The 72,089-nt window shown below is 34.7% G+C and overlaps 4 protein-coding genes and 1 pseudogene across 4 annotated transcripts; 3 read left to right on the top strand and 2 right to left on the bottom strand.

The window, feature by feature from the left end:
- Positions 1-31,564: 31,564 nt before the first annotated feature.
- Positions 31,565-34,472, top strand: LOC139852526 (pectinesterase-like). The gene is made up of 2 exons (XM_071841824.1): positions 31,565-32,764; positions 33,246-34,472. Exons 1-2 carry the CDS (start codon positions 31,759-31,761, stop codon positions 34,325-34,327), a joined length of 2,088 nt encoding a protein of 695 aa, XP_071697925.1. The 5' UTR covers positions 31,565-31,758; the 3' UTR covers positions 34,328-34,472.
- On the bottom strand, positions 34,310-44,148 carry LOC139852527 (uncharacterized; annotated as a pseudogene).
- Positions 44,149-44,680: 532 nt separating this feature from the next.
- LOC139853544 (uncharacterized) lies at positions 44,681-45,379 on the bottom strand. Its single transcript, XM_071842932.1, has one exon. The coding sequence runs from the start codon at positions 45,377-45,379 to the stop codon at positions 44,681-44,683; it is 699 nt and encodes a 232-aa protein (XP_071699033.1).
- Positions 45,380-47,047: 1,668 nt separating this feature from the next.
- LOC139855990 (serine/threonine-protein phosphatase PP1) lies at positions 47,048-50,542 on the top strand. The gene is made up of 4 exons (XM_071845231.1): positions 47,048-47,514; positions 48,382-48,941; positions 49,100-49,294; positions 50,213-50,542. The coding sequence occupies exons 1-4, from the start codon at positions 47,319-47,321 to the stop codon at positions 50,234-50,236; spliced, it is 975 nt and encodes a 324-aa protein (XP_071701332.1). The 5' UTR covers positions 47,048-47,318; the 3' UTR covers positions 50,237-50,542.
- A 1,898-nt stretch (positions 50,543-52,440) lies between these two features.
- On the top strand, positions 52,441-52,991 carry LOC139852719 (histone H3.2-like). The gene has a single exon (XM_071842047.1). The coding sequence runs from the start codon at positions 52,494-52,496 to the stop codon at positions 52,902-52,904; it is 411 nt and encodes a 136-aa protein (XP_071698148.1). The 5' UTR covers positions 52,441-52,493; the 3' UTR covers positions 52,905-52,991.
- Positions 52,992-72,089: the final 19,098 nt, after the last annotated feature.

The following is a 72,089-nucleotide window of genomic DNA, read 5'->3' as shown; positions in this document are numbered from 1 at the left end:
CCTATTGGCGAAGAACCTGAAGCACTTACCGGTGAATCCGTTCGGAACACCATTTTCACCCTCATTTCCAGGATATCCCGTCACGAATATATAATATCTAGAATTCTAGATCTTATTCATCCGCTTGTCCGAACCGCCAATCATCCCGGAATAATAGAAGAAGTCAACGAGCTTCGTGCTCGAGTAGTGGCTCTGGAGAATATGGTGCGAAATCTAAGAGCATCAGCAGCACCAGCAGCATAACCAGCACCAACAGCATCAGCATCACCAACAACAACATTCGCATTCCACGCCTCAACATCACACTCGTTACCTCAAACACCAACATCATACGCCCCATAGATACCAAAGAATATTAGTAATAATGAGTTAAGATGTATTGACTCATTCTTCCCGAAAAATTATATATGTATACCTTATATATATATATATATATATATATATATATATATATATATATATATATATATATATATATATATATATATATATATATATATATATATGATTTGGAACAATAATGAATCTTTTCGTACTAAGCTATTACGTGTGAATCTTAACTAGTATGTACTACTTGGTTAATTCATATCACTAATATGCTATGATGTACATCCTTCGTTGATGACTTAACAACCGTTAACTACAATCTCTGTTTCAACTCAATAAATTCCATTTCATAATAAACCAAGTGTATTGTTCGAATACATGTTTGATTGTATACTTTCATTTTCGATGTACTCGAAACTTTATAGAAAACATTATTCGTGCCTGGTGAATTTCACAAGAATTCCACGAGCACCAACATCATATACCAAGGTATATCAATAACAATGAACAATGAAGCATTGATTCATAACTTCATTAGCAAAATATTTCGCGACAATTATCAAATCTCTAAGGTTTTGGAGATTATTTATTCTCATTTCACCGCAAATCAAATAAGTTTAATATTATATTAACTCATTAAAATCTATATTATATCTAAAGAATACATATATGAACGTATATCTTCATAAAGATTGTAATTCTTTTATACAAACTGTTAATTGTGAAAATATTTTAACGGGTAGGTAATACCCGAGAAATATTTATATCTCACATTAATATGTTACATTGTACATCCTACAAATTCTGATTCAATAATCAGTAGCTATCCTACTTACATTCACAAGATGTATGTATCTGTTCACTAAAGAACAACTATTTTCATACAAATCAAATTACATATTCTGATTTTGACATATCAGAATTCAAGTAAAGCCTTAGCAAGTGTTATCTTCCTAAAGTTCACTACAATCATGAATTATATTCATTCGTATTCTATGATGAATTATCACATCAAACCACCGAACTTACCATTCCTTACTTTTGAAAATCACAACATTTCTTCGTCAACCATTAGATCCATTGATGGATGCATCTTACGCTTAAACACTTCAAATTCAAAATTTTTGAAAACGTCCTTTGAATCTTGATGATCAAAATCAGCGTTTAATCATCTAAAAACGAAATTTCTTGAAACCATCTCGGATTGATAACCGATGATTCAAATATGGCTGCATTAAATGCAGAGGAAACAACAAAATTTTAGAAGGTCTTAAGGGCCAAAAGTTTGATAATAAAGAATGGTATAAGCTCAGATTTGGAACTGAAAAACGGATTGAGCAAACTATGAAGGAGGCTGTGAACAAATCACAAGGACTAAACCTATACTCAAGTGTAACATCCTCAATCGGGCCTAGACGTAAGATTACAAGATTGCCCTTAAGTTAGTATTGTGTTACTATATGCTTTTATTTTTATTTAATATTTATTATTATTTAATGATGTGGTTAGGACCAGTTCGTGACAAGGGTCACAGAACAGGTTTGTTTATTTAATTTGGACTCCGTTTGGGTTGCCAAATGACGTACGAAAGATATCAGATAACTGATAAATACCCGTGTATCGCACAGTGTGGGAATTAAACCCAATTAAGTGACTAGTGTTGTCTCTTTCTTGCATTTTCCAGACTCTTCCCAAACCACACCCATTTTTCATCTTCTTCACCAATCAACCCTAATCCTTAAACATTGATTTTGAGCTCAAATTGGTGTTAGAATCGTGTTTGTTATCGTTTACTGAGTCTATCAAGGTAAGTAACATGTTTTTTTGTGTTCAATTCGTTGTTAAATTCATAGTTTTGTGTGAGTTTTGTAAAAAGCTTGAATTTGTGTCAAAACAAGTGATTTAAGTGTTGTTATGGTCAAATTGTTGTGGGTTTTGAGTCTATAACAAGTAGTGAACAAGTTGTGGTCGATTTTGGTGTTTAAAACGAGCTCTAGATCGAGATTTGAGGATTTTATCGTGAAGTCCGTAGCCTTTGTTCAGTTTCTGATGAAGATGAACACACTCGGCCGACTGTCAGTTGACAGTCGACCGACTGAGGGTTGAACCGGCCGATTGACGAAGACAACCGACCGACTGTTGAGTGAACTGACCGACTGAGATTTACCTTCGTCCGATTGATGTAATACCAAATGAATCGACCGACTGGGAAAGGTCAGTCGACCGGTTGTGTCGACAGTCGACCGGTTGTGTCGACAGTCGACCGACTGTAAGAGTCAGTCGACCGACTGAGTGTCCAGGGCATAATATTTTACCTAAGTGTTGATTTTTAGCAGTTATGCTGCCCATTTGTATTTTGATGTTTATGATGTAAATTTTGAAAGTAAGTGTTAAGCAAAAAAAAAATTAGCGAACAGTTTTTGATACAAAAATTTATATATTGTGTTATTTGATGTTAACGAACAGAAACTAACTTGTGAATATGTTTTTTCTCAGGAGAAAAGGAGAAAGAGAAGGTTTAGTGATTAGATAGCTGAATACCTTCTCGTTTGCTGGTAATCGGTGAGTGGGACTAACTGGAGATTATAGTATATAGAAGCATGTTATATTATGATTGTCATGCTTGTTATATATACTTATTGTTGTGGTTAGTTAGTACTTGTGATGACTGCATGTTAGTTGATGCTTGTCTGCTGGAGCCCGGTGAGTCCCTATTGTGTGGTAGCCTCGGTAGGAGAGATCAACCTGCAGGTTGGGTTCCTCTGTGGTAGCCTAGACAGCCGTGGTGTATATATATGTGAATGACGCGTCCGTCGCGTGTGGATTATGTATATACATACGGTGGTGGAGGAACTTCTGGTAAGCCCCAGTCCGATCAGCTGGTGGTTAATGGTTTGGCCGAGCCGCCAGAGTCTCTGTAGACGGCACTTGGGTGATGTTTGTGTGTTAGACTATTGTGACATGATTAGTATAACGCGTATGTATGCTATGGCCTATAGTTAGTCGTACTCACTTAGCTTCGTGCTAATTCCCCTCCATCTCCTCCCTGCAGGTTGTTAGCTTTTGTAGATAGTGCTTTTGGGAGACGACGGACATGATGATGTTATGTTTGACAAGGTTAACTCTGATGTGGTCTTTTAGAATATGAGACGTGTACTTTTGAAAACAGAATGTATTTACGTCTCTTCCTGTTAATATGTAAATTGTTTTAATGACACGTGACATCGGTTTGTATAAATGTTGATATCGTATTTAATTAATATTATGCTTCCGCCACGTATTTATTATAAAAAAAAAATTAGCGGTGTCTCAAGTTGGTATCAGAGCTGAGTTTGGCAGCATGTGCATTGTGATCTACATGTCATGTTCCCAAACTTAGAAGAGTCATGTTAAACATAACATGCTGGGGATGGGTTAAGTGAGTATTAGGACAGGATATGTGTTAGTTGTTAGTACTAACATAATTTATACTAAGCTTTAGTGTGAGTGTTGTGGTAGTGCAGTAATGGCAGATAATGAAGCAACCGCTACTGGCCCTACTGTCCCTGGAACTGGTACTTTTAGAGCCCCTGAAGAAGATGGACATGTGTCTTCAGAAGAAGAAACTTCTCAAGAAGTAATAGAACTCCAAAGTCGGTTACTAGAAGCTCAGGAGAAAATTAAAGAATTGAAACAAGGACGGGCGCAATGGCACCCTAATACCACTGCGTTAAACACAACATTTCCTCCCAACCTTTATAATCAAGCCGGTGGCAGTTCCCAATCACAGTTTCCACAAAATACCTATCAAAACTATCAAATGCCATTTCCGTTTAACCAGACTTTTCCTAATCAAATGATGTACCCATTTCAAGTCCCTGAGACAAGAAGGAAGTGTACCTACAAACAGTTTATGGACTGCAAACCTCCTGAGTACAGTGGCCACACAAACCCTACAATGACCCTTAATTGGCTAAGAGAAGTAGAGAGAGCGTTGGAAGCATGTTTTTGTGAGCCTGAATCTATGGTACTGTTTGCTAGTAGGCTTCTCAAAAGTGAAGCAATGGAGTGGTGGGATTCTATTACTGCATATTTACCCAAAGAACAGATCAGTCAGATAACTTGGGAACAGTTCGCTGCTAAGGTTCGTGAGCAGTATTGTTCTGAGTATGAGATGGAAAGATTGAAAACCGAGTTTCTGAGTATGAAGATGACAAAAAGTATGACGATTGATGAGGTTTTCAGAGATTTCACATCTAAGCTAAGGTTCGTTCAACAGTGGGTACCAACTGAGAAAGATAAGATTCAGCATTTTATGCGGGTGATTAAGCCAGAATATAGAACAGTTGCGAGATTTGCAACCACCTTGGCACAGGCTCATGAGATGTCGAAGATTACTGAAGGTGATATCATGGCAGCGAAAAGAGAAAGTTCGAAAAGTGGATCTTTTGGAGGAAAATCAGAAAGTCAATCGGGTGGTCAGTCTGTTCAGCAATCAAGTAAGCAATCAGGATTTCGTGGTAAGAAGTCAGGTGGGTTTAAACAGAAAAGTAAGTCTGGTATTAGTGGATCGGGTTCAAGTCAGTCTGTGTGGTGTAATGTTTGTAAGTCAACCCATACCGGCCCGTGTTCTCCAATGACCAGAAGGTGTTTGAAATGTGGAGTGTTCGGTCATGAATCAATAGCTTGTTCTCTTAAGTCTAATGTTTGTTGGAGTTGCCATCAAGAGGGGCATAGATCAGCAAATTGTCCATCTACGTCGAGAGTCGGTTCTGGGGCAGGGTCAGGGACGAGGTCGGTTACTTCTGGGGGATCTTCTGCTTCTATTGCCGGGCAGAAAAGAAAGAATCCTCCAACAGCAGAGGCAAGGGCGTTTCAGATGATGGTAGATGCTGCAACCGCTATCGATGACGTCATTACCGGTATGTTCTTGGTTATTTCATTGCCAGCTCGTGTGTTATTTGATTCTGGAGCGAATCGATCTTTTATGTCCTTAGGCTTCTGTGATAAGTTGAAGTTTCCTGTTAGGATGTTAGATAAGCCTTTGGAAATAGAAGTAGCTGATGGTAAAATGGTTCCATGCACATCATCTGTGTCTGGAATTACCATCGAAATAGACGGCCATTCCTTCCCTTTAACCTGTTTGTTGATGCCTATACCTAGCTTTGATGTAGTCTTAGGCATGAATTGGTTAAGAGCTAATAGGGCTAATATTAAGTGTGATAAGAAGATGATTTCTTTTCGTTTGGCCGACGGATCCCGAGTGATAGCTAGGGGAGAGCGCAGTGGATTTAACTTTCCTATGGTTTCCCTAATGAAAGCTCAGAAGGCGATATCGAAAGGGTGTGATTCGTTCTTAGCTTACGTGATCGATGTTAAGAAAGAAAAGAAGCAGGTGACCGATATTCCCGTTGTGTCAGAATTTCCAGAAGTATTTTCAGATGATTTACCAGGGTTACCTCCAGTACGTGAAGTAGAGTATAAAATTGATTTGGTTCCAGGTGCTACGCCAGTTGCAAAAGCTCCTTACAGATTAGCTTCGTCAGAAATCCGAGAAATGATGTTTCAGATTCAGGAACTGTTAGATAAGGGGTTTATCCGACCAAGTTCTTCACCGTGGGGTGCTCCTATTTTGTTTGTGAAAAAGAAAGATGGGTCGCTTCGTATGTGTATAGATTACCGCGACTTAAATAAGAGAACAATCAAGAATAAGTATCCCTTACCGAGAATAGATGATTTATTCGATCAGTTACAGGGTGCTTCCTACTTTTCAAAGATTGATTTGTGTTCAGGGTATCATCAGGTACGTGTTGCAGAGAACGATATACCGAAAACAGCGTTCAGAACTAGATATGGTCATTATGAATTTTTAGTTATGCCATTTGGGTTGACAAACGCGCCAGCAGTGTTTATGGATCTCATGAACAGGGTGTGTCGTCAGTATCTTGACAAGTTTGTGATTGTCTTCATAGATGATATCTTGATATATTCGAAAACCGAGAAAGATCATGCTACACATTTGATATTGGTATTAGAACTTCTGAAACAGGAACAGTTGTACGCTAAGTTTTCTAAGTGTGAATTTTGGTTGCGGGAAGTACAGTTTCTGGGTCATGTGATTTGTGAACAGGGTATTAAAGTAGATCAGTCTAAGATAGAGGTCGTAATGAATTGGAACTCACCGAAAATGCCGACAGAAATTAAGAGTTTTCTGGGTTTAGCAGGTTATTACCGCCGATTTATCAAAGACTTCTCTAAAATAGCAGGTCCGTTGAATAAGTTAACTAGAAAAGATGTAGCCTTTTGATGGACTGATGAACAAGAAAAGGCTTTTTAGACTCTCAAACAATTGTTATGTCAAGCGCCTATTTTAGCTTTACCAGAGGGAACAGAAGATTTTGTGGTCTACTGCGATGCGTCATGTGCAGGTCTAGGTTGTGTTTTGATGCAAAGAAATAAAGTCATCGCGTATGCTTCATGACAGTTAAAGAATCATGAACGAAACTACCCTACTCACGATTTAGAGTTAACTGCAGTTGTGTTTGCATTGAAGCTTTGGAGACATTATTTGTATGGTACACATTGTGAAATCTATATAGATCATAAGAGTCTTCAATATATTTTTTCGCAGAAAGAATTAAATATGCGTCAACGTCGATGTTTAGAATTGATTAAAGACTACGATTGTAACATCCCGCATTTTTCCGTTAAATTATTTTAACGCCGTCTTTTTTTTTATATTTATTTATTTAATATCCTCAGCATCTCGATTCGTATCCTCTTTTAGCTACATTCTTAAAATATTTTCGTTATTGGATTATAACGTCCCCCGTACTCTCGTGAAGTTAAATATTCGTTAGGTTAATTTCCGCACCCGACTACAAACTAGAGGGACTAGTTTTGCCAAAAAGACAAAGAGGTGACTAGCTTTTGACTAGTCAACCCCACCTCCCATCTTTTTCATTTTCATTTTTCCTTTTCTTTCACTACTTCCATAATTTCTCTCAATTCTCCATTTTGAAGATTCATCATCTAAATCAAATCGGTCAAGCTTCAATCCAAACAAATTACATATTTGGAATCCTTGCAACTTCCTCTTCGATTCCATACCAATTTCATCTCATTTGGGTAACTTTCTAAAATCACTAGATTTCTTTAAATTCGTGTTCTTGACTTATAAAGTAGTTAATTAGTGTCTATGGCTCATTGTGATGTCGTGTATGTAATTTGTATGCTCGATTTGTTGTTTTTGGTGTAACTAGTTCATTATGAAAATTGCTTGCTAAATCTTTGATTTTGGATGATTAAAAGTTGTTTAATTGTTAAAGTTCATGTATTAAATGTGTTACTAGCGTCATTAGCTTCAATTTGATGTGTAGGTTGATTAAGAAAACTTCAAAAACATGATTATTGATTTTGAGATGTTTGACTAGGGTTTGATAGTTCTTGACATGAATTTTTGGATGCTTGAATGCCATGAAATGTTAATTGTTAGTGTTTAGTAGTAATGTATGCTTCATTACCTTCAAAACGGCATATCACATGTGTGAATTGGATTCCCGAAACTTAAAATGCATTTGATGAACTTGAAACTTTGAAAATGGATTCTTAATGATCACTTGACGGAAAATCGGTTATTGAAATTGATGTTTTTGTTTGATGAAACGTGTTTAGTTGTTTTCCTTGTCAAATTACCTTTCCAACGATATATAATATGCATTTTGGATGTTTTCGGTTCATAAAATATGTTAATTTGAGTTTTGGTTCGTGACTTGGTCTATTTTTCTGCAAACAGCAAAAATTCCAGGTATGCGCGCCGTGCAACCGCAGCGCGCCGCGCAAAACAGAAATCCCAGATATTTGCCCCCTTTAGTTGAGTTCTGACCCGGATTTACACTAGGGTGCGCGCCGCGCAACCCATAGCGCGCCGCGCATATGCCCAGCTCATTTTTGTTTTTATTTTTCCTTTCACAAAATGTTTCCCGCTTAACCGTAACTCCAATTAACATGAAACTTGGCCATTCTGCTCATAAATGATTTCTCATCATGGGAAAATTGTCGGATACCCGACCCGACCCCGTTGACCTTGACTTTGACCAAGTTTGACTTTTAGTCAAACTTAACCAAACAATTATACGATCGTTCTAACATGCTTAATTACTTGTATCGTGCATGAAACTTGACTAATTGATTCACATGCTACATAATCGAGTCGTAACGAGCCATAGGACTAATTGAACATCTTTGACCGTTTGTGTTTACCGTTATTGATATAACCTATATGTTTAGGTCAAGACTAGCTTTGTCTTTGCACGCGTTTACTTGTTGAAGTACTTTATTAACTCTTGCACGCAAGGTGAGATCATAGTCCCACTTTTACTCTTTTTGAACTTATATTTGGGATGAGAAAACATAAACGATTCTTTTGAACTAAGTGAACACAAGAACGGGAAAACAAACATTCTACATACGAGTTTAGAACAAAAATCCTCAATTCGATTATCATTAGTTACACTTGACGGGTGTAAGCGAGAACTTATGTTATATGGCCATATGGGTTGACAACCCTCATCTTTGACGGTTCGCTACCGTCTACAGATGAAATATATTTTCGAGAATCAGTGTTTGTTCTAGCACTATGGATGGGGTATACAATGGATGGAATGTTAAGCTTTGATAATTGGGTGCTCGTGAATATTAACTTTTAGAATGTATTACTATTATTTCAACTTTTCAAACCTTGTGGTTCGACTTACTTACTTTTACTCACTTACTTACTTTTACTCACTTACTTACTTTTACTCACTTACTTACTTAAACCTATGATTTCACCAACGTTTTCGTTGACAGATTTCTATGTTTTTCTCAGGACTTGCACGATATGTGAAACATGCTTCCGCTTACTATTTGATACTTGCATTGGATGTCGAGTATACATGCATTTCATGGAGCGTCTTTTGACTTTACTTTAAACCGTGTCGTCTAGATTTCATTTGTACTTATAACCCTGTAACTTAACTTTTGGTTGAACAATTCTTGTAAACTTTGGAAACAATCTTTATTTTGAAATGAAGGCGACATATTTTGGTCAAACGTTGTCATAAAGACTTATGACCAGGTGATGGGACCCATGTAGACGACGCCGTCACTTGACGATTTGTCGGGGTCGTTACAAGTGGTATCAGAGCCTTGGTTGTAGGGATTTAGAGTTCATTTGTGTCCACCCCGAGTCATAGGGTACATAGGTGAATCTAGACTACAACCGGCATATAGACTGAAGTAGGAATTACTTGACTATTTGTGCATTTATACTCGAACTCTTCTATCATATCTAACTCGTATTCGATCTTGATCTTACGTTGATAAATTTTGTTGACGCGCCACCTTGACTTTATAAAGTAATGTTAAATGCACATGTAAATCAGGGTAATATAATTTCCGGGATTATATTACGGTGATTCACATGGACGTTCCGACATTATGACGTAAAGAATTTAAGGCGAGTCAAGGAAAAATTTCCTCTCTATCCTTATTCCATACTCCGGTTAGTATTGTTGAAAATACTAACCAACGATATTCTTGTGTCATGAAGGAACAATGGCTCACCAAGGTCAACACAATACTCCTCTCGAAACCCTAGAACAAGCTCTTCAACGAATGATAACCACCGCCGTGGGTACGGCCGTGGCCGATCACTTTTCTAACAACAACAATCATGGAACCGGTAATTCAAACGAAGGTTGCTCCTACAAGAACTTCATGAAGTACAATCCTTCCACTTTCGATGGAACCGGAGGACCGGTTACTCTCACCCGATGGTTTGAACAAATGGAGACCGTTTTTAACACAAGCGGTTGTCGAGACCAAGATGAGGTCAAGTTTTCCACCCTCACTTTCACCGGCATTGCTCTCTCGTGGTGGAACACGTATGTACAATTGGTGGGAAGCGATGAAGCCCACACACTCTCTTGGACCGAATTAAGAGAAAGAATGATCACCGAATACTTCCCGCGCGACGAGACTCGAAGGCTCGAGCAGGGTCTAAGGAATTTAAAAACGGTCGGGAACGACCTCGAAGCTTATAATCAACGGTTTACCGAACTAGTCACAATGTGTCCAAATATCATGACTCCCGAATCCCTAAGAGTCGAACTTTACATGAATGGCCTCCCTAAGAGCATTCAACACAGGGTAATGACACCTCGACCCACTAACCTACAAGAGGCTTTAACAATGGCCCGCCATACTTTAGACACGGCGAATGAAATGGAAACGCCGGCACCAATGGTCGAGAACCAATCGAGCGGCAATAAAAGAACATGGGAAGCCTCTCAATCAAGCAACCACAACCACAACAACCTCTCCAAGAAGCCTTTCGCCTCCAACGACAAGAAAGGCTATACCGGAAAACTACCTTTTTGTAACGAATGCCGCAAGCATCACTTTGAAGGATGTGGCAGGTTCCGCCACCTGCGCCAAGGAAGTGGTCACATCGCCAAACATTGTGGAAGTGCCACCCCCATCACTCAAAAGGGACCCAACCCGCGAAAGTTGGTCACTTGCTACGCATGTGGCCAAATGGGTCATTTTAGGAATGAATGCCCAAATAAGAAAATCAACCCCAACGCACGCCGTTGAACTTTCAACATCAACGCCTAGGATGCCCGAGACGACGATGGACTAGTCACGGGTACGTTTCTTCACAACAAACCGTATGTTTCATACTTATTCGATTCAATTACCGCTAGACGTTTTACAACCAAGACTTTGACTTGTACTCATTACATTCCACCTTTTTCCCTTAGATACTACTTAGGCAATTTAAGCGACCAACGGAAAGATATTGTGTGTCTATAAATTCTATCGGAGGATATACGTTAAGAATATTGACTTGACACCTATAGAACTAGGGAGCTCAGAACCTATTCGTTAAGGAGAAATTGTTTCCCTACAACTAGGTATAGATTATTGTGAACTAAATAATTTTCGGTTGAAAACCGATACCCTCTTCCTCGTATCCATGACCACCTGATTACTTGCATGAATCCCGTGTGCATTCCAAAACGACCTCCGTTCCGGTTATCATCAATTGGGGGTTAAGGGAGACGATGTCTCCTAAGCCATTTCCGAACTCGCAACGTTAGTTGTAAATCTCTCTTAGTACCGTTTGATTTATTTAGGACTCCGTCCGTATTCATGAACCTCCTAAACCACGTATGCAACTTATCTAGACAAATCTGTTATCGTATTTATAGATGACATCTTAACTTATTTAAGTAAAGAAGGAAAACGAACAACATCACCATCTTACGCTCGAACTTTTGAGAAAAGAGCAACTTTATACCAAATTCTCCGAGTGAGAATTTCTGTGGAACGAAGTCCAATTTTCTAGACCATGATGTTAATGGTCAAGGCATTACAATCAATCTCGAAATCAAGCCACATGTAATCAGGAAACTCTCCCAACTCAGACTTGTATTCGTAAAATCTTAGATCTCGTCTATTTTTACCGGAGATTCATTTCTGACTTTTCTCGTGTTACACGACTTTTAAACTCGTTAACTCACTAAGGAAAACTTTAAACCTCTCCGTGTTCGAACCTTGGGCGTGATTCTTCACACCAACAATTCTAGTTAAAATCGTATAGCAACAGATGGAACTCAAACATGGAAATATTTCTACTTGAACGCCGAAAGGCATACTCTCTCGTCTCAAAAATCAACATAACTAAAATTCGTTATTTTGCACGAAGAATTCGAATACTAAATTGTGGATCCGATCAATTTTCTTGTCATCCCGTACCACACTACCTACCTCTGTTATTTCACCGTCACCGTCTAATATTACTGGAATTTAAGATAACACACAATCCAATGATACTTCACTCTTCTTTGACTTAACGCCCTTGTGTTTCTGATAATCGGTCAACTATTATTCAACCCCGAACTATACAACTACGTGTACTACCTCGTTTCTCTTTCAGACTTCAACTTTTGACAACTAGAGGCACGTTATGGCAACCCCGAGATGTAAGCTCATCCTATTCTAAGTCCTCATTTCACTCCTATCTTTATCGCTCGCATTTCCGTTTAAGGAAACTCCTTGTAACATTTCTCCATGGATAGAGAAACTCTTCATATTACAATAGTATTCGCCACGAGGGTGAATAGTTCTAACGAACATTTTCGAACCCTAACTAACTTGTTCAAACGTATATTAAGAGATTCTATTCCAACACGGTGCATCTTTGTCAATTATCACGTATCGAAATACTCGTTTCACTTCTAGTTTTGCAAGAAACCTTGGAGACCCGCTTAGACATGAGTACCGCGTACCACCCACAAACCGACGAACCGAGCAAACGAACGATTTACGTCTTGGAAAGACATGTCACAAACTCGTATTGTCACCTTTAGTAGATCACTCTTACAACAGTAGATACCACTCGTGTGTTCACACACACTTTCCGAAACCCTATATGACCGCTAATGTCATACCCCTGTTCATTTAACCAAAGCATCAACCACCGAAATCTGAACTCCATCAAGAAACAACAATTGAGATCGTTCAAGTCCGAGAAGGGCTCGAGACAACCCATTGTCGCCAGAAGAGTTATACCAAACTTAGATGAAAACCTCACCAAACCCAGTGTGTAACCGCGTAATATTGAGAAACCGCACCTTGGAAGGGTGTAATCCATTTTGGGAAATCGAGAAAGGCTATATCCGCAATATTGAACCTTTTGAAACCTTGGGGCGTATTGGAACCGCTTCCTACCGTTTAGAACTTCCGACTCAATTAAGTTTCCGTTTACCCTACATTTCGTGTAACAAACTTAGAAATGTGTCCTGCGGAACAGGAACGTGCAATCCTGCTAGATACATCAACTATCGATGACAAACTACTCTTCATAGGAAAACCAGTTGAAACCAGGGATCGTAAAAACCAAACCTTAATACAACGTGAAACCCTAACTATCCAAATTCATGAGAACACTCAAGGACGTACCTTCACTTATTCATAGCATTGACATCTCCGGTCTCGAGTGAGAGGCATCGATTATTACTTCCAACTAAATTTCGGGACGAAATTTCTTTTGAGGTGTGGATAATGTAACATCCCGCATTTTTCCGTTAAATTATTTTAACGCCGTCTTTTTTTTTATTTATTTAATATCCTCAGCATCTCGATTCGTATCCTCTTTTAGCTACATTCTTAAAATATTTTCGTTATTGGATTATAACGTCCCCCGTACTCTCGTGAAGTTAAATATTCGTTCGGTTAATTTCCGCACCCGACTACAAACTAGAGGGACTAGTTTTGCCAAAAAGACAAAGAGGTGACTAGCTTTTGACTAGTCAACCCCACCTCCCATCTTTTTCATTTTCATTTTTCCTTTTCTTTCACTACTTCCATAATTTCTCTCAATTCTCCATTTTGAAGATTCATCATCTAAATCAAATCGGTCAAGCTTCAATCCAAACAAATTACATATTTGGAATCCTTGCAACTTCCTCTTCGATTCCATACCAATTTCATCTCATTTGGGTAACTTTCTAAAATCACTAGATTTCTTTAAATTCGTGTTCTTGACTTATAAAGTAGTTAATTAGTGTCTATGGCTCATTGTGATGTCGTGTATGTAATTTGTATGCTCGATTTGTTGTTTTTGGTGTAACTAGTTCATTATGAAAATTGCTTGCTAAATCTTTGATTTTGGATGATTAAAAGTTGTTTAATTGTTAAAGTTCATGTATTAAATGTGTTACTAGCGTCATTAGCTTCAATTTGATGTGTAGGTTGATTAAGAAAACTTCAAAAACATGATTATTGATTTTGAGATGTTTGACTAGGGTTTGATAGTTCTTGACATGAATTTTTGGATGCTTGAATGCCATGAAATGTTAATTGTTAGTGTTTAGTAGTAATGTATGCTTCATTACCTTCAAAACGGCATATCACATGTGTGAATTGGATTCCCGAAACTTAAAATGCATTTGATGAACTTGAAACTTTGAAAATGGATTCTTAATGATCACTTGACGGAAAATCGGTTATTGAAATTGATGTTTTTGTTTGATGAAACGTGTTTAGTTGTTTTCCTTGTCAAATTACCTTTCCAACGATATATAATATGCATTTTGGATGTTTTCGGTTCATAAAATATGTTAATTTGAGTTTTGGTTCGTGACTTGGTCTATTTTTCTGCAAACAGCAAAAATTCCAGGTATGCGCGCCGTGCAACCGCAGCGCGCCGCGCAAAACAGAAATCCCAGATATTTGCCCCCTTTAGTTGAGTTCTGACCCGGATTTACACTAGGGTGCGCGCCGCGCAACCCATAGCGCGCCGCGCATATGCCCAGCTCATTTTTGTTTTTATTTTTCCTTTCACAAAATGTTTCCCGCTTAACCGTAACTCCGATTAACATGAAACTTGGCCATTCTGCTCATAAATGATTTCTCATCATGGGAAAATTGTCGGATACCCGACCCGACCCCGTTGACCTTGACTTTGACCAAGTTTGACTTTTAGTCAAACTTAACCAAACAATTATACGATCGTTCTAACATGCTTAATTACTTGTATCGTGCATGAAACTTGACTAATTGATTCACATGCTACATAATCGAGTCGTAACGAGCCATAGGACTAATTGAACATCTTTGACCGTTTGTGTTTACCGTTATTGATATAACCTATATGTTTAGGTCAAGACTAGCTTTGTCTTTGCACGCGTTTACTTGTTGAAGTACTTTATTAACTCTTGCACGCAAGGTGAGATCATAGTCCCACTTTTACTCTTTTTGAACTTATATTTGGGATGAGAAAACATAAACGATTCTTTTGAACTAAGTGAACACAAGAACGGGAAAACAAACATTCTACATACGAGTTTAGAACAAAAATCCTCAATTCGATTATCATTAGTTACACTTGACGGGTGTAAGCGAGAACTTATGTTATATGGCCATATGGGTTGACAACCCTCATCTTTGACGGTTCGCTACCGTCTACAGATGAAATATATTTTCGAGAATCAGTGTTTGTTCTAGCACTATGGATGGGGTATACAATGGATGGAATGTTAAGCTTTGATAATTGGGTGCTCGTGAATATTAACTTTTAGAATGTATTACTATTATTTCAACTTTTCAAACCTTGTGGTTCGACTTACTTACTTTTACTCACTTACTTACTTTTACTCACTTACTTACTTTTACTCACTTACTTACTTAAACCTATGATTTCACCAACGTTTTCGTTGACAGATTTCTATGTTTTTCTCAGGGCTTGCACGATATGTGAAACATGCTTCCGCTTACTATTTGATACTTGCATTGGATGTCGAGTATACATGCATTTCATGGAGCGTCTTTTGACTTTACTTTAAACCGTGTCGTCTAGATTTCATTTGTACTTATAACCTTGTAACTTAACTTTTGGTTGAACAATTCTTGTAAACTTTGGAAACAATCTTTATTTTGAAATGAAGGCGACATATTTTGGTCAAACGTTGTCATAAAGACTTATGACCAGGTGATGGGACCCATGTAGACGACGCCGTCACTTGACGATTTGTCGGGGTCGTTACAACGATTGTGAGATTAAGTACCATCCGGGTAATGCAAATGTGGTCGCAGGTGCTCTGAGTCGCAAGAAAACAGTCGAAAACGTTAGATTCATGAGAATAGAGATAGTTTCAGACTTGATTGATCGATTGAAAACTGTTCAGTTAGTAGCTTTGAATGACGAAAACCTAAAGACTGAACAAATGACCAAAAGAAAATTTGACCTATGCAATGACTCTAGAGGATTAAAAACCTACAAAGATCGAATTTGGGTGCCTATGCGTGGAGATTTGAGGGATTTAATTCTTACTGAAGCGCATAAATCGAGATTATCAGTGCATCTAGGTAGTACAAAGATGTATAGAGACTTGAAAACATTGTATTGGTGGCCGACAATGAAGACAGATGTTGCAAATTTTGTCGAAAAATGTCATATTTGTGCGCAAGTTAAGGCAGAACATCAGAAACCGTATGGATCTCTAAGATAGTTAGAAATTCCTCAGTGGAAATGGATCATATAACGATGGATTTTGTAACCAAGTTACCCCTAACCCAGAAAGGACACGACATGATCTGGGTGATTGTGGATCGTTTAACAAGGAGTGCTCACTTTTTAGCTACTCGTGAAACAGCTTCGTTAAGTGGTTTGGCAGAATTGTACTTGAAAGAGATCGTTAGTCGACATGGTATACCGTTGTCAATAGTTTCCGATAGAGATACTAGGTTTGTATCGAACTTCTGGAATAGTTTACAACAGAATCTGGGTACGCATGTGAATTTAAGTACAACATATCATCCACAAACAGACGGTCAGAGTGAATGAACAATTCAAATTTTAAAAGACATGTTGAGAGCGTGTGTCTTAGAATATGGTGGTTCTTGGGATTCACATCTTCCACTGATAGAGTTTGCTTACAATAATTCATATCATTCGAGTATCGGAATGCCACCGTATGAAATGTTGTATGGTCGAAAATGCAGAACTCCTACGTGTTGGTTAGAAGCAGGTGACAAACAATTTGCAGGTCCCGAAATTGTTCAGATAACTGCAGAAAAGGTTGAAATTGCACGTGAGAAGTTAAAAGCAGCCAGAGATCGACAAAAGATGTATGCTGATCCGCGCAGACATCCGGTGACATTTAATGTAGGTGATCGTGTTTATCTGAAAGTTTCACCATGGAAAGGGGTGATCAGATTTGGTAAACGTGATAAACTAGCACCGATGTTTATTGGGCCATTTTCGATCAAAGAAATTTTGAATGATCAGACTGTTGTTTTAGATCTTCCATCAGAGTTAGCAGGAATACACAACACGTTCAACGTGTGCTATCTGAGAAAGTGCAAAGTAGACGATGAAAGTCAGATTCTTCTATTGAAAGATTTGAAAGTCAACTTGACTAAGAAACTAGTAGAAGAGCCGGTTAGAATAGTGGACAAGAAAGTCACAAAGTTAAGAAAGAAACAGATTCCAATGGTGTTAGTGGAATGGCGGCACAGTTTAGGTTCTAACTTGACATGGGAAACCGAGGAGTTAATGAGGGTGCGCTATCCCCAGTTGTTTGACCTTGACCAGATTCCGAGGACGAAATCTTCTTAAGGGGGTAGATTTGTAACATCCTCAATCGGGCCTAGACGTAAGATTACTAGATTGCCCTTAAGTTAGTATTATGTTACTATATGCTTTTATTTTTATTTAATATTTATTATTATTTAATGATGTGATTAGGACCAGTTCGTGACAAGGGTCACAGAACAGGTTTGTTTATTTAATTTGGACTCCGTTTGGGTTGCCAAATGACGTACCAAAGATATCATATAACTGATAAATACCCGTGTATCGCACAGTGTGAGAATTAAACCCAATTAAGTGACTAGTGCTGTCTCTTTCTTGCATTTTCCAGACTCTTCCCAAATCACACCCGTTCTTCATCTTCTCCACCAATCAACCATAATCTTTAAACATTGATTTTGAGCTCAAATTGGTGTTAGAATCGTGTTTGTTATCGTTTACTGAGTCTATCAAGGTAAGTAACATGTGTTTTTGTGTTAAATTCATAGTTCTGTGTGAGTTTTGTAAAAAGCTTGAATTTGTGTCAAAACAAGTGATTTAAGTGTTGTTATGGTCAAATTGTTGTGGTTTTGAGTCAATAACAAGTAGTGAACAAGTTGTGGTCAATTTTGGTGTTTAAAACGAGCTCTAGATCGAGATTTGAGGATTTCATCGTGAAGTCCGTAGCCTTTGTTCAGTTTCTGATGAAGATGAACACACTCGACCGACTGTCGGTCGACAGTCGACCGACTGAGGGTTGAACAGGCCGATTGACGAAGACAACTGACCGACTGTTGAGTGAACCGACCGGCTGAGATTTACCTTCGTCCGATTGATGTAATACCAAATGAATCGACCGACTGGAAAAGGTCAGTCGACCGGTTGTGTCGACAGTCGACTGACTGTAAGAGTCAGTCGACCGACTGAGTGTCCAGGGCAGAATATTTTACCTAAGTGTTGATTTTTAGCCGTTGTGCGCAAGTAAGTGTTAAGCAAAAAAAATTTAGCGGACAGTTTTTGATACAAAAATTTATATATTGTGTTATTTGATGTTAACGAACAGAAACTAACTTGTGGATATGTTTTTTCTCAGGAGAAAAGGAGAAAGATAAGGTTCAGTGATTAGAGAGCTGAATACCTTCTCGTTTGCTGGTAATCGGTGAGTGGGACTAACTGGAGAATATAGTATATAGAAGCATGTTATATTATGATTGTCATGCTTGTTAGATATACTTATTGTTGTGGTTAGTTAGTACTTGTGATGACTGCATGCTAGTTGATACTTGTCTGCTGGAGCCCGGTACGTCCCTATTATGTGGTAGCCTCGGTAGGAGAGATCAACCTGCGGGTTGGGTTCCTCTGTGGTAGCCTAGACAGCCATGTGTATATATATGTGAATGATGCGTCCGTCGCGTGTGGATTATGTATATACATACGGTGGTAGAGGAACTTCTGGTAAGCCCCAGTCCGATCAACTGGTGGTTAATGGTTTGGCCGAGCCGCCAGAGTCTCTGTAGACGGCACTTGGGTGATGTTTGTGTGTTAGACTATTGTGACATGATTAGTATAACGCTTATGTATGCTATGGCCTGTAGTTAGTCGTATTCACTTAGTTTCGTGCTAATTCCCCTCCATCTCCTCCCTGCAGGTTGTTAGCTTTTGTAGATAGTGCTTTTGGGAGAAGACGGGCATGATGATGTTATGTTTGACATGGTTAACTCTGATGTGGTCTTTTAGAATATGATACATGTACTTTTGAAAATAGAATGTATTTACGTCTCTTCCTGTTAATATGTAAATTGTTTTAATGACACATGACATCGGTTTGTACAAATGTTGATATTGCATTTAATTAATATTATGCTTCCGCCCCGTATTTATTATAAAAAAAAAATTAGCGGTGTCTCATCAAGAAATCCAGATGATTCGATTTCTGATGGAAATTACAGAAGACATATAATATCCTTACGCATTCTAAATCCTTACAGAAGAATTTTTCTCATTATCATTCGATCTTAGAAATTCTAAGATATCATCATATGTTTCGTATAAATATCCTCTATATTTCTGAAGATATCTTCATAACAATTCTTGTTCGCAATTAATTATCTCTTTGCGATATCTTTATCACATCATGAAGGAAACTGTTTTAGTTTCTATATTTTGTAAAATTCAAGTTTAAATTATAAATGTTTTGAAGAAGTGTTGGGAATTGGAGCATGAGTTAGTATAATATAATGACGTCAGGCCAACGTGATTATATTACAGTAAGTCATGCTAAATTTTTAATGGAAGATGATGTTTCATAGACTTTATAATCATCATTTGCCATGTTACGTGACTCTTACATTCTACTTAATCTCTGAACATATCAAGAAAATATATTCTTGATAGTTCCATCCTTCGTAATTCTGGTAATTTACCAAATCAAATCGTGATATTACGCTTAGAACAGTAGGTTCATTCGAAACTTCATACCTACAAATTCTGGACCATTACTCGCTTTACTTAGAGTCGAGAGGAGAATAAAAAGGCAAAGAGCTCCGACATATAAAGGAAAATACAAAGCCCGATAACAACCCTGAAATTACAAACCGTGCATATCAATGCGTATAGCAACATAAAGACACGGGAGAATTAAAAACACTATAAACCCAAGATAATTGTAGAAGTAAACAGATTCCTCTGGGGTAAATGAAAAAGAAGAATGACAGAAATGATAGTCAGAAAAATATCCAGGATGAGAACTGGATGGAGCATTTTCACAATCCTTGAAAGTATGAATTTAGGAAGAAAGTATAGAAGTGGTGAAGATAATGAAACGAAGGAAGCTAATTTATAGCAAAATTTCAAACACAGCAATCGAGGCAATTCACCGCATTTAATCAAAGAAAACCCAAAATTCCGTAAATACCGGAGAATCAAATATTATGGATTACGAAGATTTCCTTTAATTCCTTGAATTCCGAAAATCTACTTTAACTATATCAAAAGTTAAGGCGAACATTTAATTTACTCAACTCACTCTTTTACGATAGCTTCGCTTATACTCTTCCTATAATCAAATTGTTTTATCCATATTATTCAATAGTGATAAAACTTTATTTTTCAACTTATATTCATCATTACAATATTCTTGTTGTAAACAATGACGATCTCTATCAAATTTCATGACTGTGATTTTTATGAACTACTCTCTGTTTTGTCTGCCCTAATATTGTGGCATAAACGCTCAAAGTTTTAAATGAACTCAATATTATTCATAACACATTTCATGTATCCAATTTACTTAAATGACTTGTATAACATCATTATTTTGAATGATCTCCGCATTAATAATAAAATGCACTTCATCGAAGAACCTGTAGAATTTATGGTTCGTATGACTTAAACGCTTGAAACAGAACAATATTCTATCCGTTAGAATTCACACAAGGCCCCGAGCATACCTGGGAACGTGAAAATAAAATAAAATGTAAATATCCTCATCTATGTACGAACAACGCCGATTGATGGCAACAACTAAATTTCAGGACGAAATTTCTTTTAACGGGTAGGTACTATAACAACCCGGAATATTTCGGCAAAATTTAAACCTAACTTTGATATGATTCCGACGATTCACGAACCATTATTTATAAATAATTATGTATTAATATTAATTGTTATATTAATATTATTATTTATCATCGTTCACAAGTATTATTACTCTCAATATTATTAATAATATTATTATTAATAATTATTATTATCATTAATATTATTAGTATTATCACTTTCACTAAAAGTGAAAAGATTATTATATCATTATTATTAATACAACTTATTATTAATAATAATATTATTATTAACAGTATTAATTACATTTTATAATGATTATTATCATTATCATTAATTATAATTAAAATTATCATTTTTATTATTTTGATTGTCATTACTAATTAAAATTATTATTATTAGTATTATTGTTAATACTTAACATGAATATTAATATAATGAAATATCATTATCATTAATATCAATATTATTATCATTATAAAAATAATACAATCTTTTATCATTATCAATAATAATACTATTATTATCATTTTTATTATCATTATTATTATTAAGAGTATTATCATTACTAATATTATTATCATTATTATCAGTATTAGTAATATCATTATTATTATTATTATTTACATTATTATTATTAATTATTAATATTAATTTTATTATTATTAATTATTAATATTAAAAATATATATATATTACAATACAGAATTAGGTATATATGCCTCTTTTTTTTTTAAACACGATCTGCTTTCCATGAGCTGCAATCTGTTTCTTTTTATTTTTTTAATATGATTGTAATCTGCTTTAAGTATTTTAATTAAATCATATCAGTTTTTATTTTTTTATATAAACCACGATTAGCTTTTATTTATTTATGTATTCTCCTGATTTTTTAAATCATCTACTGGTAAATATTTTGTCTTGATCGATCCATAATCATTAAACAATGATAGGTAACCTGCTTTACACATCTGAATAACATCATCAATATCGTTATATATGGGGTGTATTTACAGTAATTGAAAATCAAAAACAGAAAAATAAATATGCTCGATATATCTCTGTTATTGTTCAAATTTTTAAAAACTCCAAAAATGAATCAATCTTCAAATTCTATAAATGTAGGATTGTTAGTAATATCCTACTCCAACTCTCTGTAAAGTTTCAAGCATCAATTCTTCATATTCATTGTTAATTATTGAGTCAAAGTTTTGATTTCAAAAGTCAAACTGTTTTGTTCATCACGAAATTCGAATCAAATTTGATGTTTCAGATTAAATTGATGCTTCAGAGAGTTTATAGAATCAATTTAGAACCTTTTTCATGTTGTAATCATAAACCAAAACCGTCTCAAATTCCAAATCAATGTTTGAGTTCAAAATATATTTTTTCTCGCGAATTTACTGTTGTTACTGCTACTTAAATTTTTTTTTTTTGGTTGTCGCCTGTTAATCTAGAAATCACAGAGGGTTATTGAGTTTCAATTTCGAATCAAACAATAAATCTATGTTTTGATATAGTCCTGGTCGACGTGCTTTAAGAAGAAGGAGGAAATGAAAAACAAAATAATACGGGACAAAATAATTAAGGGTTGGTTATAAAACAGATAAGAAGAAACAGATCCATGGTCTTGAGTGTTTACGGGTTTCGAGAGGTCACGGGTTCGAGTTCCGTCTTGGGCATTTTTTTTAGAAAAGCTATTAAAGGTAGTTTCTTTTCTCATTATTATTATAATTATTATTATTATTATTATAGTTATTATTATTATTATTACTAGAGTCAAGTATTGTTATCAAAAATTATTTTCATTATCATTTTATTGTTAGAATGAGTATTTTTATTAAGAACTATTGTTATTATCATTTACATTAAAAACTACGATCATTATAATAATTATTTTTATTATTATTATTTTTACTACTAATATCACCATTATTATTACTATGATTATTATTGTAGATATTACAAAAATTATTAATATCATTACTATTGTAAACATATAACATTTTAATTATTATAAGAACTTTCACTTTTACTATTATTATTTTTACACCCTTTTATGATTATTATCATTTTTCTACTAGTATTATTATTGTTATTACAAAATAATACAACTCATTATTTATTATCATTATTAATATTATTTCATCAAACAAATACTTATATATGGAATATATATATATATATATATATATATATATATATATATATATATATATATATATATATATATATATATATATATTCCATATATAAGTATATATATACAGAAATATATAACAATGGAAATAATATATATAAACTTATTCGATTACGAGTATATGTGTTAATATATATACTTGATATAGGTTCGTGAATCCGAAGACAACTCTGCACTTGTTCAGTGCCATCATACACATATTTATTACGAAATATCGTATCGTGAGTTTTCATAGCTCCCTTTTTATATATATTTTTGGGCTGAGAATACATGCGCAACTTTTATAACTGTTTTACATTTAGACACAAGTACTCAAACTTTTATGCTATATACATGCTTTGTCATGCTAAATCCCTGCCGTAATATCGTTAATTGCTGAGGTATAAGATGCAAACTTAGTTATTGTGAGTAGCGCTACTGAGAGTGACGTCTCTAGTCAGTTGACCGTTGGTCTTTGGCTACATAATAATGATTCAACGACATGAATAACAAGTGTCACGGAGTAACTTTTGTTTAATCGCGATATTACAAACTCAGCATTACTTTTAGATTGGTATTTCTATATCAATCAACACTTTATATTGATATTTCTATATCAACTTTATTAAATCTTGTGGTCTAACACTATTATTGAAATCATTATTTATGATAAACCTATGAACTCACCAACCTTTTGGTTGACACTATTTAGCATGTTTATTCTCAGGTCCTACATAATGCTTCCGCTGTGTATTTGCTAATTGAAAGCAACATTTCAACAAGTCATTCATGGATAATTTGAAAGACTTACACTTGCTAAATTGATGATGATTGCTTGCTATGCTTGGAGTCTTCATTACATATCATATCAATTAAATACATTTAATGCGTTGTTCATTAAATACAATGTAATCTATTTATCTTCCGCTGTAAAACTCAATAAAACGTCTCATATAGAGTCGTTCTCGTTTATACAACTGTAATTTGATATAATTAGTCACAAATACCCCAGGCCCTATTTGGGGGTGTGACATAAGTAAGTTACGAACCCATCCCCAATTCATCTAGAATAGATAATGGCTAATTGGTTGCTCCATTTCGGTCACACTGTCTTCGGAGTTCAGGTGAATATCCATATCGGAATAGCTGTCGGAGTTTAAGGAATTTGAACTAGATACATGATCCATTTTTTGTAATCAGGGAAATGATTTTTGATGTGAAATAAATTATAGGACTTAGATTTGGTATTCTTCAATACATAATTTACATATGTATATATAATACCAAAATCCCATAAATTACGGAGAAATTTTTGGAAGATTTTAGGAAAAGTTTAAAGTAACAGATACGCTAAGATATAAATTTTGTCGATACACTATCTATGCAGTAAATGCAGTAAGACATGTCTAGACTTAGGAATGATAAGCAAGTAATTTCCGACAATAAATGGTAAGAAAAACTCGGTAAAAACAGATACGGTCATAGTCTATACTCACTAATGCATCCTAACAATTACTAGTTAAACACACTAATGCAAATTCTGGTTCCCTATGACCTCAAGCTCTGATGCCAAATGTGATGACCCATCCAAATCCACTTGGACGAATACATCATTCATCGATTTCATAGTGAGGTACTGACCTCTACATGATATGTTTTGTAAACATTGAATTCTTTTGAAAAGGCACACAATAAATGAATATCAATTTCCAAGGTTTTCGACATCTGATGATTTCTACATATAGACAATCACCATAAATAATAGTTTACCATAATACATCCGTTGACAAAGCAGTCAAAATAAGATAGATGATGATGATTTTTTGAATGCAAAGTTATTTCGAATAAAGCATGTATGACTCCATGCACATAGCTTGTATAACGTATAAGCAAACAGCGGAAGACTTCTAGGAACCTGAGAATAAACATGCTAAAAAGTGTCAACACAAAGGTTGGTGAGTTCATAGTTTTAATGTTGCGCATAATCTGTATATAAAGGTAGATCAAAAGATTTCAGTTGTTTCATCCGAAACGTTTATCAAATTATTCTACAAGATTGAGCACCCCGGTAACTAAACTTTAACGTTATAATAAGTACCCCTGTTTTAACATACATGCAACCAACATGTACAATACACACAATCCAACATGTACTAAACTCAAATAGCATACGTCTGTTTTATAATTCAGGCTAAGGTTTCTATACCTGGAACAGACGGGGATGTCAAGCCCTATGGATCCATATATAACTACTCGCGCCCACCAGTTCTTATAACCGGTAGTTACTAGTTACTAAAGTTAAGGGATTTTCGGTTCAAACTCGGTGTAGTATTTAGTATGTACTTGTATCCATTGCGTTTAAAATAAAGTGCATGTATTCTCAGCCCAAAAATATAGATTGCAAAAGCAATTAAAAATGAGCAAATGAAACTCACCTTAGCAGCATATAAGGTCATTCACTGAAATGTGACCGAAATTCAGAATGCAAAATAACCGTAGATCTCAACCTAGAGAACATATGTTGGTCAATACATGTCTAGCAAGCTAGGTCAGGTCATAGTGTATCACAATCCTAATGCTCGAGACCGACATACAAAAGTTGACAAAAGTTATCTCAAAAGTTAACCTGACCCAATATGATCTTTAAATCTCTACATGTTTATTAACATAGTATAAGTCTTGATAATTGAACGAATTTGTAGTTTATCAAACTCAAAATATTATTTATTTCAGGAGCTGTATTATATTTGAATTATCATGGCAACGGAAAATATTTTATTATTTCACATAGTTTTTCAATACTTGTAAAATCAGATTATAGTGTTTATAAAGCTATAAAACATGATAAGACAGTCAACTTTGACAATTGTTTACCAAAACGAGACATGTCTTATATAGAAATTCATTTACTCTATTAGTAATATCTAAAAATCCAATTTATCAATCTCATAGACAAGTTATTTAAATATTAATTTACAATTTCAAACACAATTTCAATTAACGTCAAACATAATTCAGTTGACCATATCTTTTAATCCGTTCATCGAAATCACGCGATTTCTAAAAGAAAAGTTAATAATTTTTTGCCAGCTTTCCAAAAACATGTATATCATATACTTTATATCAGTAGCATATGTATCAAATTCGTGATTCATCATAAACTATTTAACTACAAAATTAAAGCATACAAGCATGCGTAAACATATATACTCGAGCACTAGACATGAATACACTATTAATATATAAAAGATAATATATGAATGCTCACGTATCAATATTGTGATTCAATATTGTAGGAAAGTACGTAGACGCAACGGAGATGATAAACACTAGTTTGACCTCATGAGCATACACCCGAACATTACCCATAACCTCCATAGCTATAACCCATAATTTCCTTAGCTTCATCCCGCTCATAAAATCCGTTTTGAAATTAATGCACTCATGACCTCGTCATAGTATTTTATGTATATACTAATCATAATAAGATTAATAATAATATTAATCTTAATAATAATAATAATAATAATAATAATAATAATAATAATAATAATAATAATAATAATAATAATAATAATAATAATAATAATAATAATAATAATAATAATAATAATAATACTCCGTAATATGAAAGGAAACATGAAATGAATCAGAGTGAAACGAATTCGGTTTATAAAGGGATTTTAGCCACCTACCCCCCTCATGCGATCGCATGAGATTGTGAGTGTGGACTCATGCGATCGCATGAGGACACTTTCCAGCTCCTAAATGAGCATTCACTCTGCCGACACTCACATGGTTTAATATGATAATTATATATATATTATTTAATATATAATATATTTAATCTTTAGAATTAATTAAATATTATATGATATTCTCGTGCATAGTTGATTTGTAATTTTTACACCAATGTGTTGTACGTTGACTCTCGACTTAAGTACCGGTTCCGGTTTTTCGAACGCATTTTCGTACGCTTAGAAAACTGGTACTTTACGTTTCGTGTAATGTACCTTTATCAATAACAACACCAAAATCAATGAAAAATTATCCCACTCTAAGTGTAACTTATTCATTTGAGTGTTTTGGTCATTTTCTTCTTAAAATCATCGTCCTAATATATATATAATAATATTATTTTAAATCTAAACGTTTTATGACTAAGTTATTATTATATTTTTATCACATTATAAAATATATATATATATATATATATATATATATATATATATATATATATATATATATTCATGTCTAGTTACAAATATTTGTTCGTGAATCGTCGGTCAAAATCATATAAATTTTAAATTTAAATTTGGTCGGAAATTTCCGGGTCGTCACATCTTACCAAATTTTTTATTTTATACAGAGTATCAAATCTATCTAATCTAATAAAATATTAATTTGAAAGTATATACTCCGTAATAGTATCAAAAAAGTAAGTCATATACGTGGCATTTTATAGATATACATACGGAGCATTTTATTTATTATTTTTTATATAATATAATAATAATTATAATTATAAATAATATATATAATCTATACATATAACAATCCATAAATAACTTTCAACCACAATAAAGAAAAAAATTTTGGTTTATATATATATATATATATATGGGCAGGATCAATGGGGAAGTAACCAATCGGGGGGAAGCGGGGGAAGCAAAAAATTTTTTTTTTTTGGTTTTTGAAAAAACTTTGTTCACGAACATTATAGGTTGGATGAAAATATGAACATTTAGAAGAGATACTTCGTGATGAATGTTATTATTTTGGCGGGAAAACGATCTACAAAAATAACATTCAAGATAATATTGTTCGTGGAGAATGTTAACGTTTTTTTTTTTTCATGTTTTGTGAAGTAAAATTTAGCCCGATTTAGAGTTTAGGGTTTAGGGTTTGGTGTTTTGGGTTTATTCCATAAACCCAAAACACCAAACCCTAAACCCTAAACCATAAACTCTAAACCGTTCGTGTTAAAAACTCAATCTAAATCCTAAATCTAAACCCTAGATCTAAACCCTAAACCCTAAATTTCTAAACCCTAATATCTAAACCCTATAAACCCTAAAATCTAAACCCTAAAATCTAAACCCTAATATCTAAAACCTCAACATACGTTCGAAAAACACGATAATTGTTATATATTACTTCTTCGAGCGTTTTCTAGCCAAAATAAAAACATTTATCACAAAGTGTCTTTATTAAATGTTCGCATTTTTATCCAATCTATAATGTTCGTGAACAAAGGTTTTTCAAAAAACGAAAAAAAAAAAAATATTTGCTTCTCCCGCTTTCCCCCGAATGGTTACTTCGCTCTTGATCCTACCAATATATATATATATATATATATATATATATATATATATATATATATATATATATATATATATATATATATATATATATATATATATATATATATATATATTGCCAACTTCGGCTAAACTCCAAAGAAGATTATTAATCTCATGATGACATGTATGTCACCTCTTGTGATTTTGATGAGGTGGTTACATGAGTATTAGACTTTATTCCCAAGTATATTTGTAAAAGAAAAAAAACGAAATGAAAAGGAATGAAACGGATTAAAATGAGGATCTTCTAATTTAAAAGGAAAAATTGAAAAGAAAATGATACAAACTCATTAATTCATTTCATTTCCTTTCTTTTCTAAAAAAACTTAGAAACATCATATATTTTTTAAAATTTCTTTCAAATTCCTTTCTTTTCCTTCCAAAATAAAACCGTGGAACATAGCTTGGAAACAAGATGCTCGGGAATAAAATTAAATTACAATTAACAAGATGCTGGAAAATATCGCAAATAAGCCATGAAATTTTGTGACTAAAATGTCCAACAAAGTATATAGTTTCTCCCTCAATTTCATTTCAATATTTTCAAAGCTAGGTCCATTTGGGCTATATTTCAATAATATCTATCCTGAACTTGCTATAACTTGATTATATCGGTCCGAAACACTTAAGATGGGTTGCGGCTAGTTATCAGCCACATACGGAGTATATTAGTAGGGTGCATTGTTTACCTATTAATTGAATGTTGAATTATTCGGCATTTAACGCGTTTGATTTTGATATCTGAATGACAGATTGTGTCGAATAGTTCAACATCTAGTGTTGGATCATTCAGAACTGAAACTTTCTCCTAACTATTAAGCACATAAATTTTATGTAATATTCTCTTTAAATTATATCAATAATACTTATTAAGCAACTATACGGTTGTATTTTTTCATGTCAAATATTAATAAGATAATTTTACATCATTCACAATATTCGTTCAAAATGATCATAATTAGTATATAAGTTCGACTCTGCACAGATCATAATTAGTAAATAAGTTCAGCTATGCAATGTAAAGTGTTCATATAAAAAAGATTCTTGTTCAATAAACAAGATTTATTGGCAAACATTTAATCAAATGTACTGCAATTTTTTATAGTGTAATTATGAAGCAACTTTTTTATGAAGCAATTTTTTTTCCGAAAAGCAACAAATATATATAACATGAACAGGCTGAGGGGAAGCCCAACCCAAAATACATCGCGGAGAAGTTACAACACAAAATATACAACTAAGTTGCCAAGAGGCAACTAAAAAAATACAATGAAACGAATATGGAACTAATTAACTTCGAAGAGTACTACACCACATAGGATTGAGGGTTGGAGATCCATTCATGCCAACCGATTTTCAAGTTCTTTACCCGGATGGATATCCACTCGAAAGATTTAAGTTGTACTTCCATGAGGGTCGTCGGTCCGATCCAACTTTTGTTTGAGAATACTTTGGAGTAGCGGTTATTCCAAATAAGATAAGCACACGTCCACTCAATCGCTTGCCAAATTTTCGCACCCAATTGAGTCATTGAACGGTTACACCTTCCTCGGAATGCTTCATTTACACTTAGATTTGTAACCGGCCCCAAGCCCCACCATTTATATACTCTCTCCCAAACTTCAAACGAGTGGCGACATAAGAAGAGTGAATGATCAATCGATTCCAAATCGTCGTCGCATAAAAGGCATCTTACGGAGTCAAGATCAATCCCTCTTTTGTCTAAATCAACATGAGTTCGAATGCGTTTCTTTAGGGCCCTCCATATCAACACCTCAACCTTGTTCGGTACTAGATTATTTCTAAGGGTTTCGTTCCGCATCCTGCTATCCAGAAGGGATTTCTAATCGATTAGTCGAGCAAGTTTGTTCACCATTCGATGATAGCCTCCTGACCCACGTATCCCGAGCTCGATCCTGTTTATCGTAAGAACATAATAAATTAGTTAATTGTTGAAGTTCGTCACATGCTCGGCCACTCGGATTTCGAACCCACCTCCATGTCATCTGCCCAGATTGATCGACCCACTGGACTCTGTCTTTGATCTTCACATTCTGATCAGCCTCTAGATGATGCAAACGAACGAATTTTGACTTCAAAGGAATATCGAGCGGCCTTGGTTCTTCCTAGAACTTGTGTCACTCCCGTCCAAAGCTCAGCCCTGTTTTGACTTACAAAGGATGTTCCAAAGCTCAGCCCTGTTTTGTCAATAGAGATACCTGCACGAAGAATATTTAGCCAAACGCCGCCTTTTCCTTGTGGCACGTAAGTACCCGAAGGAATCAGCAGGCCATTCGACCCATGTATACTTTTCACAATGGAAACCCATAATGAGTTTGCCTCAGTTGTAGCTCGCCAAAGCCATTTACCTAAAAGATCAAGATTTTTACCCCGAAGAGATCCAATGGCCCGACCCCCCCCCCCCCCCCCCCCCCCCCCTTCCTTATTGTATGGTAGAAGGGAATCCTCCCATTTGACTCATGACATTTTTGTACACTCACCCGTCTCGCCCCAAAAAAAAATTCGCCTAATACTCTCTAAATTTTTTATAACACTCGAGGGGGCACGAAAGAGGGAGAAGTAATATAGCGGCAAACTATTAAGAACCGATTTTACAAGCGTTAACCTTCCACCAAAAGAAACCGTTTAAGCTTTCCAATCCGCAAGACGGGAGTTAAATTTAGCGATCACAGGTTTTCAACTTTCAACACGATTCATATTATGTCCAATGGGCAGCGCTAAGTATGTGAAGTTAAAATTATGAAGCAATTATAACAACCACAAGATTATATGCAAACTTTATTTCATCCATAACATCAATTAACTAAATCTGAAAAATCCTGTTTTTCTCTTCTAAAGATAGAAAATGCAAAGCTCTTATTTTTTATTTTTTTCTTCCAAACTTCAACATTTGCACCAAAAAAGGAACCAATCTATAAAGATCTTTCATATATCATTATTTTTCTCCTACTTCCAAAACCAAAAATCATAGGCCTTCTTAAATTTCAAGAAATCTTCAAAGGGGGGGCCTTTGACTCAAAGATTCAAGAGGGGGAGGGTCAATCTTGCACTTTAGGCCCTCTCTCAATCATCAAACTTTTTTTAACAATATCAAAACAAATGTTAATTTGATTAATAGATAGATTGATTGATTGATTGTAGGTGATATAGAAGAGAGAGGAGATAATACAAGAAGAAACAAAGATTTTGTGTTTAAGGGGTAAGGATTAAAGATGGATGGTAAGAGCAAAGCAAAAATTGCCATACTTACGGTGGCTTTCGTGGTGCTTCTAGCCGTTGCCATTGCGCTAATTGTTGTAATGAACAAATCTTTCGAACCAAAACCTGAGAACACGAAAGCTAACCATGAGGAAGATGTTAAGGCGTCAATCAAAGCCGTTTGTGAAAACACAGATTACCAAAAGACTTGCGTCGATAGCCTCACGAAAGCACACACTGATTCAACGGATCCTTATGACCATGTAAAGACCTTGTTTGAGGTCACAATCAAACAACTTGAGGATTCTGCTAACAACAACTCACTCATGAAAGAAATTAATTCCGACCCAAGAACAAATGATGCTCTCAAGGGTTGTAAGGAGCTTGCAGGCCTTGCTATAAACGATCTTAAAAGATCTTTCGAGAATATAGATATTGTTAGTCTTAATGATGTCAGTCAAGCGCTCGTACAGCTCAAAATATGGATGAGCGGTGCAATAACGCACGAGCAAACATGCCTAGATGGATTTGAAAAAACCGTAGGAGATTCAGGAGAGAAAATGAAAAAATTATTAAACGAGTCAATGGAGTTAACAAGTAACTGCCTTGCTCTTATAACGGATTTTTCAGAAATGTTTCAGTCGTTTGTGGGACAGCAGGTTAGCACGAATCGTCGTTTGCTTTCTCTACTCAACAACGATTATAATCTTCCTGAATGGATAGATGTTTTAGACCGAAGAATATTGGAGAACGAACCCAAGAAAATCAAGCCAGATGTTACTATTGCACAAGATGGGACTGGAAACTATCATACGATTAACGAAGCTTTAAAATTCGCTCCTGTTGAAGCGAAGAAGACGTACGTTATCTACGTTAAGGAGGGTATATACAAAGAGATCATACGTATACCTAAAAACTTGACTCATATAATGATAATGGGCGATGGCCCTGATAAAACAAGAATTTCAGGAAGCTTAAACTTCATTGATGGAATTACCACGTATCATACTGCAACTGTTGGTAAGCAATAACCATAATTCCTACTTAAGGTGCATTTGATTACCTATTGAATGGTTCAACGCTTAATACTATTAATATTTCATCATTCACCATTCAACATGTTTGTTTATGATTTCTGAATGACATTTGGTGCTGAATGGTTCAGAATTCAATGTTGAATAATTCAGAGTTGAAGTTGAAAAACTCTACTAACCATTAAACATCTAAATTTTATGTAATACCCTCTTTAGATTATATCAAAAGTACTTATTAAATAACAATATTGTCTTTTTTATTCATGCAAAAGGTTAATAAGGTAATTTTACATCATTCATATTGTTCATTCAAAATAATTATCGAACATATTATTGTCCATTCATTCAGAAACTTTAATTTTTTCAAATTATGAACCATTCAGCGCTTGGTCTCATACAAATTTGATTAAAAAGTATTTATAAGAAAGTGGCTAACTAGATATGAACTAACAATTGTATATATGCAGCTGTTGGTGGAGATTTTTTCATGGCTAGGGACATTGCGTTTGAGAATACAGCAGGTCCTGAAAAGCACCAAGCAGTGGCGTTGCGTGTTAGTGCAGACCGAACAGTCTTTTATAATTGTCGTATGGATGGTTACCAAGACACTCTTTACGCACACACCTACCGTCAATTTTATCGTGAATGCACCATATCAGGCACCATTGACTTTCTGTTTGGAGACGGTGCAGTCGTGTTCCAAAACTGCATCATGGTTGTTAGGAAGCCGATGGACAACCAGAATTGCATTGTGACGGCACAAGGACGAAAAGAACCTCGACAACCAACTGGATTAGTCCTTCAAAATTGTAGCATTGTCGCCGATCCTCTGTATTATCCGGTCAGAATGCAACTTAAATCTTACCTTGGACGTCCATGGAAACAGTTTTCAAGAACGATAATTATGGAATCGTTTATCGATGATTTGATCCAACCGCAAGGGTGGTTACCATGGAACGAATCGTTTGCTTTTGACACACTTTATTATAGTGAGTTCAATAACCATGGTCCGGGATCATCTAAAGCACAACGTGTTAAATGGCCAGGCGTTAAGGAACTATCTGCAAAACGAATAAACCGCTTCACACCGGGAAAATTCATCATTGGTGATTCGTGGATCCCACCCACCGATGTGCCTTATACCGCAGATTTCATGTTTGAACCTCCAAAAGATGATTCTAAGGACGATAATGATGACAAGAAATCTAAGGATGATGACGATGACAAGGATAAATCTAAAAAAGATAAGAAAAAAGAAAAGAAGGAAGATAAAAAGAAAAAGAAGAAAGACAAGAAAGAAAAAGATAAATCGAAATCGGATTCCGATAAGCCACAAGCACCCGCGTCAGCACCAACACCAGCACCAGTACCGACACCGACACCAGTACCAGTATCAGCACCAACACCAGGCGAAAGTCCTGGAATCGAACCAAAGGTTATACCTGAGAGTGAAATAAGTGCACCAACTTCACCTAAAACGGAAGTATCCCTAAAGACCGAAAGAAAATCTTTCTTTAAAATGATGCTTGGGAAGTACTTAAAACCATAGTTTCAAGTTACAGGATTAGTTTGAATGTTATTGTTGTTATTAGTTCCAATGGGGTGTGCCACTGCACGCCCTTGGATTATGATTAGAAGCTTATGCTACTTTACATTTGTGAATTACAAGTTTTACATGTAATTAATATTCGTATACTAACATGTATATATAGATACGCGAATAATGGAAGACATACACAACCCCAACACGATTTTAGTACACTGTAGTGTTCGTTTAGAGATGCGATATCATCACAAATGACCATTCTTGTTCCGCGGTTAACTTTTTACAGCAAAAGTCAATGAAATTTACGCGGTCCATGAAATATTGGGTCAAACCACCATAGCCAAATATGAAAGCTCAAAATTCCTGTAACTAAAAAAGCTCGAAATTTCTGTGACGGGTGATACAAAATGTCACGTAAACTAGAAGGAACTCTAATTGAACGTTTGGATATGAATACAATAAGACCTCTTTCAGGCCAACTAATAACTTATAAAAGGAGTAAGAGAGCATAAACAAGGAGAAGGGTATAAATGGACGTACGTGACATTGGCAACAAGTAATACAAGGTTTGTTTTAATGTTGCAAACGTTGTATTACAACAAAGCCTCTGGCCATAAACTCAATCCAGATGTTCCATCTGCAATAAAAAACCAAAACATATTAATTACCAAAGGCAGCCAAACCACAATTGATCAACTTGCTAGACACTGTAAATCTGGTTACAGGTTCTCCCAACAAATATTTATTCACTGAAAATTTATTTATAGATTGTTAACGGTATAATTTTTTCTAATGAAAAGTACCCTTTAAGCGAATTTCGACATGTTTGACCCATTTAAACCGTTTCCTTTGGAGCCAATTTTTTACTTGTTTGTTACTTAGGTCAACCCACACATAAACAAATAGGTTGAAACAGTAACCTCTACACATCCCCATTTCTAGCAACATTTAAATTTTAATGTCACTTGCGCATCAACATCCTTATAGAGAAGTAATTATATTTATCTATATAACTATATAAAACCATCACAAAATAACCCAATGGTTAGGGCCCTGAGTTCCTTACAAGAGGTCTCAGGTTCAAATCATGTCTAGGACGAATATTTTGTGGTGGCCAGCGAAGGGTTGGAAACAGCCAAGGTGTAATCCTGTTGGGTTGCGTACATCATAGTTTGTGGTCTGATTACTCGCTCTCCCGGGTAGCCCCAACAGGGATAAACTTTCTACCTTTATATAACTCTATGTAACTGCTGACATGAAAAAAGAGATATCTCTACAGAGAGTACACACATGGATCTATAACAACATTAATAAGAGATGGATGGCAGAAAATTCCTGTTGGAAATTTAGTGTAATTGAGGGATTTAATCTACACTTGTAAACGGGTTAGGAGGTACGGAGTGTACACCCATTAAGTGATAGATTGCCCGGACCCGAAAGTGGTTTTCCATTATCACAAATTTGAGTGATTACGGAAGTATTATTCCTGCACTAGGCGAAACATCTCCATCGTGGAAATAAAACAAACAACTTTATGTAAAGGATTTGTTTTAGATTTGAAAACGATTTCCTAGATTTGGTTGTTGGAAATAAAACAAACAACTTTATGTAAAGGATTTGTTTTAGATTTGAAAACGATTTCCTTGATTTGGTTGTTGGAAATAAAACAAATAACTTTATGTAAAGGATTTGTTTAGATTTGAAAACGATTTCCTTGATTTGGTTGTTGGAAATAAAACAAACAACTTTATGTAAAGAATTTGTTTTAGATTTGAAAACGAAATTAGTTAGTGAAACATCTCCATCGTGGAATAATACTTATTTTTGGGTGCCTATAAATAAGGACTATCATTTATGAGAATAAGATATACGAAAAAACACCTTAATACTCTTATGCAAAAGAGTTCTTGTTTACTGCCAATAACAAGAACTAATCTCTGTCTTATCCCAAAGTGATATTCGTGTAACCCAGGCAATAAGGGTCGAATAATTACTTTCGGAAAGTGATACCACGATTCAGTGATTTATCCGGCTATCGATTATTTTACCTTACACGAAATTTCAATAAAACCTCCAACAATCGAAAGTAATTATTCGTTATAATCGATGGCGGCTACGATGAAACACATGACGGCGAATTTCTCCAAACTTGATAAGTTTGAGGGAATTGATTTTAGGAGATGGCAAAAGAAGATGCACTTCTTTCTGAGCAGCATGAGTGTGGTGTACGTACTCAGCACACCAATTCCTAAAGATCATGGTGATGATGCCACTATTGAACAAATTCGGAAAAGGTGCAAGTGGGAGAACGATGACTACATCGCTAGAGGTTTAATCCTCAATGGTATGGCTGATTCCCTTTTTGATATTTACCTAAATGTTGAATCTTCTAAAGAACTATGGGACTGTTTAGAAACCAAGTATATGTCTGAGGATGCTTCTAGTAAAAAGTTCCTTGTGAGTAATTTTAATAATTACAAGATGGTCGATTCTAGACCGGTCTTGGAACAATACAATGAGCTCATTCGTATACTTGGTCAATTCACACAACATAAGATGAACATGGATGAGTCTATTCAAGTCTCAAGCATAATTGATAAACTACCTCCATCTTGGAAAGAATTTAAACATTCTTTGAAACATAAGAAGGAGGAGTTAACTCTTGTTGAGTTGGGTAGTCATCTGCGTATTGAGGAATCCCTCAGGTTGCAGGATAATGACAAGCCAAAGAGCAACGAAGTTGCTGGTACGTCTGTTGTCAATATGGTGGAACATAAAAAGTTCACTAGTAATAATGACAAAAAGGGCAAACGTAAACATCAAGGTTATAACAAGGCTAATCCGAACAAGAAGTCTAAATTGACTTGTTGGAAGTGTGATAAAACTGGACACATGAAAAAGGATTGCAAGGTTATTTTTGGTAATAATAATGCCAAAGGATCTAGCACAAGCGGTTCGGGAAATGGTTTAAACAACCACAACTCGAAAGGTCAGAATATATTTAATAATTCAAATGAGAATTATTATGTTTCATATATATCTGAGGCTTATTTTGTGCAGGATGATGATGTCGCGTGGTGGGTTGACTCGGGAGCCACACCCATGTATGCAAGGATAGATTTTGGTTCAAGACTTACGAGTCCGTGACTGATGGATCAATTCTTCATATGGGAAATGAGTCAACGGCCTCTGTTCATGGACGTGGAAGTGTGGATTTGTGTTTTAGTTCTGGAAAAACTATTTGTTTGTTTGATGTTTTGCATGTACCACAAATAAGAAAAAATTTGGTTTCCAGTAGTGTGTTAAATTGTTGTGGTTATAAACAAGTGATTGAATCTGATAAGTTTGTTTTGTCAAAACATGGTATGTTTGTTGGTTTTGGTTATTTATGCAATAGAATGTTTAGACTTAACATTAATCACTTGAATGTTAATTTTGCTTTTATATCTACTTCTAGCATAAATAATTCTACACTTTGGCATGCTAGACTAGGACATATACACTTTAAAAGAATGCAAGATATGTCTAAAGATGGATTAATACCGGTTTTTGACATGAACAATGAAAAGTGTAAAACGTGTATGTTAACAAAGATCACTAAGAAACCATTTCAAAATGTACATCGTGATACTGAAATTTTGGAATTAATACATAGTGATTTATGTGATTTGCATGCTACTCCTACTTTAGGGAACAAGAAATATTTTGTGACTTTTATTGATGATGCTTCTAGATTTTGCTATGTTTATTTGTTACATACTAAGGATGAAGCATTAGATAAATTTAAAATATTTAAAACTGAAGTAGAATTACAACAAAAGGCTTTGATTAAAAGACTTAGAACAGATAGGGGAGGTGAATACATTGACCAATCGTATTTCCAATCCGTTGGTATTATCCATGAGACCACAGCTCCTTATACTCCACAACAAAATGGTATATCTGAAAGGAAGAATAGGGTCCTTAAGGAAATGGTTAATTCCATGTTATCCTATTCGGGTTTAAGTGAAGGATTTTGGGGGGAAGCTATGTTAACAGCTTGTTATTTGCTTAATAGAGTTCCTAACAAAAGAAACAAGATTACACCTTATGAACTTTGGAATAAAAGGAAACCTAACTTGAATTATCTTCGGGTATGGGGCTGTAGGGCGGTTGTAAGACTACCTGATCCCAAGAAGAAAAGTTTAGGTGAAAGAGGTATAGATTGCATATTTGTTGGATATGTTGAACATTCCAAGGCATATAGGTTCTATGTAATAGAGCCTAATGAGTTTGTCTCAATCAATTCTGTGATTGATTCAAGGGATGCAATCTTTGATGAAAATCGATTTTCATCTATACCTAGACCAAAGGATATGATTCCAAGTAACAATGGAATCAATAAGGATTGTAATGATGAAGTCTCTGAAAAGGCTGTTGATCAGTCACTTGAGCTTCGAAAAAGCAAAAGAAAAAGGAAACCTAAATCATTTGGACCAGATTTTCAACTATACTTAGTTGAAGGTTCTAGGGATGATGTTTCTACCCAATATTCGTATTGTTTCAATGTTGATGATGATCCTAAAACATATGATGAAGCAATGAGGTCTCAGGATGTTGCATTCTGGAAAGAGGCAATTAATGATGAGATAGATTCTATCATGGGCAATAACACTTGGGTGTTAGCTGATCTACCTCCTGGTTGCAAACCATTGGGTTGCAAATGGATTTTCAAAAAGAAGATGAAGGTGGATGGAACTATTGAAAAGTTCAAGGCAAGGTTAGTCATTCAAGGCTTTAGACAAAAGTCTGGAATTGACTATTTTGATACCTATGCTCCCGTGGCACGTATCACTACCATTAGACTGCTGATTGCTTTGGCTACGATTCACAATCTAGTTATTCACCAGATGGATGTGAAGACAGCATTCTTGAATGGTGAATTGGATGAGGAGGTTTATATGAACCAACCTCAGGGCTTTGTCATGCCAGGAAATGAAGGCAAGGTGTGCAAACTTGTGAAATCCTTATATGGTTTGAAACAAGCACCTAAGCAATGGCATCAAAAGTTTGATGAAGTGATTTTATCTAGTGGTTTTAAATTAAACCAAGCAGATAAATGTGTATATAGTAAATTTGATGATTCTGGTAAAGGAGTTATAATTTGTCTATATGTTGATGACATGTTAATCTTTGGGACTGACCAAAGTCAGGTTGATTTAACAAAAGAATTTTTGTCATCAAAATTCTCCATGAAAGATATGGGGGAGGCTGACGTTATCCTTGGCATTAGGATCAAACGTGAAAGCAAAGGAATTTCGATTTGTCAATCTCATTATATTGAGAAGGTGTTGAAAAAGTTCAATTGCTTTGAATGTAATCCTGTGAGTACCCCTGTTGATCCAAGTGAGAAGCTTATGCCTAATCAAGGTGAAGCTGTATCACAACTTGAGTATTCTCAGGTGATTGGCTGTTTGATGTACGCCATGACTTGTACAAGGCCGGATATTGCTTTTGCTGTGGGAAAACTGAGTAGATATACTAGTAATCCTAGTACTCATCACTGGCAAGCAATTAGGCGGGTACTGAAGTACTTGAAGAAAACTATGGACTATAGTTTATCTTATAATGGGTTTCCTTCGGTAATAGAAGGATATTCTGATGCGAGTTGGATAACCAATATTGAAGATCATTCTTCAACGAGTGGTTGGGTGTTCTTGCTTGGAGGAGGTGCTATTTCATGGGCTTCTAAGAAGCAGACATGTATTACCAACTCAACGATGGAATCTGAGTTTGTTGCTTTAGCTGCTGCTGGTAAAGAAGCAGAATGGCTTAGAAACTTGATCCATGAGATACCATTATGGCCTAAACCTATAGCACCCATGTCTATCCATTGTGATAGTGCTGCGACATTGGCAAAGGCTTATAGCCAAATGTACAATGGAAAGTCTAGACACTTAGGTGTCAGACATAGCATGATTCGTGAACTCATCATGAATGGGGTGATTTCTATAGTGTTCGTGAGGTCACAATAGAATTTAGCTGATCACTTGACGAAGGGATTGGCAAGAGACTTGGTGAACAAGTCTGCTGTGGGGATGGGTTTAAAGTCCACATAAATTTCTAATTATAAGATACCCAATTCCCTTCTGATGAAAATTAGAAGTTGAATTCAATGTGGAAGGCTTATACTTAGAAATTTGGAGTACAAAATTTTGTATCATTCCAAAGTAAGGTATGTACTCGGACCTGTTGAAGGTGAGGATGAAGTTTAGCTTCTTAATGGTTAATTTGAAAAAGTGCAATAGCAGGTGCATGACTGAAATGAACTACCTATGTGAATGTGAAGTTTTGCCGCTTCAACAAAGCTTGGACTTTTGCTTTAGATACATTCATGAATGGATATGGACACATGGCTTGTAAAGTGTCAGGATAGCTTTAGAGTATTTGAAAACTTATGTGTATGTTATTTTCAGTTATTCAAATGGGTTGAAGGGTTCAATTCTTAGAACATCCCGATTCTCGAATATTTGGAATGTGCAATGTACTAAGGTGAAAATTCAATCTTCAAGATATTTTCATTTATGCATAAGTTTTTGTTTTAATTTGTTTAATTCTCATGAAACGAATTGCACTAAATTGGGGAGGATTGTTGGAAATTTAGTGTAATTGAGGGATTTAATCTACACTTGTAAATGGGTTAGGAGGTACGGAGTGTAGACCCATTAAGTGATAGATTGCCCGGACCCGAAAGTGGTTTTCCATTATCACAAATTTGAGTGATTACGGAAGTATTATTCCTGCACTAGGTGAAACATCTCCATTGTGGAAATAAAACAAACAACTTTATGTAAAGGATTTGTTTTAGATTTGAAAACGATTTCCTAGATTTGGTTGTTGGAAATAAAACAAACAACTTTATGTAAAGGATTTGTTTTAGATTTGAAAACGATTTCCTTGATTTGGTTGTTGGAAATAAAACAAACAACTTTATGTAAAGGATTTGTTTAGATTTGAAAACGATTTCCTTGATTTGGTTGTTGGAAATAAAACAAACAACTTTATGTAAAGAATTTGTTTTAGATTTGAAAACGAAATTAGTTAGTGAAACATCTCCATCGTGGAATAATACTTATTTTTGGATGCCTATAAATAAGGACTATCATTTATGAGAATAAGATATACGAAAAAACACCTTAATACTCTTATGCAAAAGAGTTCTTGTTTACTGCCAATAACAAGAACTAATCTCTGTCTTATCCCAAAGTGATATTCGTGTAACCCAGGCAATAAGGGTCGAATAATTACTTTCGGAAAGTGATACCACGATTCAGTGATTTATCCGGCTATCGATTATTTTACCCTACACGAAATTTCAATAAAACCTCCAACAATTTCATGGAGCAAAGAATTTAAATATATGATATCAACTCGGTGTTCATTAAAATAACATGATACCAAAGCTTTATTAGCCTAGCGGCATCGAGATGCCCCTCTAATAAAGAAGTTACGGGTTCAAGTCCATGGGTAGACAATATGTATGTGTATTCATGAAAGTCGAAGTGTGTGAGTTGTCTTTCTAAAAAAAAGCTCAAATACCATGTTGAAAAGTGACGTTTCGGGCTGGCCCAAGTGCCAACCCACACAAAAAATATACTCTTTTCCATTTAAAACTTCATCAATAACTTACAATGTATGTTAAATGTTCAGTATAAACACTATAACAATTTATCAAATTCATATATTTTGAATACACTTCCTATTTGACCCAATTACAATATAAGTAAACATTAAATTTACCAATTTAAGCTGTCAGAGAAATAATATAACCAAAATTTATCCGTTAACGGTTCAAAATTGCCCCCACTACTTCCTACAGATGCACTTGATATCCTAAACAAAAAAACTACACGCATTCTTATAAGTTAAAATGTCCACAAATGAAAAGAACATACGACGTTACCTTCCAGAGGCCATCATTAAGATAATGCATATTATCCACACCAATGCCCTTATTAATTGCTTTTCTGCAGTAATAAGAAGATCGTTAACACCAAAACATTTGTTCGAAGCTTAGGTGAAATCAGAGCAAATTATATACATATACTTACATATCTTTTGCTGACATTTTTGTAAAGCCAATAGCAAGAGGATGTTGCTTTCCTTCCGCCATTATAGCCTGAAACAGTTGCAGAACAACCAGTTAACTAATCGCTATATATTAAAATAAGTATGTCTTAAAATTAATACAAAATGGTAACAACCAAATAATGCATACCGAAAAATATAATACTAGCTACCAACTGAAACTAACATTTAATAGCAACAAGAGTTTTAGGCTTCTGATTTACGTACCACAGGAGTTTCAGCACCCACTTCCTCATCTAAAACACCTCCAGGAGACGTAAGACCTGGACACATAATATTAGCGCCAGCAAGGACAAACTTTATTGCGCCCCTGTCTACTTGTAGTTTCTTCATTATGGTTGGGTCTACGTGAATATACAAATTTCAATAGTGGAAAATAATTTAATAAGAGGTCCGGTATGAAATACAACATCAATGAAATAATGATGCTAGACGTTAAAGAAAGGTTAGCTAAGCAAATTAATAAAGAAGTTAGCTACTTGCACTGTTGCACATATTAATATTTAGAGGTCTACTTAAATTGTATTGACAGATTAAGAGACAAGAAATACAAATTTAAGAATCTCCCTCAAAAATCCTAATTACATCATTACCATGATTGATAAGTATGAAATATCAGCAGTGGCGGAACTTGAACCCGAAATTCGATGGGACGGATTCAAAAACATAATAAAATTTTCAATCCTGGCAGGGGTAAACACTAAAAAAAACCTTATTTTTTAGTAAAATATTTTTTTTTTTAGTGTAAATTTTTTTTTATCCGGCAGGGGGCCCTACCTGTCTCTACTATCTTCCATCATTGGAAATATGTAGCATAAGTTTTATATACTTACACTGATGAAGAAGCCGTAGTGTAGGCATATACGGCCCGTCACGTATGTTGAAAAACAACGGCACATTGTTCACCACAACCAGATTCAGATGATTTTGACTAATAACAGCATTAAAACAAAAACGCCAAACATCGTCGTTACAATCTGGTTCGAAAACGTAACATATAAAAATAGCATATATAGAACGTATCAAAAAAGGGTAACCATTTAGCAACAATAAGAGGAGACTTTTTCGGAAGCAAATCATCCAAAACCAGTTTTAGTCCAGGATACTGCATAAAAAAGAAAAAAAAAAGTTTCTGATATCAGTAAATTAACAATCTTAAAAACAAGTGCATTGACAAAAACTCTATATATTTAAAAAAAAAAAAAAAAAAAAATGCAGGCAGAACCTCATCGGCAATACTTTGTCGAATTCTTCGTTGAACGGAAGCTTTCACTTGATTTTGGCCTGATACATCTTCTGAAGTAAACCTAATAAGATTACATTACACTTTTATGAATTACAAGATCGTCTAATTATATTATTACCGCAAATTGTGATTGAAACTACGAATCTCATTTCTAAACCCTAGAACATTGTACAGTATTTCGATACTGAAGATGTAAATTTATACAACACAGAATCAAAACATACGTACATATTGAAATACGAAAAAAAGATAAAAAAGCATTAATCATCGTGGAGAAATTGAAAAAGGAACTTACTTTTTGAACATTTCAATCGATGAAAGTAAAATAACAAAAAATAAAATATACTCGGTAGTTGGGAATATTTGTGTGTTGTAGGGTTTAAGCAGGCAGTTATAGTAAAATGTTTTTGATGTTGTGTGGCAGACGGTTTTTGGGGTTGTATTTGATGACCAATTTTTAACAGGCTATGATTGTTCGGTACGAGAGCTTTTCAGAAGTTTATAAGTTCAGTCTCTCTCTATCGTAACTAAACTATTCATCCTCTTAACTTTCTACAACAGCGCCACATCAACACAAATATCCTATAACTAACTCATAACTAAACACTCCCTATCATGACTAAAACAATACTCCTCTTAATATACAACGTACAAGCAATAAAGCATCAAGTCCAACAATAAAAAGTACTGGGACCCGCAATTCCTATAACTGTTCCGTTAAATCTATGGTGAAAGCTGGTAACTAAGTGGTGCCTATGGTTAGTTACGGGTAATGAGCGGGTAATGGGCGGGTAACTAACCATAGGGGTTGGTCTAAACTAGTTAAAGATAGTGATTTAAGATATGAAGAAAATAGAGTAAACTACATTCCCTTTCCTTATTATAAGTTATATAACATATCATTAGTTTTTTTAGAACATCAAATTTATAAAACAACCACCTCGCAAAAGCGAAGAAACTAAGGAGGGGAGCAACCAAAACAACTACAATGGCTTAATTAGCCAATCGTTCCAACTAATGTTTACATGTCCTATATCCGATAACCAATTATACGAATACATTCTAATCAAATCGAAAAGTACTTGTTTCTTCAATCTAGAAGGGTCGAATAGAAAAGCATTACGATACTTCCACAAAATCCATACCAAGGCCGCAACTATGTTGTAGATCCGAAGTTTGAGACCCGAAGATAACTGCACCGATTGGTACCAATAAAACCATGAGTCACAGTCATCAAACGTAGGCAACTGAATATCAGTCCATAGTCTTACTTTCCTCCACACGCCCGAAGCAATATCGCAAGAGAATAATAAATGTGATAACGATTCCACACTATGAGAACAGAACAGACACCTGATATCATTTATCTCCAAACCTCGAGAAGAAATATTCAAACGAGTGGACAATCTATCCAATACGAATCTCGAAAGAAAAACATTCACCTTGCGTGGAAGCAATTTCACCCGATAAATATTGACCGAGTCTTCTTGAAGGTAAGAAATATCAATGCACCGTCTCGTGTTAGCAACATTAAAATTTCTATCACTAGAAATCGACCAACTCCAACCATCTTTAGAACTCGAAAGATTAACACCACTAAGTTCCGAGACCATATCGATAAGCTGATATGCTGAACCTGATGAGTTGATTTCTACTCGTACTATTTTAATTTCATCTTTCATTTGATTTTAGCACCACTAGAGGCGAAGCCAGAATTTACAGATGCGGGTGGCTTACTCGATAATCAGATAATTATATCAAAATAAACTTGGATCTTGAGGGAGACTTACAATTATTTGCGCATAATAATACAAATGAAACTTGGGTCTAGATTGGGCATTGAGGGAGGCTTAGCACCCCTCAGTCCTCCTTGTCTCCGCCCTGAGCACCACTAACATTGCTAAACATCTTACCATAATACTATCCATCACAATACGGCTTAATGATTGGTGAATAGATATCATTTCAAAAGGCTTCAAGTTCACACCTCATTAGTATTAGATATTAAGATGGTCAAAGAAAAAAATCGGTAACGTTTACTAGATAGCCTAATTAGACTCATTAAATGTGAGTAAAAAATACTCAATACTCACCCTTCAATGATATTTTATCATGATTTTTCAAACTTTATATCTTGTGTTTATCTTGAAATAATTAAAAGGCATAGTAGACTTTTTTTAGTTTGTTGCTTTTTGGTTAAAACAAGGTACAGAAAGTGTTGATAGATTCAAGTTAAAGCAAGATCATGGGATACATCCACTAAAATTAACCTTCTTCCAGTTCTATACATAGCAATAGCAATGATAATTACAAGGTTGAGGATAAATTTGTGAGATTATGTATTATTATTTATCGTTGTTGCATAACTTGTATTACTCCTTATATATCAGTTAATGTCCACAATTAACTATGCTTGTAGTTTTCTAAATGTCCACTAATTACACTATTCGTCTAATAAAAACGCATAACATATATATCTACTAAAAACGCTTTTATCGGTTATAACAAGATTGGAAGCTCGGGCATTGTGGCTAAACTAATCTCAGGGTAACTACTCGTTTTGCGAGCAATCTGGAGTCATTATGGGCGAACCTTCGTAGCCATGAGGGAATAACTGCAACTGCCTGGAATTGAACCGATGACCTCCACTATAAAAGGACGAGCCCTCAACCACTACACCACCATCCCTAGTTAACAACAACGTATATGCGCGCATTGCAAATACCAATTATTTGTATATAACAACTACCTATATGAATACAAATAGTTAACTACATATTATTTGTATATGTATATGTATGTGTTCTTTGAAAATGTCATAAAATTTGTGAACATAAAAAACCAAAAATTGGTGTTGAATATATCCTTTTGAAACTATATTGTTGATGTTAGGATTAGAAGCGTCACATATTACACTGTATACAAATGGCGAAGATGGAGGGTGTTTTTCGTTGAATAGACGGCACAAAATCCCGTGTAAATTTGTATATGTATATGTATGTGTTCTTTGAAAATGTCATAAAATTTGTGAACATAAAAAACCAAAAATTGGTGTTGAATATATCCTTTTGAAACTATATTGTTGATGTTAGGATTAGAAGCGTCACATATTACACTGTATACAAATGGCGAAGATGGATGGTGTTTTTCGGTGAATAGACGGCACAAAATCTCGTGTGTTTTAGTATATAAGGCATAATAATTAATACAATTATCCAATCTCTTCGAATATTCTAAATAGAAAAAACATGGAGTATCATTTTATCCAATAGTTTTTACTATGAAGAACTAAATGAAAAAAAAAAAAAAAATTAAAAGGGTGGAAAATTAAAAATTAGAAAATAGAAAACGAGGAGAGCACGCATGCTGCGACTCGGCTCACATGATAACATAATCATCATCCCTTTCACCAACACCACCTCTTCCTTCCAACTCTTTCCATTTATTTTCAATCCATTTTCCGATTATCATATTTTCTCTTGATTAATATTTATATTTTTAAATATATAATTCAAATTCATTTATCCTAGATTTTTTCTAATAAGCTTGCTGATCAATACAGATATAGATACATAATTATATAACCTGTATGAATGAATGAATGAATGAATGAATGAATGAATGAATATGCTGAAAGTTGAAAACATGATGGAAAAAAAGGTACTAGACGATATAATCAGGAGATTGTTGGAAGGCAAAGGAGGAAAACAGGTTCAATTATCGGAATCTGAAATTCGTCAGCTCTGTATCAACGCTAGACAAATATTCCTTTCTCAGCCTATTTTTCTTCATCTTCGTGCTCCAATTCGAATTTGCGGTATTAAATTTTCATCAATTACTGCATGTTTATTGATATAATTATGTAATTGTTGTGATTTTGATGCTTAATTAAGAATTATATTGATATTGATTCGACTGGAGTATACCGTTTGTGTTATCGATTTAACGTAATATCTGTTCTTTTAGGGTTTGTTTGTTCTTAAGTGGGATTTGTGATGCAAAAGTGTATTCAATTGATGCATGTTAATTATTTTAATTTGTGTAATTTAGTGATGCTTCCATTTGAGTTTTTGAGTTTAGGTGTCTGTGGTTTTTGGTGCCCTAATTTCTTCAATTGGTTGACCTTTATGGCTTCTTATGTTATTAATCACGAATCATGATTCGAGTCTAAACTTTCTTTCAATTTTAGTTGAGATGTGCTCCTTAACTGAACATATGTTATTGTGTGGTTTTGATGCTAAACTATACCAATTATTGATTCAGGCATACATTTGATCTATTGCATTCAGGTGTTTACAATTTTCGGCGCCTTAAGTTTCCCACTACCGGTTAAATTGTAACCTTCTAGGTTTTTTTTTTTTTTTTTTTTTTTTTTTTTTTTTTTGTGTGATTGCCCGGATTGTGTATAATTCCTATTTTAGGTTCTGGTAGATTAGGAATTACTTTGCTTATCTTAGAGAAAAACTGAGGATGTAGGGTTTTGTTGCGCAAGTAAAATATTTAAATTGTGAATAAATGAGTTATGTACCATTGTCTTTTCAGTCAGTTTTTATTTACTCTATTTTCCTTTACTTATGATATTATTTAATGGTTCAATGAATTATAATGAAAATTTTAGCTATTGCGATCATATTTGTTATTTAATGTTTGATTGATTATCATGTATGCTTACCTTTTGTGACAGGTGATATACATGGACAATATCAAGATTTGTTGAGGCTCTTTGAATATGGTGGTTATCCTCCCACTGCAAATTACCTTTTTCTTGGTGATTATGTTGATCGAGGCAAGCAAAGTTTGGAAACAATATGTTTATTGCTTGCTTTTAAGATAAGATATCCTGATAAAGTGTTTCTTTTGAGAGGAAACCATGAAGATCCCAAAATCAACCGTGTTTATGGATTCTATGATGAATGTAAACGGAGATTTAACGTTCGTCTTTGGAAGATATTCACAGATTGCTTTAATTGTTTGCCTATTGCTGCATTAGTGGATGAAAAGATCCTTTGCATGCATGGGGGACTTTCACCGGAGCTTGAGAATTTAAGTCAAATAGAACAAATCGAGAGGCCTACTGAAATACCTGATAATGGACTTTTGTGTGATTTGCTTTGGTCTGATCCTTCTTCTACTTCAGAGGGCTGGTCAGATAGTGATCGAGGTGTTTCTTCTACTTTTGGGGCAGATGTAGTTTATGAATTTCTTAAGAAGAACAATCTGGACCTTATTTGCAGAGGTCATCAGGTAATTATATATACAAGTGTTAGCTCAATTCCCTCTGTCGCCTACATCATCATAATCACAATGTGGATGTACTCAAATGATGCATATGTAACTCTTTGAAGGTATCATGGGGTTGTGTATTACAACTCTTTAATGAAGTTTGTCTTTGTGAATTACAGGTGGTAGAAGATGGCTATGAGTTTTTCGCGAAAAGAAGGCTTGTTACAATATTTTCAGCTCCAAACTATGGGGGAGAGTTTGACAATGCGGGTGCACTATTGAGTGTTGATGAATCATTAGTGTGTTCTTTCGAGATATTGAAGCCACTTGATAATGTGCAAAAACCAGGCACTTCTAAGGCACCTCTAAAAAAGGTATAATTAATTTGACTCCTTATTGTCCTATTTAAAGCTCTTTCTTTTTCTATACTACATGGTGGTGGTAAATACAATTTCCTTTTCCACTACAGCTAGTATCTTTTTGACGTTGAGATCAGATAGATTGATTGCTTATATAAGATAGATTCAGACAATTTCCTTTTAACTTACATACTTTTATATGCATTAAAAGTACATGTGGATGACTTGCACCCCTTGCCTTTATAGTTTATGATTTTACCTGTTTGACTCGTTAGGATAAAGGATATTCTAGATTCATTCCCTCATAAATGGGTTCGAATGTGCACACTTTAAATATGCAACTATGTGTGCGTTCAAATGCATATAAATCATTTGAAGTCTGGGTTGAGTATCTTTGACCTTAAGCGCCAAATTGTGTATCTTAATATGAACAAACCCATGTCATGTTAGGGTGCGTTTGATTACCTCATTGAGAATGGTCCAGCGCTGAACCATTCAACATTCAACGCGTTTGTTTTTGACCTCCGAATGACGTATGTTTTTGAATGGTTCAGCGTTTATGGGCTCAACCATTCAGAGCTGAACTACTCTCTTAACCATTAAGAGCCTAAGTGGACCTACATTTTATGTGATATACTCTTTCAATTATATCAAAATTACTTATTAAACAATTATTGTTCTTCTATCAATGCAAAATACTAATAAAGTAATTTTACATCATTCATACTCTTCATTTAAAATAATTATCAAATAAATTATTGTCACTCAGGACCAACTTCATTGAGAACCTTTGAACTATTCAGAATATAAACCATTCAATGCTAAATCATCCAGTTTTATCAAATGCAACCTTAGTTTTTGTATCCATTGTAGTATTGTACATATCACATCATACTGTTAATTTAAACTTTCTTCTTGTTATATTTGGAACAGCCACCCAGAACGGGAACAGCCTAACAGAGTATGCGTTTATTAAAAGAGAACCAAGTTTGATAATTGTTGGATCTTGCAGAAAGATCCCATCTCAAATTTGTGTTTCGGAGGATCAAACGTTTAAGAATTGCAAGCTAGAACTAATATAGACCTTGTTTGGAGAAACCATATGTTTTGATGTAGTTGTAACGAGTGTCATTTTTACCTTTTGCCACTAACAAGTTAGTAGCTGTATATCAGTTATGATTTCCATCTTTCTTGTGGAGATGATTTGTGTGTTGTTGATATGCATAGCCTCTTGAGATCTAGATGGCTGACCTTTTCAATTACATTCAATTAAAAAAAAAAAAATTGACGATCCATTGGCTCCCAGTTGATCCTCTAATCAACTTGAAATATAAATATTACAAAATTGGTCGTTGAGGTCAGAATCTTGCATGAGAGTTGGTATATATTGATGGAGACGGGGAATAAAAGTTTGGTTGATAGATAGTGACCTACGTCATCAATCAAATGCGTAGTCTCTTGTTGTTAATTGATCCATCGATAGAAACTACAAATTTGAGTAAATTATCCACCTTCATGAACTCCATTTGATGCTTAATTTGCATCCTCCATATCAATTCTCGCGAAAGATGTTCCTCATACCCGGTCATATCTTTTAGGCTTTATGACAAAACGTTTTGTTACTCGATTTGTTTTGAATACGAAATACAATGGTTTGTTGGCTACTGATTTGCATCCAAATGGTATGCCGGTTCATCATCGTTCTGATGAAGGGCTTATTAACTTTTGTTAAACATGATACATTATTTACGGTCTTTACTTATACGAGACAGTGTTTACTGTGTGGGAAAAAAAGAAAGAAAAAAAAAGTTGGATGTAAAATGGTCCAACAAACATTATGTTGACACTCTGGTGATGTGCAAAAGGTGTGCAGTTTAAGTGTTTAATTACAATAACTTTTATATTTATATTATCTAAATTACTTATCACTTTTAACACACTAACGAACAACAAAACCCGATCAAGGTAGTACAGTAATTAGTAAGTTAAAATTCGTCCCAAGAGACTACGGGTAGCGGATAAGAGTTGTCTTCTATTATCTAACTCTTACGAAAGAATTAGATTTATTATGGAAAGGGACAAAATACCTGCGGTACGTAAATCAGTTTTGTAAAGGGAAAAAAATTCATATTAGTTTAAATGGCTATGATTTTAAATTTTCAAACCAAATAGTTTATGGTTTTAAATGACGAATTCTCATTTGAAAGAAAACCATCGCTTAAAGTTAGTGATCGGTGCCTTGAGATCTTTGTAATAGGTATCAAGTTCAAATTTTGTTGTGGTCGGGGAAGAGTTTGAAAAATGGTAACCGATTAATTCAATTAATCCACGTACACCACAGGTAAAAATACCCGTCCTTCCGGACAACCCGAACAGGACAAAATTCTATCAGATTATAGTTTGAAAGGGAACAAGAGACTTATCACAGTGGTCATTATATTGTCTAACATTTAGAACATTTGACACTACCGTTATAGTGTAACCTTTTTAGATTCGTAGTTAAGAAGCAACATATTATCGATAGTATAAGCGTAAATGTGTTTGATTGATTTTCTAGTTGATTTCTAAAAACTTGATTAGATTGAAATATTTGAATGTCAAAAATCTTTAATCTTTTTATAATGGACAGTGATATTTTCAACAATAATTTTGATAAATCTATTTATTTTATGCATTGACATATTGTACAGTAAAATCTCTTAATTCGTGAAATGAGTGAATTTATCAAAAACGTTAGAAAATATTATCACATTTTTGTAATTTACTAACGTTTCTAGCACCCTTGCGACTTTAATTAAATTTATGCCCTTAAAAAAAAAACATATAATAGGAGACTATTTTCTCACGATACAGCACTGAATCGGTCTTCATGTTTTTGATGTCTTGATCTAGATTAAAAAATACGACCGTATTATTATTTTTTTTGTAAAAAGTAAGTACATTATTTACATGAGTTTTAGAATCACATCACATGGATCATGATCCGAGTCATTCTATTATTAACCGTCCGATTCAATATCAATCAAACGGCTGATCTCTTCACCCCCAAAATTTTTTTTTTTTTGGAACTTCAAAAATAAAAAAATTATTCCCGCTAACCTAAAAGCCCCAATATAAAATCCTAAACAACCACCGCCTAAATCCACCAACAATTCCAGATCTCTCTAAATCTGCAACACTCTTTCTCCTTCAATCATCAAAATTAAATTTTCACATGGCTCGTACTAAGCAAACAGCAAGAAAATCAACCGGTGGAAAAGCTCCGAGGAAGCAATTGGCAACTAAAGCCGCAAGGAAATCTGCACCGGCGACCGGAGGAGTGAAGAAGCCACACAGATTCAGGCCGGGAACCGTTGCTCTAAGAGAAATCAGAAAGTACCAGAAGAGTACCGAATTGCTGATAAGGAAGCTTCCATTTCAAAGGCTTGTGAGAGAAATTGCGCAGGATTTCAAAACCGATCTCCGATTCCAGAGCTCCGCCGTCGCCGCACTTCAGGAAGCCTCTGAAGCTTATCTTGTTGGACTGTTTGAAGATACGAATCTGTGTGCGATTCATGCCAAGAGAGTTACGATCATGCCCAAGGATATGCAGCTTGCTCGTAGGATTCGTGGAGAAAGAGCTTAGAGCTAGGGTTAGGGTTTCAGTTAATTAGTGCAGTATGTTTATGTAAGCGTATGATTATTCTCGGTTCATTTTAATGATAGTGACGATGACGATGCTTTTGGTTATATATTTCTACTTTTGCCAACTGATTATTATATTGCTCTATAATTTGACCACTCACGAATTCAAGTTTTCATCATCAGAGCTCATATCCTATTCCTTTGTATGTTTTGAAACTCATTAAAACTGAAGAAATCATTAGCACAGATTAAATCGTGAATTAATCGATTAATTCACTAATTATTTTGCAACTTAACTCAACAACATACGTTGTTTAAAATAGCGGTTGGCCGAATAGCTTCTAAAACCTTGAAACCTTGAAGCCTAATCCAATATATCAATCGAACGAAATTCCTCATTCGATCTCGACAAAACCCATCTAAAGCTCCACCGATGATAAAAGACTTGCCCAAATATTGAAAGACCATTTAAACCACATATGGTTTGACACCAAATGGTGCACACCCCTAATAAACCACACATAGTTGATCAAATAATATGGTTTCTTTAATTCATTAGTCAGATTGCTCGAGGTTATAATAGTATCATTAATTGACACATCTAAGGTTGAGTTTTGTGTGATTATTTGATCCACCCTGACTATATGTGCATACTAAAATAACAATATTTGTACAATAACGCAAGTCATAATTTCTTTGTGACTTTTAGCTGTTTTAAATTGTTTAATTGCTTAAACACAAATAAAATAGTACTCCGTATAAAATTAGCTCATGTAATCTCATACTTAACCAATACACATTTGTACACATAATACTTCATCGAAAGGTTCATGGTTTTTTTACTTTTGAATGGAGCGCATTCGACACTTATCAACATCACAACACGACGCTTTTCTAAATAACTCATCAATCTATACAATGCGCCAATGCGGTGCCTTCGCATAAATGTGCCGCGTCATTACTTAAACAGAAACCATGACCAAGATGGGAATGTGTCGTATTCGATAAGAATGCTGCACATTTCCCTAGTTCCAGCATTTTGACAACTCTAAACCCATTTTGACACTTTAATGCTTTACCCCTATTTGCTACACAACTTAAAACATCCAACTATTGCATAAATCAATTGAAAAACACAATGACTCAAGAACGTCTTAACTCAAAATTAAACTTTTAACCACACTTTCATTTCATTCTTTCAAAATTTATAACAGACTTGACTTTTTGACACTACGCCAACAACTTCAAACATTCCAATTCCAATGAAAGTTAATGACTCAAACGCAACATTAACAAAAGCATTACCATTTGCTTACTATGAATCATTATAACAAATATTTGACACCCTTCTAACACGTTCATCATGTACAGCAGCTTGATTTTTAGCCATTTCATTATACTGTATTTAGCTTTTTAATTCCTTGCTATCTCCCTTTTATGTTTGGCCCGTGCTTTAACACATTCATCATGTGCAGCAGGCAGCTTGTTTTTTAGCCTTTTTCATTATCATTGGCCTTTTTATTCCTTGCTACTGTATATCCCTTTCTTCCAGTGAGAATATCTGTGGATACCTGACAGTAGATGTTCACCACAAAAGTTGTAATCAAAACACACGACACGTGTATATGTATATCAAATATCAGATATATATATATATATATATATATATATATATATATATATATATATATATATATATATATATATATATATATATATATATATATATATATATATATATATATATATATATATAGGGGCAGTATCAATGGGGAAGTAATCAATCGAGGGGAAGCGGGGGGAAGCAATTTTTTATTTTTATTTTTTCGTTTATTTTGAATTTTTTTTTCCGGCATCAAGATCACACGAAAATATGAACTTTTAGAAGAGACACTTCGTGATAATGTTATTATTTAGGCGGGAAAACGATCGACAAAAATAACATTCAAGATAATATTGTTCGTTAAGAATATGAACGTTTTTTTTTTCATGTTTTGTGAAGTAAAATTTAGCCCAATTTAGAGTTTAGGGTTTGGTGTTTTGGGTTTATTCCATAAACCCAAAACACCAAACCCTAAACCCTAAACTCTTAATCGTTCGTGTTAAAAACTCAATCTAAATCCTAAATCTAAACCCTAAACCCTAAATTTCTAAACCCTATAAACCCTAATATCTAAACTCTAATATCTAAACCCCAATAGCTAAAACCTCAAAATAAACTCGAAAAACACGATAATTGTTATATATTACTTCTTCGAGCGTTTTTCCGCCAAAATAAAAACATTTATCACAAAGTGTCTCTACTAAATGTTCATATTTTCTACTCATCTATAATGTTCGTGAACAAAGTTTTTTCAAAAAACGAAAAAAAAAAAGTTTTTGCTTCCCCCCCTTTCCCCCGAATGGTTACTTCCCTCTTGATCCTACCACTATATATATATATATATATATATATATATATATATATATAGGGGCAGGATCAATGGGGAAGTAACCAATCGGGGGGAAGTGGGGGGAAACAAATTTTTTTTTTTTCGTTTTTTTTTGATTTTTTTTTCTGGCATAAAGATCACACGAAAATATGAACATTTAGAAGAGACACTTCGTGATGAATGTTATTATTTATGCGGGAAAACGATCGACAAAAATAACATTCAAGATAATATTGTTCGTGAAGAACATGAACGTTTTTTTCTTCATGTTTTGTGAAGTAAAATTTAGCCCGATTTAGAGTTTAGAGTTTAGGGTTTAGCGTTTGGTGTTTTGGGTTTATTCCATAAACCCAAAACACCAAACCCTAAACCCAAAACCCTAAACTCTAAACCGTCCATGTTAAAAACTCAATCTAAATCCTAAATCTAAACCCTAAATCTAAACCCTAAACCCTAAATTTCTAAACCCTAATATCTAAACCCTATAAACGCTAATATCTAAACCCTAATATCTAAACCCCAATAGCTAAAACCTCAAAATACGCTTGAAAAACACGATAATTGTTATATATTACTTCTTCGAGCGTTTATCCGCCAAAATAAAAACATTTATCACAAAGTGTCTCTACTAAATGTTCATATTTTCATCTCGTGAACAAAGTTTTTTCAAAAAACGAAAAGAAAAAAAAAGTTTTTGCTTCCCCCCCTTCCCTCTTGATCCTACCATATATATATATATATATATATATATATATATATATATATATATATATATATATATATATATATATATATATATAAAATAAAGCAAGCAAAACATATACTACGTATTGATTAAGACCTGGATATGATGTCATAAGCAGTTGTAGTAGGCTCAGCTGTAAAATCTATCATGTGGTTGTTGTTACTGTTATCATCTTTAAAAGCCCGAAAAAATGCATCAAGCTTCGTCTTCGTATGTTTGCAGAATCCGATATCATCCAACAAGTTGAAAACATCAAAAGCCACACCGCTATCTTTTGCATACTTTCCAAGATCCTCTACTTGTTCAATACCAAGATAATCCAAATCTGAAACACTGACAGCCAAAGAACAAACATATATCACATATATACTATAGGTGTACTAGATAAAAGTAGTAGCAGGGTGGTGAACGATTTAACCATAATCACAATCACCATAAAATATATATATATAATACATACCCGCCTCCAGTAAACAAAAGTACCCTTTTCCGCTCAGTTGGTTCACACAAGGAAATCAGCTTAACAAGGTTTTTGACCCCTTTTGAAAAGTGCATGAGACCACCTAACCCAAAATCATCTGAGAAACAACAAGGTGAAATTGATTAAAAAAATGATTCTACACTGTAAAAAAGATTATTTCATAAAAAAATACATAAGAGTAGGAAGCTAACACTGAAGCTTATACATGATTTTCAAAGAATCACTAGTAGGCATAACGTAAGACAAATAACCCAATGCCAGTATGCCTATTACATTATTCGGATTGGACTGCAAAAAAACAATTCCAACAATCGGTGAGATAATTAATAGAAACACATAGAGTAAAAAAAAACAGCCTATATTATTCGTAAAAGGATACTGAGCTATATATATATATATATATATATATATATATATATATATATATATATATATATATATATATATATATATATATATACCTTCAGTTTGAGTTGACAATACAATCGAATACAATCAAGTTGAAGCTTGTATAAGTAATCGCGCGAATTCAGCAAAGATATCGAATTGTCGATGCAGATGATCAAAGTCTCCTATAGTATCAACCAACCAAACCAAGTTTGATTACATAAATCTATAGATAGATCAAATAAAAAGGAAAGAAATATACGAGAATACGATACCTTAGCCACCATTGTTTTGAATAACGAGGAGATTTCACTCCTTGCTATCATCCTTTTTCCCAATGAGAATGAGAAGGTTTCTGGAAAGATTCTTGAATTTCTGACAATAGATGTTAAAAAAAAACTAGTAATCAGAACACAGTGATTAACATCTTTGCATGGCTTGTAAATCGTCTCTTCTGTTGTAATTCTTTTATTTAATAATAAAAATGTTTTATGCCTTTCAAAAAAAAAAAAAAAAAAAAAAAAACACAAGCAAGCAAAACATATACTCCGTACTAATTAAGACCTGGATATGATATCAGGACTTGTAGAAGGCTCAACTACAAAGTGCATAAAGTGACTGTTGTTTTTATCGGCAACATAAACAAATGAATCAAGCACCTTCCACGAATAATCGTACTCATCCTTTAACCAGAAGCGGACAACATCGACAGCTACACCGCTTTCTTTTACCAAATTGGCAAGATCATCCATTACTTGAGCATCCAAAAATACATGACTGGCAGGCAAGAGAAAACATATACACTAGTGTAGTAGATAAAAGTAGTAGGGTGAAACATCTAAGCATAATCAAAAATATATATATACATACCCTCCAACAAAAAAAAGTATCCTTTTTTTTTCCGCTGCTTACTTTCTTTATCCAACGAGAAATAAGACATAGCAGATTTGACCCCTTGTTCAAAGTCCAAGACACCACCTAACACAGAATCATCTGAGCAACAAGGTGAAATTGATTATAATTTATAAATAATCCTACACGCAAAGATATAGTAACATAAAAACAAGAGTAGGAAGCTAACGTTGAAGGTTATGCATGATTTTATCAACATCCCTAGTAGGACTAAGATGATAATCATCATATGTACCCATTCTCACTATGCCTGTAGTATTCTTCCGATTAGACTGGTAAGAAAACAATTCCAACAATTGGTGAAAGAAGAATAAATATAATATATAATAAAATAATAATAATAATAATAATAATAATAATAATAGAAACATACAAAGATACGGAGTGGTATTATGTATGAAAAAAACATCAGCCTGTAACTTATATGATAATGGCTGACTAACCTGATAAATTAACCCTTAAATCCCAATGAAATTATCTTTTATTTGGTTTTAACACAAGTTACTACTACTCCTTGTATCTATACATTAAATTGTTAACCTAAAAAATAATTATGAGATAAAAAATAATAATTAATAAATACAAAAAATACCTTAAGCTTAGGTCCGCAATACAATCGAATACAATCAAGTTGAAGCGTATATCTGTAATGATTGATAAACTTCATATATACCGAATTGTCGATGCAGATCATTAAAGTCTCCTATAATATCAACCAACCAAACCAAGCTATAAATGTATATATAAATAAATTATAGATAGCATTAAAATTAAAATAAAATTAAATATAAGAGAAAACAATACCGAAGGCGCCATTGTTTCGAATTTTGGGAATGAACTGAACGCACGGTCCAGAATATAAACCCTACACGAGTAATTGCATTGGGAATGATATGAAATTCGCCGTACGCTCTACAAGACTACTACGTACTCCGTATAATATATATATATACCGCAAGAAGTTCTAGTTTACCTCCTTACGAAAACTAAAGAGTTACAAAACAGCCCCCTACACTTACTAAATTTTTAATATATATCTAAAAAAACATTTTTTGATTAGAAAATGAACTTTAAACGCAAACAATCAATTTGGTTCCATCCCGAGTCCTAATTTATTGAAGAAAGTTGTACCATACCAAATAACTTCAGTTGGGTTCCATAATTTTCCGTACAGTTCCGTGAAAAGAACCGTCCCACTGGTATTAAAGGTAAATCTGTTTGACCCACTTCAACCCGTTTTGTTATTTTGGTGTAATATGTAGTACTCGTATTATGTTTTATGTATGTTGATGAAAGGACTTGAACCCGATGTACGAAAAAGACGCATTTTTTAAACATACCCCATGTCCAGCTATACCGTGCGGCGCGCCAAGAACAGGCGTATGCCCACTACTAGAAGGTACGGTTTATCTTAGAAGTGGTATATTGATATCGGCTAAAAAGTCATGTTTTTACCCCCAATATTAAGTCCATAAATAATAAAGCAATCAACTTTATCTCCATACTTAGCATTTGCCTACTTAGTTTGGTAGATTAAGTAATCATGAAGGCGATACAAAAAGAATCGAAGGAAACATACTTAAAACGAAGAATCTAGAGCGAAAATAATAAAAACAAGTTACGACCCCGAAAACAAGCCAAGATTACCCGGACAAACGGGCTGCCAGATGGTCACACACGGGCTGCCAAGAAGTTCACACGGGCTACCAGTTGGTCATGTACACGGGCTGTTTTCACGGGCTGAAATTCTACACGCGTTGTTTACACGGGCTGTTTACACGGCCTGCTCATTTCACAAGGGCTGTTTACACGGCCTGCCATGCTGGATTTTTAGTATAAACCCGGCTCATTTGTATCACATTTCAACACACACTTCACACTTTCAACTCACTCTCTCAAGTTTACTCTCTCTTTTTAGAAGATACTTTTGACGCCTTCTCACCTCCGAGCGGGAAATTTAGTACCCGAAGGCGAACGCTAAAGATCGTATTAGGAGTTGTCTAGGAGTTGAAGTTGTCACTTTTGTATTTTCGGAACTCGTTTAATCTACTGGTACTTTTATCCCTTTTACTCTATCTATGTTTCCTATTCTTGTTATGATAGATGATATTATTGTCATGATTAGTGAGTAGTTATCTTTAAGTGTTTATTATGACGTAATCAGTTACGATACCGAAATAATGGTTATGTAATGTGACATTGCTGAGATGCTTTCTGATTATGATTTAAACTCAATCTCTTTTCCAACTTTTAGAACGTGATTATTGGCTCTGTTGTTTGGAAGTCGCGAACCCCGGTTCAGAGTATACTATCTGTTTTCACCCACTTGGTAAAAAAAAACCTATGTTGGATACATAGTGCGTTTGTCCGAGGCACAACAGTTGTAGTAAGGCAACCTCCACTATGGACTCCGGCAGTTGATCTTTTGTGATGGAAACTCTGACTGAGATACATAGTACATGGTTGACCTTGAGCTATGTCTGTGAAATCACTAGCATTTAAACATCATACGCATATGAGCAGACACACCGGTTGTAGTACTCTATACCTCTGCCATGTATGGCCATGGGAGCTAATCTCCAGTGCGGATACAGTACATCACACCATAACACGGTCTCAAGCATTACACCCCGGTTAAGGGATTCTTGGTTCTGGAAATGTTTGTTTAAACCTCATAAAGGATTTTGGGTCGTTAGGATAGCCGAACGTTTCCTGAAGGTTACTATGTAACTTGGACATGGTGTTCTTTTATGTCTCTTCTCTGTTAAGTAAGGGGCTAACTGCTTTATTAAACCCAATCATTAACGAAAGCATTGGAAACACGTCATGTCTCTCAGATCAGGGATGCCTTCTATTTTTGCTTATGCTTAAGAAAGTTTAGACCTTAATGATCGTTAATATGCCACCTTTCCGGGTTGCTCATAATATACGAGGCGTAAATGTTTGCATGTAGTTCATGTTTTTCGGGCGTCAGGGTACGCGGACATTGCTGTCTATTCAATTTCTTCAAGCCTAACGTTTGTACCCAGTGACATGTCAGTCCTCTGACAGGGGCGGTAGGGCCGGTATAATGGGTTTAAGGTTATCACCTATTCATGAGCTGACATTACGGAATCTCAACTCAGTAACTGCTGAAATCATAGCACGCACTTTACTTTAACCTTATTCGAATTACAAACTTTATCTTTACCGTTTTCCTTTATTTATCTGTTTATCTTAGTTATTAGAAAACCCAAAATTATCACAAACTACTCCTCTAGGATATTTAGTCTATTAATCGTTTGCTACTGTGATAGGTTCGATTTTGTTGTCTTCTTAAACTAACGACCCTAAGTCATACTTCCCTTAATCACCCATAGGCAGGAGTAGTAGATTTAGACCCCGTAAATTATAAATTTAAAAATCCAGTTTTCTGCTGACTAGCCTCGATAGACGGCTGGCGACCCAACGACACCGCCGCAAAAGAAATTGTCCGTTTTGTCCATATCATATTTTAACCTTTTTAAATATTAACTTCTTAGAATGTATAATCTGGGATGAAATTTATCTCTTGATCTCTTATCTAGAATAGACTCTGGTGAGTATTAGAGAAACCATGCCAGAACACATTATCGTTTTCACGGGAAAAAAGGACATAAACCTTGATTGTATAGCATAATTTTTGTTAAATAATATACTAAAATTCAAGTTAGCAATAATCATTAACAATTGAAAGTGTTTTAGAACGTTGTTATTGGCTCTGTTGTTGGGAAGTCGCGAACCCCGATTCAGAGTAAACTATCTGTTTTCACCCCCTTGATAAAAAAAACCTCTGTCGAATACATAGTGCTTTTGTCCGAGGAACAACGGTTGTAGTACAACTGATGAAACAACCAAACAAAACATTGCAAACCAAAACCCCGTTACGCCTCGCTTATATAAAGTTAAACTACTAACTTAAAAACAAGAGAAAGAGGCCGCTGCTACAAAGGAAAATCAAAAGCTTTTGGCATACATTGATGTTTTAAAACTACAACCACAAAAGTCCAAGTGGATAAGTTTTTGTATGCCAAGGTTTCACCCAAACACTAATGTTGTACTCATCAACCCATCTAATATCTAATACTAGGGATGGCAATGGATCGGATATGGATCGGATGATGCCATATCCACATCCATATCCATTTAGTTTTTGCTCATCCATATCCATATCCATATCCGTTTAATCTCAGTTCATCCGTCCATATCCATATCCGATGGATTAATCGGGTTAATGGAAATCCGGTGGATATCAAATGAAATGTTAATCTAACGACGATTTTATCAATTTAATATAGATTGTTACAAATTTTGATTTGTTAAACATGTTTTGATTGTAATTTGTCGCCGATTGTGAATTTAATTCAGCAAAATACATTATAATATAAGTAAATATACTTTTAAACTAATCTAAATATGTAACTTTGATTATTATTAGTAACAATTTAATAATTGTGACTATCACAACTCTTATTTTCGTTAATAATTTAACAATTTGTAGGTTATATGTATATGAATATCAATATGTAAATGTATATGCATATATTTTAGCATGTATATATGTATATATATAGATGTATTTCGGGTGATAATGGATATATCCATGGATGATAAATTGTCATCCATATCCGATCCACGAAATATTTAGATCATCCATATCCATATCCATATCCATATCCGTTAATCGTTCATTTACATCATCCATATCCATTATAAATGAATCGGATCGGGTGGATGTCCATGGATGGAACATCCATTGCCATCCCTATCTAATACTATTTTATAAATGGCTAATATGATGACATCATTAAACTATCTATTCCCTTCTTTAAAAAAAATCAAAAAAGAAAAGAAAAAATTAGAAGCTATGATGATGATGTCATTAGTCTTAAGATTAAATTATAATTTACTTTAATAAAATAAAATTAATACTTAAATTATAGGAGTATCTGATAAATACTAAACTAAGTATCACGCGTGCCTTCCTTCCTCAACTTTAGCCCTAAATAAAAAAGCCTCACGCCTTCCTTCTTGAATAGATTAAGGTTGCATGTTGATAAGTAGCATTTTTTTTTTCTTTTTCTTTTTTGACTATTTATGTGAAACTTGGTAAGAATTTTGTATTGAAGGTATTAAATGACATTGTATGTTGAAATTATGTATTCCATCTATAGTAATTAGAATAGACTTGGTTATTGTGTATGAATCCATTAACTATAAGAAATTCGATATATATTATGTTGTCATGTTACTTATAAAGTTGTAATGACAATATATCATTTATAGCTATTATTTTGTTAGTCTTTTTTATAATTTCTTTTAATAAACCCATGCATTCACGGGTCCTTAAACTAGTTAAATACTATATATGTCGATAGCCTCTACGTAGCATTGTGTAGTTGTATTAATTGCTGATGTGACACTTATGTTTGGTTAGCTTGAGAAGTACTAACTCACTTGAACTTCTTTTCAAATGTCGCTTTTTCAGACAATTAGTCTTATATAATGTCATCACAAAAATTATCTCAATAGCTATACTGAATACAATAGTTTAGAAAATTTTATAGTTAAAAAGATTTGGTTAATGCTATGTATTTGCCATGCTTCCCTTTGAGATTAGAAATTTTGTTGATTTCTATTTGACCCATTTTAGATAAATTGTATCCCACATCTACATGTGAATATTAGGATTAAATTGTCAATTTTATTTTACATTTTGTTAGGACTAAATGCTGGTTGTGATTTGTTAGCAGACTAGCCTTTAAGAGCCCGTACGTTGCACGTCGACGCTTAATCAAACAAACGGGAAACGTACAAGTGATTTTAATTGACGTTATGAAAAATAGTCGGGAATCTATTCTTGTAGATAAAGGTGTATCCATGCTCATTGTATGTATCGTAATGCCTCAAAGATAAATTACAGAATACTATATTGGTTAAGGCAAGCTTACTCGATATTCTTGATCACTAAATGCATCAACTGCTCTCGCTCTTGTTGATGGCCATCAATTGATGCTTCATTACAGGCTTCAATTAGATTATAAGTAGCTTCATTAAAAATATGAAACATGGATTTATATCTACATAAGTAGAGACCAAACTTACTACATAATATAATACATAACAACATAATAACAACAAATATTCAATTATGACTTGATATGTTTGTTATGTAATCAATTAGTTATATCCGTCTAATTCTTATATATCGAGAAAGAGACCGGACTACTTATATAAATATGTAAAAACAAAGAAAAAATACCAGCCCATATGCTTGGCAGCTAGTCCAATATGCGCCACGACCAAGAATAGTTTGAATAACAGTTTGATGGATAATAAGTATTATTCTTTATTATTTCGAGATGTCTAATAACTATCTAATCCATGTGATGGATAATTATTGTACAGTTTGCATATCATAAGTATTATTCTTATTACTTTGAGATGTCTAATAACTATCTAATCCATTCAAGCAATGTGATGGATAATTTTTAGCCCAAGATTTAAAAAAAAATCAACAAACCAGTAAAAAAGACATGTAAGAAACTAAAAAAAAAACATCACCACGTATTTCTTCATCCTCATTGATATCATCACTACAGTGATAGGAATCCATGTTATCCTGAAAAAGCAAGTAATGTAGAAAAACTTCATCACGAATATAATTTATGAAATAAATGTTTGTGGTAACAGTAATTCTAACTAAATTCACAGACATGTACTTCCAAGATCAAAACCATAAACATTCATATATGCATAATCACATATAAATAATTAATTATAATCCTTTAGCATAACAAAACAAAAGGCACCATAACTGTGTAAGCATAGTATCACCATAACCGTGTAAGTGAAGTATGTAAGCATTTATAACTAAAAGTATAACCGTGTAAGCATAGTATGTAAAGTATGACAGATGTGCCTATCTAATTAATCGTATAACTAAAAAATTGTTAATCCATGAGAAAACGTTAAGAGCAATAAAAAGTACATACTCATTTTCAATTCCAAGGCTTCTCACTTTATCACTTGTAGTTTTGTTCTCTTGCCATGCTAAAAACTGGAACATGGTTTAGCATTCATAACTATTATTGTGTATCACTTTATTACTTGTAATCACTTTGTTATTTTGTTTGTGCTAATTAAATGTTTACTGAAGGTATATTATGATTAGCAAGTAACGATGAGGATATTTAAAATATGTTTATATAATAAAAAGGCAACGATGTTTATGTATAGAAAATTTTAATGATGATAGATAGATGTGTGTACACATGGAGATTAGTTATATGGATTTAATCTTAAGAGTGTATGGCAACCTTTTATCCATTTACACCAAACACCATTCAAACCATTTATTGTGTTATTGTATCAATATTTAGCCTATTTAGGCTTAAAACTACCTTGTAAGTAGCTTGAAATGATACCGAAAGATCAATAAAAAACAATTAATTTGTTTTATTTACCCTAAAGTTTAACTTTAAAAAAGGATACTGAACAATAAAAGGAAACCAACCAAGAATACTCACAGTGAAAGTTGACGTGAAAGTGTATCCTATAAGAGAAGCAACCGTTCCAACTAACAGCTCACCTTGAAATGAGAGGGATTTTATTTAACAAAAAAATGATTTGTTGTATGTTACATTAGAAACTGTAGATGATAGTATGAAAACATAGCAAACAGAAGTTTTAATTAGCTTACAAGCTTCTACTAAAGTTGATTATTCATTGTTGACACCAGATTGTTTCTAAAATTTAGGGCAGTATGTTCACCTTTTCCAAGTGGAATCTTTTAATATGTGCCTAATGTCTTAGGTTCTTAACTAATATAATATATGTATTATTCATGATTGTTCATTCCACATCCTTTGAAACCAAGAAGGTATAATGTAGCTGATGACTTATGATGTTTTGATACCTAATTGCTTTTTATAACCTATGTTTTGTGGCTTAGGCATTTGAATACAAAAAGCTGTTGCAAGACTACAACAGAGATGTTCGCCAAGCTACTCATGATACAATGGCTAATCTTGTTAGCGCTCTCGGGTTAGATCTAATCTTACTCATGACTTTCATTTGATTATTTTTGTAAAATATAATTAACAAATAAGCTATATGAAACTTTTAAAATAAATTCATTGCTTTCTTTATTCATACAGGAGAGATTTGGCTTTGCATTTGACGTCTTTGATGGGGCCATGTTGGTTTTCTCAGTTTGATCCAGTCTATGAAGTTTCCCAAGCAGAAAGTCTTGTGTTAATTGTTTATTATAAATTTATTTTTTTATCTTATTCTTATGAGACTGCAGGTTATTTCATCATCTTTGTTAGCGTTGGCTACGCTACTCGATATATTGACAAGTGAAAAACAGGGTTCAGAACCTGAAAATAAGCACGCCATTAAATGAAGATCATCCGCCATATCACACGCAGAGAAGTTATTATCTATTCATAAATGTTTTCAAGATTTTCTAAAATCGTGGAGGTTGACACAATGGCTGACAATTTGGGAGTCCTGGCCTCATATAGGCAATCATAGGCCACCTCTCATTGCCGTTTCCCTTGGAGAGGTAGAAGTTGGGTCGAAACGATGTTAGTAGCCACCTCTCTGTTGGAAGTTAAACTTGATTTTGGGCTATGTGTTTTGGATATGGGCTTGCAAGTATACAAATATATGGATCAAGATTGTAGTCCAATATCTAGAAACTTCTTGTAATATCTAGTAGTGAAAGTGAGTAGAAACATCTTGTAAAATATCTAAGATAATATTTAGGAAATATCTAGATAATACTTAGAAAATATCTAGATATTAGTAGATGATGGAGAGTTCTAGACTACTCCATTGAGTAGTATAAATAGAGGGTTTCACCCCTCATTTGTAATCAAGCAATAAGCAAATTCAATAAGCAATAAAGAAAAGCTTTCAAGATCAATAAAACTTCTAAATCATCAATCCTCTCTTCCACAAATAATATACATAACCTCCTATTTCTAACAAATTGGTATCAAGAGCTTGGTTCGACAAGATGATGGCCAACAATGTCATCACATTTCCTCGCCTCACAAAGGATAATTATGATCGATGGAGCATCCAAATGAAGACCTTCCTAGGTGGACAAGACTTATGGGAGATTGTGGAGGAAGGCTATGAGGAACCTGCAGAAAAAGGTCCTCTCGGCAAGGAGAAAAAATTAATGAAGACGAACGATCAAAAGGCTCTTTCCATCATCCAACAAAGTGTAGATGATGGAGCTTTTGAGAAAATTGCAAGTGCAACCACCGCCAAGAAAGCATGGGAGATCTTGGAGAATTCTCACAAGGGAGTTGAAAAGGTGAAAAAGGTTCGACTACAAACACTACGAGGTGAGTTCGAATCCTTAAATAAGAAAGACTCAGAATCAATTTCCGATTATTTTACAAGAGTCTTGGCGATTGTCAATCAATTAAAGAGGAATGGTGAAACTCTAAGTGATGTAAGAGTCATTGAGAAGATTCTTAGATCATTAGATTCAAAATTCGACTATATAGTCGTAGCCATCGAAGAATCTAAAGATCTAGAATCAATGACTATCGATGAACTCATGGGTTCACTACAAGCCCATGAAGAGAGGTTCAATAAGAATAATAAGGAGCCATTGGAGCAAGCTTTACAAGCAAAACTGTCTTTCAAGGAAGAGAGCAGTGAAAAGACTCATCAAACGAGTCAACGAGGTCGTGGTCAAGTATGTGGCCGAGGACGAGGACAAGGATATATCAAACGTGGAGGTTATAGTTCTTACAGAAATGAAGAAAGAAGTCAAAATTTCCACCCGACAAGAGGTCGCGGGAGAGGCTACACAAGTAGAAGGCCAAGGTATGCCAATTCTCAAACCAAATGCTATAATTGTCATAAATTTGGCCACTATGCTTCGGAATGCGAGAAGTCAAACAATTACGTGCAAGAAAGAGCAAATTTAGTGCAAGAAGATACCGAAGCCGTGAAAAACACTTTGTTACTAGCATGCAAAGGTGAAGATAACGGAGAATCAAATTTATGGTATCTCGACACGGGTGCAAGCAACCATATGTGCGGTGACAAAAACATGTTTGTGGAGTTAGACGAGGTAATTAGTGGAAATATCACCTTCGGAGATTCCTCTAAAGTCCCGGTTAAAGGCAAAGGTAAGATTCTCATCCGCTTGAAAAATGGAAGGCATCAATTTATCTCTAACGTGTATTATGTGCCTAATATGAAGACGAATATATTGAGTATTGGACAACTCTTAGAGAAAGGCTATGATATTCACATGATAAATCGTACTCTTTCTTTAAGAGACCAAAAAGGAGGTTTGATTGCTAAGGTGCCAATGTCAACGAATAGGATGTTCATGCTAAATATTCAACATGACATTCCAAGATGTTTAAAAGCATGTTTCAAAGATAATTCTTGGCTTTGGCACATGAGATACGGGCACTTAAATTTTGGAGGGTTAAAATTATTATCAAGTAAAGGAATGGTGAAGGGTTTGCCTCCAATTAATCATCCGGATCAAATATGTGAGGGATGCCTTCTAGGAAAGCACTTCCGAAACAGTTTTCCAACAGAAGCTTCTAGTAGAGCGAAGAAACCTCTAGAACTTATTCACACGGATGTGTGTGGACCCATCAGCCCACCGTCTTTTGGTAAAAATAGATATTTTATTCTATTCATTGATGATTTTAGTCGAAAGACATGGGTCTATTTTCTAAAAGAGAAGTCGGAAGCTTTTGGAATGTTCAAGAAGTTTAAAGCATTTGTGGAGAATCAAAGTGGTCTCACCATAAAGGCGTTGAGATCCGATCGTGGAGGAGAGTTCACATCTAAGGAATTCAAGAAATTTTGCGACAACAATGGCTTACGACGTCCTCTAACTCTTCCGTATTCACCTCAACAAAATGGTGTTGCGGAAAGAAAAAATAGGACCATTCTTGATATGGCCCGGAGTATGTTAAAGAGCAAAAGGATGCCTAAGGAGTTTTGGGCTGAGGCAGTGGACTGTGCGATCTATCTATCAAATCGCTCGCCCACTAGAAGTGTCAAGAACAAAACGCCCATTGAAGCTTGGAGTGGAAGGAAGCCCGACATCTCACACCTTCGAGTGTTCGGAAGTGTGGCATATGCTCATGTGCCAGATCAGAAGAGGACGAAGCTCGATGATAAAAGCGAGAAACTCATATTCGTGGGTTATGACTCAAGTTCGAAGGGTTACAAGCTATACAATCCCAAGAATGGTAAAGTAATCTCAAGTCGAGACGTGGTGTTCGATGAAGAAGCAACATGGGATTGGAATGTTCCCGAAGAGGAGAACTACGACTTTCTCCCTTATCCATTCGAGAGTACTGCAAAGAACGAAGAATATCTAGAAGTTCAAGAACCTTCTGGTACACCATCTCCGCACTCTCCACATACTCCAACCACTACACCTAATGAAGTGACACCAATATCAGGAGGAGAATCAAGTAGGCTACAACATCACACAAGGAGCATTGAGGAGTTGTACGAGGTAACACAGCCTATGGAGGATCTATCATTGTTCTGCCTTCTTGCCGATTGTGAGCCAATAAGCTATGAAGATGCAACAAAAAGCCAAAAGTGGAAATGTGCTATGGACGAAGAGATTCAAGCAATCGAGAAGAATAATACGTGGGATCTTGCCACACTACCAAAGGGACATAAGGCTATTGGTGTAAAATGGGTGTACAAGGCCAAGAAGAATTCCAAAGGTGAAGTTGAAAGATATAAGGCAAGGTTGGTGGCGAAGGGATATAGTCAACGAGCCGGCATAGACTATGACGAGGTATTTGCTCCCGTCGCTCGTCTAGAAACTATAAGATTGATAATCTCACTTGCGGCTCAGCATAATTGGAAGATTTATCAAATGGATGTCAAATCCGCGTTCCTTAATGGCCACTTAGAAGAAGAAGTCTATATAGAACAACCTTTGGGATACATCGTGAAAGGCCAAGAGAATAAGGTGCTGAAATTGAAAAAGGCCTTATATGGGTTGAAGCAAGCGCCTCGAGCATGGAATAGCAGGATAGACAAGTATTTCCAACAGAATGGCTTTACAAAATGCCCACATGAGCATGCTCTCTATACCAAAGTAAACAAGGAAGGAGATGTTATGATTGTGTGTCTATATGTGGATGACTTGATATTCACTGGCAGTAATCCCAAAATGTTTGACGAGTTCAAGAAAGCAATGGTTCGGGAGTTCGAGATGACCGACATTGGACTTATGGCTTACTATCTTGGGATCGAGGTAAAACAAAAGAAAGAAGGAATATTCATATCCCAAGAAGGTTATGCGAATGAGGTGCTCAAGAAGTTTAAGATGAATGAATGCAAGTCAATGAACACACCGGTGGATTGCAATCTCAAATTGTCAAAAGATGATGAAGGATACTTGGTGGACCCATCACAATACAAGAGTTTGGTTGGAAGTCTGAGATACCTAACCTGCACGAGGCCAGATATTCTCTACGGAGTTGGATTAGTAAGTCGATACATGGAAGCACCTACAATAAATCACTTGAAGGCAGCCAAGAGGATACTTCGCTACATCAAAGGTACGATTGACTATGGCCTGTTTTATTCGCCTTCTAATCACTTCAAGCTAGTTGGATACAGTGATAGTGATTGGGCTGGAGACATAGATGATCGTAAGAGTACGAGTGGTTTCGTGTTCTATATGGGAGATACGGCGTTCACATGGAGCTCGAAGAAGCAACCCATTGTGACTCTGTCAACGTGTGAAGCCGAGTTTGTAGCAGCAACATCGTGCACCTGTCATGCAATATGGCTCAGGAAGTTACTAAATGAGCTTAAGTTTTTTCAAAAGGAAGCTACGGAGATATATGTGGATAACAAGTCTGCGATTGCTCTAGCAAAGAATCCAGTCTTCCATGATCGAAGCAAGCACATCGATACGAAATACCATTACATCAGGGAGTGTGTTACAAATAAAGAGGTGCAGATAAAGTACGCGAAGTCACTTGACCAAGTTGCTGATATTTTCACAAAGCCTCTAAAACATGAGACGTTTCAGAGATTACGGAATATGCTCGGAGTGACGAAATCAAGTTTAAGGGGGGCTGTTGGAAGTTAAACTTGATTTTGGGCTATGTGTTTTGGATATGGGCTTGCAAGTATACAAATATATGGATCAAGATTGTAGTCCAATATCTAGAAACTTCTTGTAATATCTAGTAGTGAAAGTGAGTAGAAACATCTTGTAAAATATCTAAGATAATATTTAGGAAATATCTAGATAATACTTAGAAAATATCTAGATATTAGTAGATGATGGAGAGTTCTAGACTACTCCATTGAGTAGTATAAATAGAGGGTTTCACCCCTCATTTGTAATCAAGCAATAAGCAAATTCAATAAGCAATAAAGAAAAGCTTTCAAGATCAATAAAACTTCTAAATCATCAATCCTCTCTTCCACAAATAATATACATAACCTCCTATTTCTAACACTCTCATTGCCGTTTACTCTCTCCGCACCTGAACACATTAACAAACACTTAATTAACACTTGTATGCATAAAATATGCTTGCAATACAGGTTCAAACAAATATTATCTACATCATAGCTGCTGCACAAACACTTGAGAGTTCATCATTCAAGAATAAAACCGATCACGATTTCAATCAAATGCATAAGAGAACTATAGATTTCTACAACTGTATCTTTAGAATTGAAACCGTTAAATTCCTTTCCATCTTTCCAAAGTAAATATTCAAAATTATACTTGAATATATACATATACATATACATATACATATACATATACATATACATATGTAAGACATTAAACATAACATAAAAAAAAACTAATAATTAACTAAACATCAATACACTATTGATCAAAATACACAGATTACCTTGAGAGGCATGTCATCAATTCATTATGTGATTATAACAAAAACAACATGATTTAACAAAGATTACCTCGTGATTAATTTGTGAGAAATATACATGACAACCTTCGCACTGATTTGTTCGAGTCTCGCTGCAAAATTGTATAATCTTGGAGATTGTTGGTCGATTAACTGCAAGCGGCGATCGTGCAGAGGCAGTAGTGGAACCCTAATGGATTTAGACGATATTTCAAGCCGCGATACTGCAAGCGAAGATGTCTTAGATCGATGCTTTTAGGAAAGAGGCGGAACCCTAATGAACTTT

The sequence above is a fragment of the Rutidosis leptorrhynchoides genome, chromosome 6 (genome assembly GCF_046630445.1).
Source record: "Rutidosis leptorrhynchoides isolate AG116_Rl617_1_P2 chromosome 6, CSIRO_AGI_Rlap_v1, whole genome shotgun sequence".
Taxonomy (NCBI): Eukaryota; Viridiplantae; Streptophyta; class Magnoliopsida; order Asterales; family Asteraceae; genus Rutidosis; species Rutidosis leptorrhynchoides.
This window is presented reverse-complemented; position numbering and strand designations above follow the sequence as displayed.

Bases quoted from the DNA above. Each gene is read 5' to 3' on its own strand.
- LOC139852526 (XM_071841824.1), top strand. From the start codon at position 31,759: ATGGATGGTAAGAGCAAAGCAAAAATTGCCATACTTACGGTGGCTTTC. The intron at 32,765-33,245 runs GTAAGCAATAAC...GTATATATGCAG, and splicing joins GTATCATACTGCAACTGTTG to CTGTTGGTGGAGATTTTTTC.
- LOC139853544 (XM_071842932.1), bottom strand. From the start codon at position 45,379: ATGAAAGATGAAATTAAAATAGTACGAGTAGAAATCAACTCATCAGGT.
- LOC139855990 (XM_071845231.1), top strand. From the start codon at position 47,319: ATGAATATGCTGAAAGTTGAAAACATGATGGAAAAAAAGGTACTAGAC. The intron at 47,515-48,381 runs GTATTAAATTTT...CTTTTGTGACAG, and splicing joins TGCTCCAATTCGAATTTGCG to GTGATATACATGGACAATAT. The intron at 48,942-49,099 runs GTAATTATATAT...TGTGAATTACAG, and splicing joins TTATTTGCAGAGGTCATCAG to GTGGTAGAAGATGGCTATGA.
- LOC139852719 (XM_071842047.1), top strand. From the start codon at position 52,494: ATGGCTCGTACTAAGCAAACAGCAAGAAAATCAACCGGTGGAAAAGCT.